Source organism: Adiantum capillus-veneris, chromosome 17 (assembly GCF_014529385.1).
Source record: "Adiantum capillus-veneris isolate H3 chromosome 17, ASM1452938v2, whole genome shotgun sequence".
NCBI classification, from domain to species: domain Eukaryota; kingdom Viridiplantae; phylum Streptophyta; class Polypodiopsida; order Polypodiales; family Pteridaceae; genus Adiantum; species Adiantum capillus-veneris.
The window spans coordinates 86815362-86887450 of record NC_140947.1 but is presented as its reverse complement, the minus strand read 5'-3'; positions in this window follow the sequence as shown (position 1 = coordinate 86887450).

Genomic DNA, 72089 nt, shown 5'->3' with positions numbered 1-72089 from the left:
ACATCAGCAGGATCGCGAACATCATGTAGAGTTAACTTCAAACCTGTTTCCATGGGAGTGGCAATAGGTTTGCAATCCTCAAGTCCAAATTTACATAGCAATGTCTCTATGTAATTTTTTTGACACAGGGCAATACCACCATCACACTGCTTAAACTGTATACCCAAGTAATGATGCAACAGCCCCAAATCTTTCATTTTGAAAGTAGCATTCAAATCAGCCTTAAATTCGGCAATATGTCTCTCATTTGGTCCAGTGATCAGCAAATCATCCACATAAAGAACCACAATGAGAAGTATATCACTCTCACGCTTTACATACAATGTGCTTTCTGTTGGACTGTTACGAAAGCCTTGTTTGACCAAATGAGTGTCAGCTTTCTCATACCAAGCACAAGGAGATTGCTTCAACCCATACAAAGTCTTCTTACATCCACACACTTTGTCCTCTTGTCCTTTTATGACAAAACCACGATGTTGAGTTACATAAACTTCCTCATATATGTCACCATTCAAGAAAGCAGTAACAATGTCTGATTGATGTACATCCCAACCAAAATGAGCTGCCAATGCACATAGAAAACGCACAGTAGTCATATGACAAGTGGGAGCAAAAGTCTCTTCATAATCTATGCCTTTTTGTTGTGCATAACCGTTTGCAACAAGTCGAGCCTTATGGCGATCAATCTCACCATCCGGCTTGCGTTTCAACTTGTAAACCCACTTTGTACCAATGACCTTTTTGCCAGGAGGAAAATCACATAAAGTCCATGTGTCATTTTCTATAAGTGCATCATATTCTGATTGCATGGCAGCCATCCAATTTTTTGAATTATGTGCTTCATCAAAAGACAGAGGCTCCTCAACATCATGTAAGCTAGACACAACCAAAGCATAACAATCCGATGCATAAGATGCATGGTGAGAGCCTGAACGAGTACGACTAGACAAAGGTGCATCGAATTTATTGTCACGCAACGTGTGCACCATCCATTTTGGCATACCTCTAGCCTACTCATTTTCAACCCTTTCCTCATCAAGTACATCATGTACATCTACACCAGTAATAGGCTGATATGCAACATTTTCAGAAACCCCCATAGGCTGTACATTTGCCTCATTGGAACTTACATTCATATTTCCACCACTAAAGAGAGGCAACAAAGTGTTATAAATGTTCTATGAGCTTACATTATTGTCTCTAGTACATGACAGCAAGGGCTGAACAGAATCTTCCACAAACACTACATCCCGTGAAACCAGAATACGTTTTGTTTGCAGATGATACAACCTGTAACCTTTGTTTTCAGCACTATAACCAACAAAAATACAGTTGACAGCCTTATCATCCAATTTTCTGCGTTGTGTTTGTGGCACCAAAGCATATACCAAACAGCCAAAAACACGCATGTACTCAAGAGAAGGATTTCTATCATCATGCTTCATATGGAGTAATAGACTACAAAGCTTTCGTAGGACACCTGTTTAGTACATATGTGGCACACATGATGGCCTCAAGCCAAAAAGAATGTGGAAAAGCTTGACTTTTACATTGGTGTTTTATCCCACAACTAGCCAAAAATGCATTGAATTCATGAGACATATACTCCCCCCCTCAATCGGAACGGAGGGTGCCCATAGTACATTTCGAGACATTTTCAGCCATAGCCAAAAAAAATTTGAAGCACATAAAAACTTTGGACTTCACTTTAAGCGAAAATACCCATGCATGCCTGGAGTAATCATCAATCAAAGTCACGAAGTAAAGGTAATTGCCGAAGGACGGAGTTTGCATGCCCACAAACATCACTATGCACAAGCTGCAACCTGCATGTGGCCCGTACTGAACCATCCTTTGGAAACTTAGAACCCTGCATCTTACCCAAAATACAGCCTTCACAAACATGTTTGACAAGTGCTTCAAGAGGTGGCAGAGAAGCAACCATATCAGATTCTGCAAACGCAGCAAACTGGTAAAATTCAGATGACCAAAACGTGCATGCCAAAGTTTTGCATCTGAAATAGCCCTTGAATCTACAACTGTATTTGCAAAATTTTGTCCACACTTGTCATACAAAGTGAGCTTATACAGCCCACGGCACAAAAGCCCAAATGCAACAATTTCATCACCAAAACTGAGATCATGAACTGTACATCTCTCATCCACAAATTTGACTACAAGTCCAAGTCTAGCAAGTGCCGATATAGACAAAATATTCTTCTTGATCCCAGGTACATAAAGTGCATCAACAAGTGTGACAGAACTGCCATTTGCAGCAGTAAGCACAATCTTTTCAACTCCCTGAACCGGATAAGAGGCATTGTTGGCATAAGTGACTAAATTCCCATGAGAGACAGACTCCAGAGAGGTGAACAATTCACGATGTGAGGTAATGTGCTTTGTAGCACCACTGTCGAAATACCACACATGTGAATCTGCAGCAACTAACAAGCATGCATCATGGACAGCAGGATTGTAAGTGCACTCTGCACTAAAAGCCCATTCTGCATCAACATCAGCATTACAGTCTCCTTTTACAGAAGACTCAACAATGGCTACATTTGTAGTGGAACCAGCATTTGCAGTGGAACCACCCTCTTTCTTCTTAGCCTCTTTTGCCTTCAACTTAGGACACTGCTTGATCAAGTGATCATTAGCTTTACAATAATGGCAACGTATCTTCTTTTTGCCCTTATCACCAGAATTTCCAGACAAAGCCAGCAGAAGCATTGGGAACATAAGTTTTGCCACTCGCAACAGAACCATAAGAAGTGGCTGCATTGCTGTTACCACCCTTTCTTTGAGAAGCAATAAAAGCCTGTTCAACTGCACGACGCTGTCTAGTCTTGTTTTTTCTAGAAAGTGACTCTTGTAACAGCAATGTGCATAATGCATCAAACTTGACAACTTCTGGATTTCCTTCAGTCATAAGTCTCCAAGTACTAGCAAAAGTCTGGTAAGAATATGGTAAGGCATCAAGAACAGTCTGCACAAGGGGAACTGTCTGAAATGACTTCTCCAACAGAAATAAGTTTCTCATTGATATCCTTGACACTAGCAAGGAAAGTGTCCATATCATCTTCCTCATGCATAATCTTCGACTCCAGCTCTTTACGCAGCAAAGCAATTTTATCCTCATTGCGACTTGCATAAAGACCAGCCAAAATATCCCAAGCCTGTTTTGCAGATTTTGCTGAACGGATGTGAGGAACAATGGTGCGCTTCACAGACAACGCAATCACTGCATGATCCTGTGCATCCTTTACATCCCAACGAGCTTGTTCTGCCGTAGGCAAAACAACTCTAACAGTAGCAATCCTTGTAGCAAGACCTGCAACATCCTCAACATCGCCTGCATCCTCAGAACCAGGACGTACATCAATGCCCTTTACAATATTCCAGACGCCCTTCGAGACAAGAACATGTTGCATCATGTAAGCCCACATAGGGCAATTGTCCCCATCCAACCTGTCCTCAGCAGCAAACATCTTGAACACATATGTGTTGTTGTCAGCCATGGTAAATGCTGCACCTGATGTGAAAACTTCTCCAAAATAGGAGAAACATAGCGGGAACAACACGTGCTATATAGCACAAACCATAGAAGACTGTAAGACACCTGTTATGCAAAAATTGGCACTGACAGAAATTCTACACAAAATGACAAAATTGCCTGTGCAGACCTGCCTGTAGTGAAAACGGAGGCCGAAATGAGCTCGAATCAAAAATCTGAGCAGGCTCACCTCTACGAACTTTCCCGAAATATTTATCGACCTGCGAACGCTTGCCAAACCTCACTGTAATCGAAGAAAGTGAGCAGGCGTGTGCTGGAGCAACTGGCGACTAAGCTCGGGAGGACGTAACTTGCTCTGATACGAATTGTTGGAATTAGAGTTGGAGAGAGACACACACAGCTTGGAGAAGACGAAGGAAGCTTAAGGCACACAATAGAGAGTGTGTTACTTAGTGTGCAATGGAAAGAGAGATAGCCCTAGAGTGATGGGCGTATATACAATGCTCGGGGGAAAAAACCTCCTAAAGAGGGGAAAAATGCCCCAGCGGTCCTAGTATGTTCACACACATCACTACCACATGTATATGGTAACACCTTTGAAGTTAGCATAAGTAGTTAGGTAAATTCCTTGTTCATAAAATTTCAGCTCTTTCAAGATATCGAGCATTAATCCACGAAAGATGTTAAAGGAAATCTGAGCAATTACTATCTGTTTAGCTATGCTACCCAACCAAGAGCAAATAAGGGAGAGGTGAAATCCACTGGTTTTTCCGGGAAGAGTAGGTCAAGATGGTTGAGAATGAGCCAAATGGCATGATCAAACCACATGATGTTGGATTCGCAAGAGGCTTTAGGGTCAAGAAATCTGCAGGCACATTTTACATAGGGCCAAAAAACATTCCAATGGATTCTGTGTGGAAGTCCGGGTTTCTTTTAAAAAGTTCCATGCTACCTTTAGTACGGATGTAGAGGCCAGTATTGGAAGGCCATTTAGAATGGTCAATGAGATTAAGGTTTAGGGGTGCTTTGATGAGCTCCCCTTTGTCAAGAAATTGTCCACCTTTAAGATCTTGAGTTTGCAGTCTTCAACGGTAGAGGCAAGGCGGTTGGCAAGGTACACCCAAGTTTCCCTTAAAATGGGCGCTAAGAACGCCTTGTTGGGCAGGACCCAAAGCTGATGGTCGACCCCAAAAGATTCAATTTCAATATGTCCAACAAGGAAGACAAGAAAAACTTTTGAGATTTTTGGCACCATTTCCAAAAGGTTAAAGTCATTGAGGGAACAAAGATTACTGTGAAATTCTTTGACGGCGTCAAGAGCCGCACTATCCCTACAAAAGATACCACCAGTTTGAGGGATAGTCAGGGTAGCCGGTGTACAAACAAAAGATGGATTGAGGCCGCACAGCTTTCTTAAAAAGTAAAGAAAGTATGGGAAGTTGGGCTATGTACTGGGCGATCCAATTTACCCCTTCCTTGGAGTCCTTGTCTAAGGTAGCCAAAACTTTAACCCAATCATTAAAAGATAACATGTGCAAGATAGACATTTTCTTGTCAGAGGTAAGAGCCAAGTCATATATTAGTTGAGAAGCATCCAAGCTGTTAATACATCTGAGGACAAGAGCCGTGGCCACAAAGAGGGGCTCAAAGGTCAATTCCAATCCTTGTGAGAGAGTAAGAGTCTGCAATATTTCAAAAGAGTGTAGTGAGGTTACATTTACTTACACTAGTAAGTAATACAATCCTTGGCCTTTCTAGCAAGGAAGGGTCTGGTTCTAACAACCAAAGCAATTTTTGGTTTACGGTCTTTAAGGTACAACTCAATCTGTTCGAGATCTTTGTATGATTCTCAGGGTTGTGTTTAACACTCATTCGGGCTTTCATTCTAAAAGGTTTGTGGTCCTGAAAAGGAAATATTAAACATGAATATGATCAATTACTGTAGATTGGGCATGGAAATCTTAAACCGGCAAAGTCAAAGACTATAATAGCCGTGAGCAGAGACCAAAAAAATAGCCTACGAAGGACCACCTGACACCAGTCAACCAGTCAAGGGATTATAGACTGTGGGTCCATCCTAGAGCTAAATTTTGGAATTAGTTTCCAAAGCAAGCATCCTGGTTTTTATAGAAAGAAAAAACTAATGTATAGGATGTGTGTGTAGCTATTTTACCATAAATAATATGACATAATTGAACTTTTTACATTCAAAAGAGAGCTGGCTTTAGAAAAAGGAAATGATAAGTACAAAAAAAACTCAGTCTTAGAATAAGTTTTGTACAATGTTTGTAAGAATGAGGTCTCATTCTAGTATACAAATAACAGAAGAACTTGCCAAGCAGTAAGTGAATGTGTAATCCAGGGTAGGATAGCTTGCCAAAGCCAAAAAAAACTTCCAAGATAAGATAGAGTCCTTTATCCAAACAAGACAACAGATATGTTAGCCTTGGATGTGTTTTACAGGTATCAATGTGTTGGGACTAAAGCCCAAGTGGCCTCTTATACGGATATGGCCACCCGCCCGCCTAACTCACTTATCACTAACTCTTTGTATATACTCACTTATACTTGTGGATAATAAGGTTTTGGGAGATAACCCTTCAAAACGATTCTTTGCGTACTGTGTAAGCTCTCTATGTATCTATGTGCGTGTGTGTGTGTGTGTGTGTGTGTGTGTGTGTGTGTGTGTGAGTCGATCTACGCTCCACTCCGCGACTTCAATTGGTATCAGAGCCGAGGTCAGTGCGGTTTTGCGTAATCGCACACGCGCGCACTTTTCAGGCAGACTCTGGATCTGGAGCTTGGAAATTCACACTCGGCGTTCCAGGAGTGTTTCCACAGGTGCCTGCGGTTTTACCCCCCTTTCGAAGCCGTTTATGCCCTCAGAATTTCGTTCTGAGCACTACATCAAAAGATAGGTTTCAGCCGCAAAGAAACTGGTCTTGTGTAGATTGGCAAGCAGGAGGTGGTCGACATCAATATTGGCATCGACATACATCATTCATTAGTCTTCAAAGCATCATCTATAGACCAGGTACACATATATATCATTAGATATATATATTGCAGTATGCATTGCTACTTCTTGTGCTTGCCATATGTGGCCATACGACGGCTTGACACCACTGGCATGTATTGCAGATTGATGTACTGTGATTGTGGGTCTGCTAGTTGTGAGTCACGCTAGCAGACAGACTACCGCAGTGTTCATAGGACAGTGATTGGTCTATTGTAGGATGTATGCTAGTTCTGGGCAGTTTGCTGAGCCATCTGTGAGGGTCGTGTGTGAGGTTTTTTGAAGCCAAGCACTGGGGGCTGGGTTACCCAGTGTGAGGTGAATTAGGTTGCTGGAGTTCCCCTCTACACACATCCTCTTCGGTGACTTTTATCCCATAGGATGTATGACTTTGTGTAGACACTGGATTGCATCTTATGCGTCAGGCCATTGAGGCATTGTTCAGGGTTCAGTCTTGAGACAGAGACAGGTTATGTGATCGCCCAGACAGGAGACAGTGTATGCTTACAAGATAGCATATTACAGAGATTCTTCGATTTGTCAGTGATCAGCTATTTATGGTTGTTTTTGAGCTATCTTTTGGTTTCTAGAGCTCAGTTTACAGGGGAGACTCTGTCAAAATTTTTCAAAATACTGACAGTTCCTAAGGAGAGGTGTTCAGCTTGTTGTTTACAGCTTGTTTACTGTGTACAAAGGCCAGTTTATAGGGGAAACTCTACCGGATTTTTCCCAGAAGTAAACAGTTTGGCAGATATGGCATCTTCTCAAAGTGAGACTCTTTACAACATAAAGAAGCTGGATGGCACAAACTTTCAATTCTGGAAGAAGCAGATTTGGCAAGTTTTGGTGCAGAAAAAACAAGTGAAGCCACTAAAGCTCAAAGGGGAGAGACCATAAGGTATGGCTGAAGATGAATGGGAAGAGCTTAAGGAGTTAGCTTGTTCCACAATCATGCTGACACTGGCAGAAAATGTTTACTTCAACGTAGCAGAAGAGACTATAGCATATGGCGTATGGCAAAAGCTATGTGGTATGTACGAGAAACAAAGTGCTGCTTCTCAGATTTACTGGCTCAATAAATTGGTGGACTTGAAGATGAAGGAAGGGACAGCCATGTCAAATCATCTCAATGAATTTCACAAAATTTTCAGCCAGTTAACAGCACAGGAGATAGTCTTTCCAAATTCAGTGAAGGCTATGTTTCTCTTAATCACTTTGCCAGACAGTTGGGATACTTTTTGTACAGCGTTAAATAATTCTGTCGCGCCAGAAGATCTTACAAGTGCCAATGTAGAAGGCAGCTTGCTCACAGAGGAAGTGAACAGGAAGAACATTGACAAAGGCAAAGGCAATAGTGCTTTGGTCTTTCGAGGGAGACAACAGTCTAAAGAGAAGAAGGGTAAGAAGGCACAAAACCGAAGTAAGTCTTGTGACTCAAAGTCAAAGGATGACATAGAATGCTACCATTGTGGCAAGAAGGGTCACATGAAGCGAGACTGTACGAAGTGGAAACAAGAAAAATGCAAAACAAAGAGTTCTGAGCAAGATGAAAAGAAGAGTTCAGTGAAGATTGAAGAGGTGAATGTCACAGGATCTGGTTCAGACAGTGATTCTGGTATAGCAGGTGGTGACATCTTCCTCACAAGCAATCTTGATTCTGTTTTCTTGACTGTGGAGGATGGACATGCTATGAGTGATTGGATTATCGACTCAGGGGCATCTTTACATGTTTCTCCACACAAAGAGTGGTTTACATCATATGTGGCTACTAAAGATTATGTCAGACTTGGCAATGAGTAGGTTTGTGACATACTTGGAGTGGGAGATGTGCAGTTGAAGTTTCAGAATGGCTCTTCTTTATGGCTCAAGAATGTCAGACATGTTCCAGCAATCCAAAAGAGCTTGATCAGTACAGGGAAGCTGGATGATGCGGGTTATGTGACAGTTTTTGGGAACAGCGCTTGGAAGATCTCCAAAGGTTTGATGACTGTAGCACATGGCAGCAAGTCAGGAACTCTGTACACTTTACATGTTTCAGAGGTTAAAAACCATGTAATTAATGTGATTGAGTAGCCAAGTGTGTCACTGTGGCATCGTAGGCTGGGACATATGTCAAAAAGAGGAATGGAAATACTTTCTCATTATGGTTATTTTCATGGCTTTCCATTTCAAGATTTCGAGTTTTGTGAGCATTGTGTTTATGGTAAGCAAACATAAGAACCACACAGATCAAAGAGGAATCGTAGGGACGAATGGTTAGCTCTTGTGCACAGTGATCTATGCGGACCAATGCCTAGTTTGTCACTAGGGGGAGCAGCGTACTTTTGTACATTCATAGATGACTATTCTCGCAAAGTATGGTTTACTTCTTGAAGCACAAGGATGAGGTGCTCAAGATCTTTAAGACATTCTTGCAGCTTGGGGAGAATCAGAGTGGTCAGAAGCTGAAGTGCTTGAGAACTAACAATGGTGGAGAGTACGTTTCCAAAGCTTTTCAAGACTTTTGTGAAGAAAAAGGGATTAAGCGGGAACTTACTGCACCATATAATCCTTCACAGAATGGGGTTGCAGAACGTATGAATAGGACCATACAAGAGAAGGTCAGAAGCATGTTGTCAAATGCTGAGTTGCCTGATGGATTTTGGGCGGAAGCAGTGGCTACAGCAGTCCATTTGATCAACATGTCTCCTAGTAGGGTTCTGGATAAGAGTGAAGTGGCCGAGATGCTATGGACAGGCAAGGCACCTTTGTATAAGCATCTCAGAGTCTTCAGTTGGGAAGCTTATAGCCATATTCCTAAGGAGTTCAGGAATAAGTTAGAACCAAAGAGCAAGAAGTGTATATTTCTTGGCTACGGAGAATCGGGCGAGATGGGTTACCGGCTTTGGGATCCTGAGTCCAGAAAAGTTATTCGTAGCAATGATGTGCATTTCAATGAAGCCAAGTTTCACGCTAAGCCAGAGAAGACAGAGGAGATCAAAAGAGTTGTCTTCAGGGAAGATGGACCTAGTGCTAGCACATCAAGACAGCATGGTCAGGCTCAGGAACAGCTTATAGTGGCTGAGAGGCAGAATCAGTTGTGGTGAGACGTTCTGAGCGTGTCTCCAAACCACCTGATCGTTATGTGCCATCTCTAAATTATGTCATGCTCACAGATTGCGGAGAACCATCTTGTTACAAGGAAGCATTACAAGTGGTTGACTCGAAAAAATGGCAGTTGGCCATGCAGTAAGAGATGACAGCTCAACATAAAAACCAGACATGGAAGCTAGTTAAATTACCACAGGGCAAAAAGGCTCTACCTTGTAAATGGGTTTACAGGTATAAGATCACCGCTCATGATAGTCAGCCAAAGTACAAAGCAAGGCTTGTTTCCTAGGGCTTTAAGCAAGAACAAGGCATTGACTTTGTTGAAGTCTTCTCTCCAGTGGTCAAGATGACTACATTGAGATGCTTTCTTGCATTGGTTGCTATATTGGATTTGGTGTTGCACCAAATGGATGTCAAGACAGCGTTCTTGCATGGTGATTTAGATGTGGAAATTTACATGCAGCAGCCAGAAGGGTTTGTTGAGAAAGGCAAGGAAGATTTGGTATGCCAGTTGTTAAAGAGTCTTTATGGATTAAAACAATCACCGAGGGCATGGTACCATAAGTTCCACTAGTTTATGCTTTCTCAAGGCTACAAACGTAGTGAGTTCGGTCACTGTCTATATACAAAGAAGGCTAAGGATGGCAGTTGGCTGATCCTTATTTCGTATGTGGATGACATGTTGATTGCTGGCAAACACTTGGAAGAAATTTCAGCTTTGAAGTCAAAGATGGCAAAATCGTTTAACATGAAAGACATGGGTGAGGCAAGTCATATACTTAGTATGCGCATTGAGAGAGACAGATCAAAGAAGTTGATTTGGTTATCTCAAACAGAGTATATTGACAAGGTTTTGCAACGTTTCAATATGGAGAAGGGAAAGGCATTGAGTGTTCCATTGCCACCATATGTGAAACTTAGCAAACAAGATTGTCATGTGTCTGAGGAAGAAAAGGCTAAAATGGATAAGATTCCATATGCGTCTGCAGTGGGTAGTTTGATGTATGCAATGATTGCTACACGTCCGGATATTGCATTAGCAGTGGGAGTGGTTAGCAGATATATGTCAAATCCCGGAAAAAAACATTGGGAGGCAGTGAAAGGTATCATGAGATACTTAAAACATACTGATAGCCGTTTTTCGGCTCTCCATAATTGCCATAGTAAGTTACTCCACCCTACCAAATTCACCCAAACGCTATGGCTATCCCTACCATTTCACTGTACATAGGCGTGTGTGAGTTAGGGGGCTTTTCCCATATCATCTTAAAAAACCCTCAGCTAGCTAGTCACTGGGCTAGTTGAGCCAAAAAAAAAAAAAAGTATACTATGGCCTCTTTGTGTGTAAATATTTCATTGTATATATGGCCTAAATATAGGGATTTTTTATAATTATTTTGGTATTTTATTTAAATATTTCTACTTAGGTGTGTGTTTTATTAAATCTATGTACACCTTCTTTCATCCTCTTACACCATAATTATATTTTTTGCCAATATGTATATACTCTAACCTCATATTTTTCCTTTATACAAATCACTCCCACATTTTCACCTTCACCCTCGTGAAAACAAAAAATTGATTTCTACTCATTGGTTATGTTTATTATATTATTTACTAGCATACCTTTTCCTCTTTCACCCAAAATAATTCAAGGAGGGACCATATCATATGATTCCAATATCTTTCCATATCCATAACTCCTCCATATTTTTATTATTATTTTTACTCATTATTCTACAACCATGTGCTCATTGAGCTAAAGTCCATGAATAGTCCATACACTAGTCCCACCATGTATATATTTCTTTATTCACCAATAATCCTCCTCCATGCATGGGTCAAGGGAAACTTGGATGCTTTGTATTATAATATGACAAAGGAGGGGCTCACTCTTGGATGCATTGTACAAATTCAACAAAGGAAGGGGCCACTAAAAGACTTTTGCAGGCATAAAAAACAGGCTTTTTGGTGAGAATTTTGGCACCTATCTCCACTCTGAATTTGGAGCGGTGGTCAAAAGAGAAAATGTAGCCCACGCTCTGAATAATCACCTCAAATTTTTTCATGATTTTTGGAGCTACCAGCGGTGAGCTATGATTTTTTGAGTGAACCCCAGTCTGCCCACTTTTCTCACAAGTAGCTTTTAGTCTTCTCTCACCCTTCCACACACCTACTCACTCTTACACATCCCTCCCTCTCCTTCCCTCACTCAAATCTGCAATTTCCATGGCTTCTCCCACCCTCTTCACCATTACCCTTCTCTCTCATCCCTATAGTTCTTTTATGAACCTCTACATACATACACCCTCTCCATGTCTCTCTCTATTGCTTCTATGTTACAATTTCATTTACCTCTCCTAAAAATATCTAAAATTCAGCATCTTAACCATGATAACTTCTGCAAATTGAGGATTTTTCATCAACAAATCCTCTTTTCATCGTGGTGGTCAACCGTGGCGGCGGCGTAAAGAAGCGAAGAAGAAGAAGAAGACCAGCGGTCATTTTTCCCACAATCTACACAAGGGTGAGTTCAAGCTTCTTCAAAGCTTCACCATCTCAATGATTCTCTTTTAATTCACCCCTCTTCCTTCATCAAATCAACTCATCCTACCCATTGTAAATGTATCACTAACAATTCTAGTGATTACTAACACTAACCACTAACATACTAACACAAAATAGCATTGACCTAACCATAAAAGACACCTCACCTCAAGACATGTATAAAGTAACTCTCTCTCTCTCTCTCTCTCTCTCTCTCTCTCTCTCTCTCTCTCTCTCTCTCTCTCTCTCTCTCTCTCCCTCCTTTTCCTTAAAACTCTACTTTCACCTTATTCACCATCAATAATGCTCTCTTTTGAGCCCACACCCATGACTCAAGCAGACAAAGAAGGCCCGCAATGTTTTGACATTCAAAAAAATCATAATCCTGATTTATTAGCTTGTAAATTAGGATTTCCAATAATCTTTATGAGGGGTCTCCAACCTATAAATAGGCCCCTCTCCTTCTTGTAAAACAACCTCCAACATCTCACATAGCACCCCAACACTCTATGCGTGAGGAGAGACTTAGGTGTAGCAACCACTTGTGAGCTTCACTCTTGGTGTGAGAGAAGCCTTCAAGCTACACATTGCAAGTGAGAGAGCGTGAGTTCCACAAATCTCAAAACCACTATTGTATATGCTCCTTCATCATCAATAAATTGAGGTTTGGTGCATCAAAGGCGTGATTCGACGTTCAAATCTTCGTCCTTCCATTTGTGCAATACGGTTTGGTGAATTCAGGGTGACTTGTGTATTTGAGTTTTTATCGGTTGATCTTGATTTTAGAAAGTGTTTTAGTGTGTTTTTCATTGCCAGTTCTGTGTCCATTGTAAGAGGGTATTGTGGTGAGAGGTCTCCCACACCCTAAGACAGTGTGTGTGTGTGTTTTGGCAATGTTTAGCAATCACTAAGCATTGAGTGAGTTTTATACAAGTTCTACGATAGCATCATAACGAACCATCTCCATTTGCAAGTCACAAATAAGGTATTACGCAAGATCCTTTTCTCTCTCTCTTCCCTTTGCTCTAGCTCTCTCTGGTCCAGTTTGTGTGTGTCTTGGTGTGAGGTTGTTTGTGTGTGTTGTGTGGTGCATCTTCTTGGTTGTGCCAAAATCTCTCTTGCGTCCTAGTTCGCATACCATAACTAGGTGGTGCCCCTATCTTGTTTGGGTTTGGCTGTGGGTTTGTTGTTGTGTTGTGCTTGTGGTTACCCCAGCCCCAATTGAGCAGCACGGGAGCCTTGAGGGGTGTTTAGAGGTCGCCTCTCTTGTTGCCCGCCCCGGACCACCTCAATTTTGGTGCCCCCACTGAGGACAGGCTTGTATATGTTTTGTGAAGGCTCAACCTTTAGCATAATCAAGTAGCTTGCATGAATCACGAGAATTTGTATGATCCCTTCATTCCCATTGCAAGGCAAAAGGTACACATAATTGTTAGTACTAAGTTGCAATTTCAGCGAGTAATTCGTAGAATTTTAGGTCCTCTTAGGTTGGTAGAGATAAACGCATCAGTAAATCCTTTTATTTTGCCTCTCATTAGGTACGACCTTAGTTTGGACGTCTATATTTTTGTTTTGTTTTAAGAATTAGGTCATGCATAGACCATGGATAATGGCCCAGGAATACAAGTTTTTCCCTTTCATTTCACTCCACACATTAGAGTAAACATTGCAATTAGTAGAAAAATCCATTTTCAACAACGTATGGTATTCATGTTTGGTGTCCAAACAGTAGGAGAAATTCTCGCGTCACCAAACCTTGTCATTCTACCTCTTATTGATTATCATAGGTCATTTGATGTGAATATTTTTATTTTGTTGTAGAATAGATTGCAATTTAGAAAATATTATTGTGTAAATCATTTAAAGAAAGAAAAAACAAAAACGCATCACTTTGAAATCAATTCAATGGAGAGCCAACGCCAAATGTCTGGATATCCTCTTTTCTTTGGAGAGCCTGGAGAGGATGCAGAATTATTTCTAGCGAATTTCAAGATGTCTTGCCGTATCAAGAGGATAGTAACTGATCAAGAACGTGTAGAAATGTTTGAGGTGGTCCTTAGGAAAGATGCTAGCACTTGGTTTGACTCTTTGCCTGAGGAAGTTAAAGGGAATTACACGGAAGTTTTGAATCATTTCAAGAAATACTTCTTTGATCCCCAAAACACTCAGAAATTATGGCAAGACATTGTTTCTCATAAGCAAAAAGACTTAGATGACTACTACTTGTACAAGCAAGAGTTCCTACGTCTTTGGGCTCTATGGATACGAAATGTTGCTAACCCTGGTGATGGTGCAGAATTTCTAAAGAAGGAGAGGTTCATAGCCGGACTCTTTCCTGACCTTAAGGTAAAAGTTGAGGCGAGTGCACCTGCTACCTTTGATGCAGCTGAAACTAGGGCTGTTGAGAAATATAGGAAACTCAAGTGCTTAAGGGGGGAGGTTCCAATAGAAGGTCTTCGACCCAAAGGTAAGTCATAAGCATCAACATCTAAGGAGCTTCCTAAGGTAACGACGCAAGTGATTGAGAAGTTAAATGAATCTTTAAGCAGCTTGTCAATTCACCTTGCACAAGCCGTAGGTCCAAAGGGACAAGCAAAGAAGTCTGAAGAGCGAGACCCACGACCTAGGAGAGTCTTGCAATGTTGGAATTGCGGTGAGTCTGGACATGGGATGTATAATTGTCCTTGGCCCCGTGGGGAGCCAGGGAGACCTAACTTGAATTACCCAGTGATGAATGCAGGTGAAGGAACTAGTCAGCAACCACGGCTTATACAAAGGCCAAATGGACCAAGACCACCTCCACAAGGAGTGGAAGGAGTTCCACCTTTGCCAGACCCAAACGTGCATGTGGTAGAGGTGAAAAATTCAAGAGAGGTTGACATGGAAGCAAATGGCATTAAGCGTGGCCGAGGGAAAGGTAAGGAGAAAGAAGGAGTTATATCACAAAGTGACCATGGACGAGAAAAGAAGGCAAAGGAGACCAAGGAAGCTAAGAGGACTCGACGTCGTATCAACCTCCAAGACTTTCCTCTTGGACATGGAATGGCTCCATACAACCTGTTGGAAGACATGAGAGGTAAGGGTCCTGATATCTCATGGCCTCAATTTCTTGCATTATGTCCACAAGTTAGGAGGGATTTAACAAGGGCAGTTAGCACTAGGAGAAAGGTAAAAGAGAGTGTGCCTGTTGTAAAAATTGCACAAGCTGAAACGAATGAGGACATTACACATGTGCTAGATTGTTACATAAAAGGGAGATTGGTTAGGAAAGGTCTAGTGGATGGGGGTGCACAAATTTGCATCATGACAGAGGGACTCATGCAAAAACTAGGCATGCACATCCATGAGACACCTGAAATTAAGGTCAAGATGGCAAACAATAGCAAGGCTAGGTGCGTAGGCATTTGTAAAAATGTTTTTGTGGAGGCCTTTGGCATTAAGAAGGAAGTGGATTTCTATGTCATGCCTACCAAAGGAAATGGTTACCCATTTATCCTAGGGAGACCATGGCTAATAAAAATGCGAGCTTTGCAGGATTGGGAGAGTGGAAAGCTAATTTGCAGGAACGACAATCATAAGAAGGTTGTCTTTTACATGAAGGAGCAACGCCAAGAGGAGCTCCATGAAGAATCATCTCAAAGTGAGACGGAAGAAGGTTGGACCGATAACACTTCAGAAGAAGAAAGTAGCGGCAGCATTACTGAAGAGGAGTCTTCCATCGAAGTCATGGGGGTAAGGTTTAAGCCAACCAACCAAGAGACCTCTTGTCAAGGTTTGGAGGAGGTAGGTCCTCAAAAGAACGAAGGTGTTCAAGATGAAGGGATGCTGGAAGGTATGCTATCAACAACACTTACAAAGGATGAAAGAGAGGAGTTCAAATGTGTGCTAAGGAAGTTTCCTAGGCTTTTTGCTAAAGACTACACCGACGTGCGTGGGGTAGATGTTGTTCAACACAAGATTGAGTTAAAGCATGAGGCCACACCTAAAGATCAGAAGCTACGAAGGCTAGGAGTTATAAAGGAGCAGGCTCTACTCAAGGAGGTAAGAAAGCTTCTAGCAGCAGGTTTCATTTATCCAGTGGAGAATTCAGAGTGGGTCTCTCCTGTTGTTGTCACTCCTAAGAAAAATGGCAAGTGGAGGGTGTGTGTGGATTACCGTCCCCTCAATGAGGCAACAAAAAGAGATCACTTTCCCCTCCCATTCCAGGATGAGATACTAAATGAGGTAGCTGGTCATGAGAAGTACACTGTGTGCGATGGTTACTCAGGTTACTTTCAAATAGGGATTGCATTGGAGGATCAATTGAAAACAACCTTTATCACTCCTTGGGGTTGTTATGCTTTTAGAGTCATGCTATTTGGTCTGACAAATGCTCGTGCAACATTCCAACGTTTCATGAATATGGTGTTTCAAGCATTCTTTGGAAAGTCAATTAGGGTGTTCATTGATGATTTCTGTATTTATAGCTCAAAATCATTGCATCTACAAAGGGTAGAAGAAGGTTTAAAGAAGCTCTACGACATGGGAGGTCAACTCAACCCCGACAAGTGCCATATAGGTGAGGATGAAGTAATCTTGCTTGGTCATAAAGTTTCTTACAAAGGCATTGAAGTGGATCCTTCAAAGGCAAAGGCTCTTATTGAGCTACCATCACCCAAGAGTCTTAAGGAGGTCATCTCATTCATTCAAAAGGTGAAGTATATGTCACGCTTCATTCACTTAGCCTCGGAGTTGCTTCATCCTTTGCAAAAGTTGACACAACAAGTAGAATTTGCATGGTCTGATGAGCTTGAAGAGTACTTTTGTAACATTAAAGCCATTTTGTCAGAGCTACCAACACCCATGCCTCCTTGTTGGGAGTACACATTCTTTGTTAGCTCTAGTGCTGGGAAAGAAACAATTGGTGCAGTTTTGCTACAACAAGATCCCTATAGTACCAGGATGCGGCCCATCTACTTTGCTAGTAGAGTCATGAATGCTTTAGAGAGAGGCTACACGGAGGCAGAACTCATGATGCTTTCTCTCATGTTTGCGATAAGGAAGTTTAGATCCTACTTGCTCCCAAAACCTTTTGTAATCCTCACCGCAGAGAATTTGTTTCCTTGGGTGTCATCTCAAATGAATCTTAGTACTAGAATCTCAAAGTGGATTATGGAGTTGCAAGAGTTTCAATACTCTTTCAAGGTAGAAGATAGTGTGCGTGCACAATTGGCAGGGATTCTCACTTATAGGGTGCATGAAAAGGAGATTAAGGTGCCTGACAAAAAGACCCTACCATTGCCACCACCAAAAGTATTCCTAATGCTTTTACCTTGTTCTTTGATGGAGCTTTTCGTCGAGCCACAGGAAAAGCAGGGGGAGGGCTAGTGTTGCTCAACCCAAGTGGAGAGGTGGTCATGAAAGAGAAGTTCAATCTACCAAGTTCAGCTAGCAACAATGAAGCAGAATATGACACACTACTTCATGGTTTGAAGATGTGCATTGGCCAAGGGATAAAACATCTCATGGTAAAGGGAGATGCACTTCTCATTGTTAAACAGATTTTAGGCATTTGGGCATGCAAGAATGAAAGCTTAAGGACAAAAGTTCATACCATTCGTAAGATGTTTAATCAATTTGAAGAAGTGCAACTATATCATATTCCGAGGAAACAAAATGAAGATGCCGATTTACTTGCACAACAAGCAGTTACATGTGTTGAGAGAGAAGTGCATGTCATCATGGTGGCAGCAGCTGTCAAGCAACCGAGATACCAGGGATTGGAGTCATTGGCTCCCATTATTGGCTACATTTTGGAGGGTGAGTTTCCATAAGACTTCACGAAGGCTCAGAAGAGGAGACTCATAAAGAAGGCAAGTTTCTATCTCTTCCTAGAAGGCTCCCTCTATCAAAAAGGGAAGGATCAAGTGTACAGAAGAGTACCAACTATCGAGGAAATTCCAGCCATTCTAAAAGGTTTGCATGAAGAGGCATGTGGTGGTCATTTTGCCCAAGAATCAACTGTGAAGAAGATTTTGCTTGCGGGGTATGTTTGGCCAAGCTTGCATGTGGACGTTCAACATTGGTGTAAAAGCTGTCACAATTGTCAGATAAATGGAAATAGAAGGTTGGTGCATGGCCCGAGGCAAATAGTTCTTGCAAATGGACCCTTTGAAAAGTGGGGCATTGATGCTATGGGTCCTCTGCCTAGGACAAAAAATGGTAAACTCTACATTCTAGTGGCTGTAGACTATATGACTAGGTGGGTGGAAGCACAAAGTGTGGCAAAGGTAAATGAGAGGACAGTGAGCAAATTCGTCTACACTCACATTTGTTGTAGATTTGGCGCATCTTTGGAGATTATTTCTAATAATGGTCCAGGGTTTAGAAAGGGATTGCTCACAGAAGTCTGTGAAGAACTTCACATTCTACATCGTCACAGTACACCCTACTATCCCCAATCAAATGGTTTGGTAGAAAAAGCTAATGGTGTCATTGCAGGCATCATTAGAAAGATGGTGAAAAACAAGACAAAGTTGTGGGATGACTTCATGGATGGTGCCTTGTGGGCGTATCGAACCACATATAGGGAAGCCACGGAGTTCACACCATTTCACTTGGTCTATGGTCAAGAGGCTTTACAGCCAATTAAGCTAAACATTCCAACAGTGCGACTTCATGGCAAATCAGCACAAGATGATCAAGAAGCATGGATGGATCGACTTCTTACCTTAGCTGAGCTTGAGTGGAAAAGAGAAGCAGCATACGAGTGCTACAAGAGGAAAGCAACACAAGCGAAAGAAACGCACGACAAGAAACTGAAGGACAAAGGCATCAAGGAAGGAGAGCTTGTGCTAAGGTATGACAATCGACTTGACAATCGTTTTGATGCCAAGTTCTAAACTAGATGGCAAGGGCCATACATAGTCAAGAAGGCTTTCAATTCTAGTTACTATTAGCTTATGGACTTGAATAGTAAAGAGCACTCCAGGAAGGTAAACGGCTATCGCTTGAAGCCTTACTTGAGTCGCCTTCTACCAAAGGATCTACCAGAGCAAAAGGCAACTATCTCATGTAAGTATTGTTCCATGAAGCATGAGTGTAACACAAACCAAAATTCCTAGGGTCCAAACAATGAAGATCTTGTCAAAGACTTTGAAGCACTCTCTTTGGAAAAGATGCTCTATGATGGTACATGAATATACCATCATCCTGGAGGAGGGCTAATGATAGCCATTTTTCGGCTCTCCATAATTGCCATAGTAAGTTACTCCACCCTACCAAATTCACCCAAACGCTATGGCTATCCCTACCATTTCACTGTACATAGGCGTGTGTGAGTTAGGGGGCTTTTCGCATATCTTCTTAAAAAACCCTCAGCTAGCTAGTCACTGGGCTAGTTGAGCCAAAAAAATAAAAATAATAAAAAAATAAAAGTATACTATGGCCTCTTTGTGTGTAAATATTTCATTGTATATATGGCCTAAATATAGGGATTTTTTATAATTATTTTGGTATTTTATTTAAATATTTCTACTTAGGTGTGTGTTTTATTAAACCTATGTACACCTTCTTTCATCCTCTTACACCATAATTATATTTTTTGCCAATATGTACATACTCTAACCTCATATTTTTCCTTTATACAAATCACTCCCACATTTTCACCTTCACCCTCGTGAAAACAAAAAATTGATTTCTACTCATTGGTTATGTTTATTATATTATTTACTAGCATACCTTTTCCTCTTTCACCCAAAATAATTCAAGGAGGGACCATATCATATGATTCCAATATCTTTCCATATCCATAACTCCTCCATATTTTTATTATTATTTTTACTCATTATTCTACAACCATGTGCTCATTGAGCTAAAGTCCATGAATAGTCCATACACTAGTCCCACCATGTATATATTTCTTTATTCACCAATAATCCTCCTCCATGCATGGGTCAAGGGAAACTTGGATGCTTTGTATTATAATATGACAAAGGAGGGGCTCACTCTTGGATGCATTGTACAAATTCAACAAAGGAAGGGGCCACTAAAAGACTTTTGCAGGCATAAAAAACAGGCTTTTTGGTGAGAATTTTGGCACCTATCTCCACTCTGAATTTGGAGCGGTGGTCAAAAGAGAAAATGTAGCCCACGCTCTGAATAATCACCTCAAATTTTTTCATGATTTTTGGAGCTACCAGCGGTGAGCTATGATTTTTTGAGTGAACCCCAGTCTGCCCACTTTTCTCACAAGTAGCTTTTAGTCTTCTCTCACCCTTCCACACACCTACTCACTCTTACACATCCCTCCCTCTCCTTCCCTCACTCAAATCTGCAATTTCCATGGCTTCTCCCACCCTCTTCACCATTACCCTTCTCTCTCATCCCTATAGTTCTTTTATGAACCTCTACATACATACACCCTCTCCATGTCTCTCTCTATTGCTTCTATGTTACAATTTCATTTACCTCTCCTAAAAATATCTAAAATTCAGCATCTTAACCATGATAACTTCTGCAAATTGAGGATTTTTCATCAACAAATCCTCTTTTCATCGTGGTGGTCAACCGTGGCGGCGGCGTAAAGAAGCGAAGAAGAAGAAGAAGACCAGCGGTCATTTTTCCCACAATCTACACAAGGGTGAGTTCAAGCTTCTTCAAAGCTTCACCATCTCAATGATTCTCTTTTAATTCACCCCTCTTCCTTCATCAAATCAACTCATCCTACCCATTGTAAATGTATCACTAACAATTCTAGTGATTACTAACACTAACCACTAACATACTAACACAAAATAGCATTGACCTAACCATAAAAGACACCTCACCTCAAGACATGTATAAAGTAACTCTCTCTCTCTCTCTCTCTCTCTCTCTCTCTCTCTCTCTCTCTCTCCCTCTCCCTCCTTTTCCTTAAAACTCTACTTTCACCTTATTCACCATCAATAATGCTCTCTTTTGAGCCCACACCCATGACTCAAGCAGACAAAGAAGGCCCGCAATGTTTTGACATTCAAAAAAATCATAATCCTGATTTATTAGCTTGTAAATTAGGATTTCCAATAATCTTTATGAGGGGTCTCCAACCTATAAATAGGCCCCTCTCCTTCTTGTAAAACAACCTCCAACATCTCACATAGCACCCCAACACTCTATGCGTGAGGAGAGACTTAGGTGTAGCAACCACTTGTGAGCTTCACTCTTGGTGTGAGAGAAGCCTTCAAGCTACACATTGCAAGTGAGAGAGCGTGAGTTCCACAAATCTCAAAACCACTATTGTATATGCTCCTTCATCATCAATAAATTGAGGTTTGGTGCATCAAAGGCGTGATTCGACGTTCAAATCTTCGTCCTTCCATTTGTGCAATACGGTTTGGTGAATTCAAGGTGACTTGTGTATTTGAGTTTTTATCGGTTGATCTTGATTTTAGAAAGTGTTTTAGTGTGTTTTTCATTGCCAGTTCTGTGTCCATTGTAAGAGGGTATTGTGGTGAGAGGTCTCCCACACCCTAAGACAGTGTGTGTGTGTGTTTTGGCAATGTTTAGCAATCACTAAGCATTGAGTGAGTTTTATACAAGTTCTACGATAGCATCATAACGAACCATCTCCATTTGCAAGTCACAAATAAGGTATTACGCAAGATCCTTTTCTCTCTCTCTTCCCTTTGCTCTAGCTCTCTCTGGTCCAGTTTGTGTGTGTCTTGGTGTGAGGTTGTTTGTGTGTGTTGTGTGGTGCATCTTCTTGGTTGTGCCAAAATCTCTCTTGCGTCCTAGTTCGCATACCATAACTAGGTGGTGCCCCTATCTTGTTTGGGTTTGGCTGTGGGTTTGTTGTTGTGTTGTGCTTGTGGTTACCCCAGCCCCAATTGAGCAGCACGGGAGCCTTGAGGGGTGTTTAGAGGTCGCCTCTCTTGTTGCCCGCCCCGGACCACCTCAATTTTGGTGCCCCCACTGAGGACAGGCTTGTGTATGTTTTGTGAAGGCTCAACCTTTAGCATAATCAAGTAGCTTGCATGAATCACGAGAATTTGTATGATCCCTTCATTCCCATTGCAAGGCAAAAGGTACACATAATTGTTAGTACTAAGTTGCAATTTCAGCGAGTAATTCGTAGAATTTTAGGTCCTCTTAGGTTGGTAGAGATAAACGCATCAGTAAATCCTTTTATTTTGCCTCTCATTAGGTACGACCTTAGTTTGGACGTCTATATTTTTGTTTTGTTTTAAGAATTAGGTCATGCATAGACCATGGATAATGGCCCAGGAATACAAGTTTTTCCCTTTCATTTCACTCCACACATTAGAGTAAACATTGCAATTAGTAGAAAAATCCATTTTCAACAACGTATGGTATTCATGTTTGGTGTCCAAACAGTAGGAGAAATTCTCGCGTCACCAAACCTTGTCATTCTACCTCTTATTGATTATCATAGGTCATTTGATGTGAATATTTTTATTTTGTTGTAGAATAGATTGCAATTTAGAAAATATTATTGTGTAAATCATTTAAAGAAAGAAAAAACAAAAACGCATCACTTTGAAATCAATTCAATGGAGAGCCAACGCCAAATGTCTGGATATCCTCTTTTCTTTGGAGAGCCTGGAGAGGATGCAGAATTATTTCTAGCGAATTTCAAGATGTCTTGCCGTATCAAGAGGATAGTAACTGATCAAGAACGTGTAGAAATGTTTGAGGTGGTCCTTAGGAAAGATGCTAGCACTTGGTTTGACTCTTTGCCTGAGGAAGTTAAAGGGAATTACACGGAAGTTTTGAATCATTTCAAGAAATACTTCTTTGATCCCCAAAACACTCAGAAATTATGGCAAGACATTGTTTCTCATAAGCAAAAAGACTTAGATGACTACTACTTGTACAAGCAAGAGTTCCTACGTCTTTGGGCTCTATGGATACGAAATGTTGCTAACCCTGGTGATGGTGCAGAATTTCTAAAGAAGGAGAGGTTCATAGCCGGACTCTTTCCTGACCTTAAGGTAAAAGTTGAGGCGAGTGCACCTGCTACCTTTGATGCAGCTGAAACTAGGGCTGTTGAGAAATATAGGAAACTCAAGTGCTTAAGGGGGGAGGTTCCAATAGAAGGTCTTAGACCCAAAGGTAAGTCATAAGCATCAACATCTAAGGAGCTTCCTAAGGTAACGACGCAAGTGATTGAGAAGTTAAATGAATCTTTAAGCAGCTTGTCAATTCACCTTGCACAAGCCGTAGGTCCAAAGGGACAAGCAAAGAAGTCTGAAGAGCGAGACCCACGACCTAGGAGAGTCTTGCAATGTTGGAATTGCGGTGAGTCTGGACATGGGATGTATAATTGTCCTTGGCCCCGTGGGGAGCCAGGGAGACCTAACTTGAATTACCCAGTGATGAATGCAGGTGAAGGAACTAGTCAGCAACCACGGCTTATACAAAGGCCAAATGGACCAAGACCACCTCCACAAGGAGTGGAAGGAGTTCCACCTTTGCCAGACCCAAACGTGCATGTGGTAGAGGTGAAAAATTCAAGAGAGGTTGACATGGAAGCAAATGGCATTAAGCGTGGCCGAGGGAAAGGTAAGGAGAAAGAAGGAGTTATATCACAAAGTGACCATGGACGAGAAAAGAAGGCAAAGGAGACCAAGGAAGCTAAGAGGACTCGACGTCGTATCAACCTCCAAGACTTTCCTCTTGGACATGGAATGGCTCCATACAACCTGTTGGAAGACATGAGAGGTAAGGGTCCTGATATCTCATGGCCTCAATTTCTTGCATTATGTCCACAAGTTAGGAGGGATTTAACAAGGGCAGTTAGCACTAGGAGAAAGGTAAAAGAGAGTGTGCCTGTTGTAAAAATTGCACAAGCTGAAACGAATGAGGACATTACACATGTGCTAGATTGTTACATAAAAGGGAGATTGGTTAGGAAAGGTCTAGTGGATGGGGGTGCACAAATTTGCATCATGACAGAGGGACTCATGCAAAAACTAGGCATGCACATCCATGAGACACCTGAAATTAAGGTCAAGATGGCAAACAATAGCAAGGCTAGGTGCGTAGGCATTTGTAAAAATGTTTTTGTGGAGGCCTTTGGCATTAAGAAGGAAGTGGATTTCTATGTCATGCCTACCAAAGGAAATGGTTACCCATTTATCCTAGGGAGACCATGGCTAATAAAAATGCGAGCTTTGCAGGATTGGGAGAGTGGAAAGCTAATTTGCAGGAACGACAATCATAAGAAGGTTGTCTTTTACATGAAGGAGCAACGCCAAGAGGAGCTCCATGAAGAATCATCTCAAAGTGAGACGGAAGAAGGTTTGGACCGATAACACTTCAGAAGAAGAAAGTAGCGGCAGCATTACTGAAGAGGAGTCTTCCATCGAAGTCATGGGGGTAAGGTTTAAGCCAACCAACCAAGAGACCTCTTGTCAAGGTTTGGAGGAGGTAGGTCCTCAAAAGAACGAAGGTGTTCAAGATGAAGGGATGCTGGAAGGTATGCTATCAACAACACTTACAAAGGATGAAAGAGAGGAGTTCAAATGTGTGCTAAGGAAGTTTCCTAGGCTTTTTGCTAAAGACTACACCGACGTGCGTGGGGTAGATGTTGTTCAACACAAGATTGAGTTAAAGCATGAGGCCACACCTAAAGATCAGAAGCTACGAAGGCTAGGAGTTATAAAGGAGCAGGCTCTACTCAAGGAGGTAAGAAAGCTTCTAGCAGCAGGTTTCATTTATCCAGTGGAGAATTCAGAGTGGGTCTCTCCTGTTGTTGTCACTCCTAAGAAAAATGGCAAGTGGAGGGTGTGTGTGGATTACCGTCCCCTCAATGAGGCAACAAAAAGAGATCACTTTCCCCTCCCATTCCAGGATGAGATACTAAATGAGGTAGCTGGTCATGAGAAGTAGACTGTGTGCGATGGTTACTCAGGTTACTTTCAAATAGGGATTGCATTGGAGGATCAATTGAAAACAACCTTTATCACTCCTTGGGGTTGTTATGCTTTTAGAGTCATGCCATTTGGTCTGACAAATGCTCGTGCAACATTCCAACGTTTCATGAATATGGTGTTTCAAGCATTCTTTGGAAAGTCAATTAGGGTGTTCATTGATGATTTCTGTATTTATAGCTCAAAATCATTGCATCTACAAAGGGTAGAAGAAGGTTTAAAGAAGCTCTACGACATGGGAGGTCAACTCAACCCCGACAAGTGCCATATAGGTGAGGATGAAGTAATCTTGCTTGGTCATAAAGTTTCTTACAAAGGCATTGAAGTGGATCCTTCAAAGGCAAAGGCTCTTATTGAGCTACCATCACCCAAGAGTCTTAAGGAGGTCATCTCATTCATTCAAAAGGTGAAGTATATGTCACGCTTCATTCACTTAGCCTCGGAGTTGCTTCATCCTTTGCAAAAGTTGACACAACAAGTAGAATTTTCATGGTCTGATGAGCTTGAAGAGTACTTTTGTAACATTAAAGCCATTTTGTCAGAGCTACCAACACCCATGCCTCCTTGTTGGGAGTACACATTCTTTGTTAGCTCTAGTGCTGGGAAAGAAACAATTGGTGCAGTTTTGCTACAACAAGATCCCTATAGTACCAGGATGCGGCCCATCTACTTTGCTAGTAGAGTCATGAATGCTTTAGAGAGAGGCTACACGGAGGCAGAACTCATGATGCTTTCTCTCATGTTTGCGATAAGGAAGTTTAGATCCTACTTGCTCCCAAAACCTTTTGTAATCCTCACCGCAGAGAATTTGTTTCCTTGGGTGTCATCTCAAATGAATCTTAGTACTAGAATCTCAAAGTGGATTATGGAGTTGCAAGAGTTTCAATACTCTTTCAAGGTAGAAGATAGTGTGCGTGCACAATTGGCAGGGATTCTCACTTATAGGGTGCATGAAAAGGAGATTAAGGTGCCTGACGTAAAGACCCTACCATTGCCACCACCAAAAGTATTCCTAATGCTTTTACCTTGTTCTTTGATGGAGCTTTTCGTCGAGCCACAGGAAAAGCAGGGGGAGGGCTAGTGTTGCTCAACCCAAGTGGAGAGGTGGTCATGAAAGAGAAGTTCAATCTACCAAGTTCAGCTAGCAACAATGAAGCAGAATATGACACACTACTTCATGGTTTGAAGATGTGCATTGGCCAAGGGATAAAACATCTCATGGTAAAGGGAGATGCACTTCTCATTGTTAAACAGATTTTAGGCATTTGGGCATGCAAGAATGAAAGCTTAAGGACAAAAGTTCATACCATTCGTAAGATGTTTAATCAATTTGAAGAAGTGCAACTATATCATATTCCGAGGAAACAAAATGAAGATGCCGATTTACTTGCACAACAAGCAATTACATGTGTTGAGAGAGAAGTGCATGTCATCATGGTGGCAGCAGCTGTCAAGCAACCGAGATACCAGGGATTGGAGTCATTGGCTCCCATTATTGGCTACATTTTGGAGGGTGAGTTTCCATAAGACTTCACGAAGGCTCAGAAGAGGAGACTCATAAAGAAGGCAAGTTTCTATCTCTTCCTAGAAGGCTCCCTCTATCAAAAAGGGAAGGATCAAGTGTACAGAAGAGTACCAACTATCGAGGAAATTCCAGCCATTCTAAAAGGTTTGCATGAAGAGGCATGTGGTGGTCATTTTGCCCAAGAATCAACTGTGAAGAAGATTTTGCTTGCGGGGTATGTTTTGCCAAGCTTGCATGTGGACGTTCAACATTGGTGTAAAAGCTGTCACAATTGTCAGATAAATGGAAATAGAAGGTTGGTGCATGGCCCGAGGCAAATAGTTCTTGCAAATGGACCCTTTGAAAAGTGGGGCATTGATGCTATGGGTCCTCTGCCTAGGACAAAAAATGGTAAACTCTACATTCTAGTGGCTGTAGACTATATGACTAGGTGGGTGGAAGCACAAAGTGTGGCAAAGGTAAATGAGAGGACAGTGAGCAAATTCGTCTACACTCACATTTGTTGTAGATTTGGCGCATCTTTGGAGATTATTTCTAATAATGGTCCAGGGTTTAGAAAGGGATTGCTCACAGAAGTCTGTGAAGAACTTCACATTCTACATCGTCACAGTACACCCTACTATCCCCAATCAAATGGTTTGGTAGAAAAAGCTAATGGTGTCATTGCAGGCATCATTAGAAAGATGGTGAAAAACAAGACAAAGTTGTGGGATGACTTCATGGATGGTGCCTTGTGGGCGTATCGAACCACATATAGGGAAGCCACGGAGTTCACACCATTTCACTTGGTCTATGGTCAAGAGGCTTTACAGCCAATTGAGCTAAACATTCCAACAGTGCGACTTCATGGCAAATCAGCACAAGATGATCAAGAAGCATGGATGGATCGACTTCTTACCTTAGCTGAGCTTGAGTGGAAAAGAGAAGCAGCATACGAGTGCTACAAGAGGAAAGCAACACAAGCGAAAGAAACGCACGACAAGAAACTGAAGGACAAAGGCATCAAGGAAGGAGAGCTTGTGCTAAGGTATGACAATCGACTTGACAATCGTTTTGATGCCAAGTTTGAAACTAGATGGCAAGGGCCATACATAGTCAAGAAGGCTTTCAATTCTAGTTACTATTAGCTTATGGACTTGAATAGTAAAGAGCACTCCAGGAAGGTAAACGGCTATCGCTTGAAGCCTTACTTGAGTCGCCTTCTACCAAAGGATCTACCAGAGCAAAAGGCAACTATCTCATGTAAGTATTGTTCCATGAAGCATGAGTGTAACACAAACCAAAATTCCTAGGGTCCAAACAATGAAGATCTTGTCAAAGACTTTGAAGCACTCTCTTTGGAAAAGATGCTCTATGATGGTACATGAATATACCATCATCCTGGAGGAGGGCTAATGATAGCCATTTTTCGGCTCTCCATAATTGCCATAGTAAGTTACTCCACCCTACCAAATTCACCCAAACGCTATGGCTATCCCTACCATTTCACTGTACATAGGCGTGTGTGAGTTAGGGGGCTTTTCGCATATCTTCTTAAAAAACCCTCAGCTAGCTAGTCACTGGGCTAGTTGAGCCAAAAAAATAAAAATAATAAAAAAATAAAAGTATACTATGGCCTCTTTGTGTGTAAATATTTCATTGTATATATGGCCTAAATATAGGGATTTTTTATAATTATTTTGGTATTTTATTTAAATATTTCTACTTAGGTGTGTGTTTTATTAAACCTATGTACACCTTCTTTCATCCTCTTACACCATAATTATATTTTTTGCCAATATGTACATACTCTAACCTCATATTTTTCCTTTATACAAATCACTCCCACATTTTCACCTTCACCCTCGTGAAAACAAAAAATTGATTTCTACTCATTGGTTATGTTTATTATATTATTTACTAGCATACCTTTTCCTCTTTCACCCAAAATAATTCAAGGAGGGACCATATCATATGATTCCAATATCTTTCCATATCCATAACTCCTCCATATTTTTATTATTATTTTTACTCATTATTCTACAACCATGTGCTCATTGAGCTAAAGTCCATGAATAGTCCATACACTAGTCCCACCATGTATATATTTCTTTATTCACCAATAATCCTCCTCCATGCATGGGTCAAGGGAAACTTGGATGCTTTGTATTATAATATGACAAAGGAGGGGCTCACTCTTGGATGCATTGTACAAATTCAACAAAGGAAGGGGCCACTAAAAGACTTTTGCAGGCATAAAAAACAGGCTTTTTGGTGAGAATTTTGGCACCTATCTCCACTCTGAATTTGGAGCAGTGGTCAAAAGAGAAAATGTAGCCCACGCTCTGAATAATCACCTCAAATTTTTTCATGATTTTTGGAGCTACCAGCGGTGAGCTATGATGTTTTGAGTGAACCCCAGTCTGCCCACTTTTCTCACAAGTAGCTTTTAGTCTTCTCTCACCCTTCCACACACCTACTCACTCTTACACATCCCTCCCTCTCCTTCCCTCACTCAAATCTGCAATTTCCATGGCTTCTCCCACCCTCTTCACCATTACCCTTCTCTCTCATCCCTATAGTTCTTTTATGAACCTCTACATACATACACCCTCTCCATGTCTCTCTCTATTGCTTCTATGTTACAATTTCATTTACCTCTCCTAAAAATATCTAAAATTCAGCATCTTAACCATGATAACTTCTGCAAATTGAGGATTTTTCATCAACAAATCCTCTTTTCATCGTGGTGGTCAACCGTGGCGGCGGCGTAAAGAAGCGAAGAAGAAGAAGAAGACCAGCGGTCATTTTTCCCACAATCTACACAAGGGTGAGTTCAAGCTTCTTCAAAGCTTCACCATCTCAATGATTCTCTTTTAATTCACCCCTCTTCCTTCATCAAATCAACTCATCCTACCCATTGTAAATGTATCACTAACAATTCTAGTGATTACTAACACTAACCACTAACATACTAACACAAAATAGCATTGACCTAACCATAAAAGACACCTCACCTCAAGACATGTATAAAGTAACTCTCTCTCTCTCTCTCTCTCTCTCTCTCTCTCTCTCTCTCTCTCTCTCCCTCTCCCTCCTTTTCCTTAAAACTCTACTTTCACCTTATTCACCATCAATAATGCTCTCTTTTGAGCCCACACCCATGACTCAAGCAGACAAAGAAGGCCCGCAATGTTTTGACATTCAAAAAAATCATAATCCTGATTTATTAGCTTGTAAATTAGGATTTCCAATAATCTTTATGAGGGGTCTCCAACCTATAAATAGGCCCCTCTCCTTCTTGTAAAACAACCTCCAACATCTCACATAGCACCCCAACACTCTATGCGTGAGGAGAGACTTAGGTGTAGCAACCACTTGTGAGCTTCACTCTTGGTGTGAGAGAAGCCTTCAAGCTACACATTGCAAGTGAGAGAGCGTGAGTTCCACAAATCTCAAAACCACTATTGTATATGCTCCTTCATCATCAATAAATTGAGGTTTGGTGCATCAAAGGCGTGATTCGACGTTCAAATCTTCGTCCTTCCATTTGTGCAATACGGTTTGGTGAATTCAAGGTGACTTGTGTATTTGAGTTTTTATCGGTTGATCTTGATTTTAGAAAGTGTTTTAGTGTGTTTTTCATTGCTAGTTCTGTGTCCATTGTAAGAGGGTATTGTGGTGAGAGGTCTCCCACACCCTAAGACAGTGTGTGTGTGTGTTTTGGCAATGTTTAGCAATCACTAAGCATTGAGTGAGTTTTATACAAGTTCTACGATAGCATCATAACGAACCATCTCCATTTGCAAGTCACAAATAAGGTATTACGCAAGATCCTTTTCTCTCTCTCTTCCCTTTGCTCTAGCTCTCTCTGGTCCAGTTTGTGTGTGTCTTGGTGTGAGGTTGTTTGTGTGTGTTGTGTGGTGCATCTTCTTGGTTGTGCCAAAATCTCTCTTGCGTCCTAGTTCGCATACCATAACTAGGTGGTGCCCCTATCTTGTTTGGGTTTGGCTGTGGGTTTGTTGTTGTGTTGTGCTTGTGGTTACCCCAGCCCCAATTGAGCAGCACGGGAGCCTTGAGGGGTGTTTAGAGGTCGCCTCTCTTGTTGCCCGCCCCGGACCGCCTCAATACAAAGAGTATGCGCATATGCTATGGTAGTCAGGATTTGAGTGTCAGAGGATACACTGACTCAGATTATGCGGGAGACTAGTGGATAAGAGGAGATCTACATTAGGCTATGTCTTTACATTGGATGGAGGTGCCATATCATGGGGATCTCGATTACAAGATTGTATTACACAGTCTACTACAGAAGCTGAGTATGTTGGAGCAAATGAGGCATGCAAAGAAGCTATTTGGCTTGGTAGATTGGTAGCAGACTTGGTAATCAAAGTAGATATGCCACAGTTATGTCAAAGTGCTATACAATTGGCAAAGAATCTAGTGTTCGATTCGAAGACTAAGCATATTGAAGTGAAATATCACTTCATTAGGGAAGTACTTGAAGACAAGCAGATACAACTGCTGAAGATCCACACCAAGGACAATCATGCTGATCTACTCACAAAGGGACTTCTAGGAGAGAGCTTTGTGCATTGTCGTGAGTTATTGGGCATTGGATAGATGGCAGCCATGTAAATCTTTGTACATTTATGTTCATAGATTTACAGTTACTTAAAGTGCCACATTGGACTTTAAGTGGGAGGTTGTTGGGATTAAAGCCCAAGTGGCCTCTTATACGGATATGGTCGCCCGCCCGCCTAACTCACTATTAGAAGTTGGACACACCCTACAGAAACTGACTACTCGGTAGATTATCATTTTTTGTAATTATTCATTAATTGAGAAAACTCAACATTTCACCTTGTAAATATTGGGGCTTACAGAAGTTTCCAGATTGTATCCCACTTTTGACAGTTAGATTGAGTAGATGGTTGATTTGGAACTTTAGGGTTTGAGAATTGTAAGGTATTTATACCACTTTTTGACCTTAATGAAAAACCTTTTTGTCATTTTCAAAAGTTTCGAAGTCTGTGAGTGAGCGTATTGTGTACGAGAAAGAGTGTGAGCTTCATCTTCACGCTACGTGTGCATCGGTGGCCGGAATCGAGTGCGGAGAAGTGCAGTGTGTTGCCCCCGACAAGAGCTACACGCCGATACCTACATTGTGCGCATACGGTCCGGTTTTGTGAGCTCCATCTATGAGCTTCATCTGGTGATTCGGTGAGCATACGTTTCCGATTTTGCATTGCAGCATATCCACGCGTTCACATTGAGTAGAGCTACACATTAGGCACTTAAGATTTTGGAAACGAAGACCTACAAATTTCGGCCAGACATCCTACGTGATTTTGCACCGAATGTTTTGGGTTGGGGTTTTGGTTCATAGACCTTAGGGGGAGCGACCTATTGGTGTTAGTAGGGTCTCCTTCAAGTTCTGTTGTGTTTCGAGATTGTTTGATGGGTGTCGGCTCTAGAAAGCGTTGTAGGAAGTTTCCTCTTATGCACTCTTGAAGGCTATGACTTAGACATTGGGTAGAGACCTCTCTAGGAATTAGTTAGGAGTCGGTCGAGTGTAGGTTGACACCCTATGCTTGCTTCCACGTGCCTGCGGGTCGAGCTTTGTCCTTAGCTCACAAATCTTGTTAGGTGAGTTCTCACTGTGCTGACATCCATCGCGGCATATCCGTCCAACATTGGCACCGTTGCCAGGGACGAAAACCTTAGGTAGGTGACCGCGACTAGTCCTTGAGGATAGGGATTTTTGGCTTGCCAAGAGTCTCGTTTTACATTTAGATAGGACCAGAGGGTGGAGGACTCTCTAGGTCTTAGAGGGAGTCTAGGAAGCGTGTGTCTGGCCTATATCCTTCGACTTAGGTAGATTTAGGTAGACTGAGATAGTTTAAGGTATTAGTTGAGTTCTTGAGTAGGAGTTGGAGTGGTAGAAGCGGTGAGAGGAGAGCTTGAGAGTCCGGAGAGGTCAAAGAGCAACCAAAACACCATTATCACCATTTCACATGATGAGTAGGAGTAGAGTAAGTAGGACATCATGATTCAGGATCTAGAGCACTTCATGCATGTATACTTGCTTGGTAAACTCATCACAAGGTTGTAAAAGACGCAAAAAGATGCAAAAGTGTCTTTGAAAGCTGAAGTGAAGTCCAAAAGTTACTGCGAGTGTTTCTGATAGAGCTGCAGAGCATCAGGAGCATTTCTGTCAGGAAAAAATCTAATTTTAAGCCAGGAGACATCCTACGCGTAGTATGTCTACGTGCTAATCTGGTGGGAATTTTGGAATTTTGAGTTGACCACTGTGTTCAGAAGGTGGGGTTTACCCTATTTTCACCAGGGATCAATTAGTTCGGGGCACAGCCAACCAAACGCGTTGAAAACTCTACCCTCTTACCTAGGAGAGTACGAAGCCAAGTCTGAAGTGAGAGCAATCCCATCTCAAAGACTTTCTTGTAACAAAGTGATGGATTCACAAGGATTGGTTGAGTTATTGTCCACCCCGGTGGCATGCACAATCACATTAGCCGAACTCCTAAGGTTACGACCGGACCCCAATAGGTAAATGCCTAGAAAAATTTGGAGTGAAAGACCCCAGCTCGAAGCTTCAGGAAGGGATCAGAGAATTGGACAGGCCTCAACTAAACACTAGGCCAGTACCATTAAACAAGGTTAAAGAGTATTGTGAGGGAGAAGATGGAAACACCACGCTACCATTAGAATTCCGAGTAGTTTCCAAAGCTATTCTTGACAGTGGAGCGGGAGTTGCTATCGCCACCAAGGAAATCTGGAAAAAATGGGGAAAACCAGCTTTAAGAGCTACCAGAATGAAATTGCAATTGGCAGATGGGTTCATGGAGAAGCCTCTAGGACTCTTAGAAAAAGCGATTTTCACTTCGTGTAGAATCGAGTATGAGCATACATTTGCAATAGTCAATTTCAACAAAAAGAACAATTATGAGATCATCTTGGGAAGACCATTCATGCAACAATTGAAGATGGTCCAAGATTGGGGTTACAACCACATATACCTCAGACATGGCGAGACAACAACTAAAATACACCTGAAAGACCATAGTTACAAGCATGTAGCTCCATTAGCAGGATCGAAACTCCCAGCTGTTGAGATGTCGAGCTCTACACCTTGAGCTGGCATCCACTACGGGTCTTGGCCGCTTACGGCATTTACTCACTGGCGCGTTAGGTGATCGACATGGAGGATCTCTGCCAGTGATTCTACAGCTGGACTACACTTATAGTGCCAGCACAGTACACTTCTAGCGAGTTCACACTTAGTGACCGCATGTACATATGTGCTATTTTTCAGCTTTAGCACTTAGTCATTTTTGTACTCTCTTTTCTATGAAGAAGAAGAAGAAGCTTTCCATCTCTGTGTGCTTTGTGCTTGTCTTGTGTATCTCTCTTGCATCCTCATTCTTTACATGGTATCAGAGCCTGGTGCAGGCAAGAGAGGCTAAGTGAGCAAGAGCATCACAATTCCTTCGTTCGCAATCCACGACCAGATCTCCAAAGTTTCTGAACAGGTCTCCAAAGTGCAATATACAGAGATTTACTGTACAAGTACAGTGGTTGTATGTACACTTGATTGTGGACACTCGTTGAGTGTAAAAAGCGTTACAAGTACCACGATAGCAGGTTCAGCAGATTTGCAGGTTTTTGCAGATTGCAGCTATTTTGTCTTAGTGCTTCAAGATGTCTGGCGGTTTCAGTCAGATTGTTACTGAGAAGCTTGAGAAAAATAACTACCCTGCATGGAAGTTCAGAATAACAAATTTCCTAAAAGGAAAAGGTTATTGGGACTATGTAGAAGTAGACAATGAAAAGGAACCAGAGATTCCCGAGGCAAATGCTACAGCAGAACAAAGGAAAGCTTTGAGGGACTGGCAACAAGGCCAGAGCAAAGTGATGTATTGGCTTTCTATGAGCATCACAGATGGCATGATGGGCTATCTACAGGATACTGAAACCCCTGCCATTGCATGGAGAAACTTAGGCAGAGTGTTCGAGGTGAACACCAAGGCCAGGAAGCTTCAACTAAAGTCGGAGCTAAATCAGGTTAAGAGGAACAACCTCTCAATCAATGATTATGCCTTGAAGATCAAGAGTATCATTGAGGCTCTTGGATCTATTAAAGTCTCAGTGGAAGACGATGACATTGTCCGTGCATGCTTGGATGGTCTAGGAGATGAGTATGTACATTTTAGGTCTTCCATGAATACAAGAGACGACATCCTCGTGTTCCAAGATTTGATTTCTATGCTTATTCTTGAGGAGAAGAACCTTGACACATCTTCTTCTCATGGCAGAAATAATTCTGAACAGGCCTTCTATTCTAACTCCAACAGAGGTAGAGGTAGAGGTCGTGGTCGAGGCCCAAGGGGTTGCAGGGGCCAATTTCTGGAAGGTCAATCAAATCAAAACAATACAGGTGGCAGGGGAAACCAGTTTCAAGGCAGGGGGAGTCAAAGAGGTCGTGGTGTAGGATCAAGCAGGCAGCAACACACTGCAGATAGCAGAGAATGTTGGACTTGTGGTGAAAGAGGTCACATGTCACGTGACCGTCCAAAGGTAAAAGCAAGTGGAAAGAGAGAACAGGGAAACTATGCATCTACTAGCAGAGATGCAGATGATAGCAAAAACGAGCGCATGTTTGTTATGCAGCAGGTAATGAATACAATGACTGCAGAGAGTTCCACCCAAGATGATGTTTGGTATGTGGATTCAGGTGCCTCTAATCACATGACGTCTCGTGGAGAGTGCTTTAGAGATATGCGCAAACCAGATGTGTCAGGCTATGTGCAGACAGGAGATGACACAACTCACCCCATTGCTCATGTAGGGGACATACCTCTAAATACGAAGAGTGGGAAATCAAAGCACTTAGCAGATGTACTTCATGTCCCAAACATTACAAAGAATCTTGTTTTTGTTGGACAAATGGTTGAGCAGGGTTTGCAGGTTCGCTTCAATCCAAATGGCTGTTATGTAGAAGATTTCCAGAATGGCTGTAAGCTGATCACAGAGGGCAAATGTGTGGGCAGAATGTTTACGCTGAATGTAGACATGCTTGAGGTAAAAGCTGCATTATTTGCACAAGGCACAGGTGTTGTGGCTGATATTGACATTTGGCACAAACGCATTGGCCATGTCAATGAGCAGAGATTGCGCAGCATGCAATCAAAACAAATTGTAAAGGGTTTGCCCAAATTCAAGGTGGATGGTATGCATAAAGTGTGTGCAGCATGCCAGTTTGGAAAACAGTCAAAGGGCTCATTTCCACATGAGCGCAATGTATGTAAAAATCCACTTGAGGTGGTGCACACAGATGTTTGGGGTCCAACCAATACTGCAAGTATACATGGTTGCAGGTATTATGTCTCTTTCATTGATGACCATACAAGGAAAGTATGGGTCTACTTCATGCGTAACAAAAGTGAAGTGTTTGGTCACTTTCAAGACTTCAAAGTCATGATTGAGAAGGTGACAGATATGCAAATCAAGACATTGAGGTCAGATGGAGGGGGAGAGGACTTCTCCAATGATTTTTTAGATTTTCTGCGAATGCATGGTATACGCAGGCAATTTACATGCAGATATACTCCACAACAGAATGGGGTCGCAGAAAGGAAAAACAAGCACATTGCAGAGGTTGCACGTGCATTGATGAATGAGAAGAACATGCCTCATCATTTCTGGGTTGAAGCCGTAAATACAGTTGTGTACATTATGAACAGGACACCTACAGCTGCGGTGCATGATGTAACACCTGAGGAAAAGTTTACAGGTACAAAGCCTGATTTGGCACACTTGAAAGTGTTTGGATGTATAGCTTATGTGCATGTACCAGATGAGTTGCGTAGGAAATTGGATCCTAAAGCAAAGAAATGTATTCTTGTGGGCTATTCCCTTGAACAAAAGGGGTACAGGTGCTACAATCCTACTACACGAGAATTACGAGTGAGCAGAGATGTAGTCTTTGATGAGATGAGCAGCCGGTACAGTAATGCACATGGCACTATTGGGGCTGATGTAAAAGATGATGTGGTTGTACAAAATGTGAGGCCACAATCACAGGTTTTGAGTGGACCACAAGAGTCCTCTTCTCGTGGCTCTGTTGAGAAACCATGGAATGGTAGACTACGTACGCAGGTTACTCCACCAACAGGTACAGGGAATGTATCACGAAAAGGAAAGGAAAAGGTTGATGAACCTCCCTTTATGGCTGATACATCATCAGGTTTTTCACATGTAGACATGGATTCAGATGGTTCTGAACAAAGTCTTGATGAGGAATTTGGAATTCCGGCTGTCAGGACACCTGGTGTAAGGAAAGTACAAGAAGATGCTAGAGGGCAAAGGAGTGACCCAGGACCGCGCAGATCTAATAGAGTCAAAAATCCAGTTCAGAAATTGACTTATGATGGGTATCAAGCGCATCACCAAACCTACATGGCTAAGGTGATACAGGATGTGGAGCCCACATGTTTTGAGGATGCAGTTGGAAATGTGCATTGGGATGATGCAATGAATGAAGAGATGGCTGCATTGGAAGCAAACGACACATGGGAGTTGGTGCCATTGCCAAGTGGCAAGAAAACTATTGGCTGTAAATGGGTGTATAAAACCAATCATAAGGCTGATGGTAACATTGAGCGTCACAAGGCAAGGCTGGTCGCAAAGGGTTATGCACAGACGTATGGCATAGACTATGAGGAGACCTTTGCTCCAGTGGCAAAGATGACGACTGTGAGAGCTGTCATGCCAGTGGCTGCATCTAGAGGATGGATTATGCATCAAATGGATGTAAAGAATGCCTTCTTGAATGGTGAGTTGCAAGAGGAAGTGTATATGGATCAGCCACCTGGTTATGTCGATCCAAGTTACCCAGATTATGTATTCAGGCTTCTCAAAGCTTTGTATGGTTTGAAGCAGGGCTCTAGAGCATGGTATGACAGGATTGCCAAGTATCTTGTCAGTATTGGGTTTAGGAGAGCTCATGTTGATCATTCACTCTATGTACGTGAGAGTGATGTGGGGATTGTGGTCATTACCATATATGTAGATGACCTTATTATTGTTGGTGACAATGCTATGGAGATTGACCATGTGAAGGGTCTTCTCAAACAGGAGTTTGAAATGAAAGATTTAGGCGAGTTGCGCTACTTTCTTGGAATTGAGGTGATCAGGACTCCAGAGGGTGTATGGCTATCACAGAGATAGTATGCTTTGGACATGTTGTCAAAGTATGGTATGGCTGATTGTAAGCCAATTTCTATTCCCTTGGATGTGAATGCAAAGCTGAGTGCAGAGAAGGGTGATGTTGTTGAGGATGTCAACATATACAGGAAGATTGTGGGTAGTCTAATCTACTTGACTATCACGAGGCCAGACTTGAGCTACACAGTAGGCTTGGAGAGTCAGTTCATGCATCTTCCGAGGAAGCCACATTTGGATGGAGTACGACGCACACTTAGGTATGTGCAAGGGACTCTTGACTACGCATTGTTCTATGCAACAGATGCACCATTAGCATTCTATGGGAATACAGATGCAGATTGGGCAGGTAGCATTGTTGATAGGAGATCTACGAGTGGCTTCATGTTCTCTTTTGGGAGTGCTGCTATTACTTGGAGCAGCAAAAAGCAGCCTACGGTTGCTTTATCGAGCACAGAGGCCGAGTACAGAGGTGCAGCAGTTGCAGCGTGCGAGGTAGCTTGGCTACGCACATTACTTGAGGACTTGGGAGTGCTGGTGGACCAGCAGATTGTCATTCATTGTGACAACCTCAACAGCATGCAGCTGGCTAGGAACCCAGTGTTCCATGCTAGGACCAAACACATAGAGATCCATTACCACTACGTTCGAGAGCGAGTGTTGGTGGGCGATATCGACTTGGTCTACGTCAGCACAGAGGAGCAGATAGCGGATATCTTTACCAAGGCCCTCGGAGCTGAGAAGCTTCGACGTTTTCGGACTATGCTTGGACTCTGCGACATGCAGAGCTCGAGGGGGAGTGTTGAGATGTCAAGCTCTACACCTTGAGCTGGCATCCACTACGGGTCTTGGCCGCTTACGGCATTTACTCACTGGCGCGTTAGGTGACCGACATGGAGGATCTCTGCCAGTGATTCTACAGCTGGACTACACTTATAGTGCCAGCCTAGTACGCTTCTAGCGAGTTCACACTTAGTGACCGCATGTACATATGTGCTATTTTTCAGCTTTAGCACTTAGTCATTTTTGTACTCTCTTTTCTGTGAAGAAGAAGAAGAAGCTTTCCATCTCTGTGTGATTTGTGCTTGTCTTGTGTATCTCTCTTGCATCCTCATTCTTTACACCGGCATGGTTAGGGCAACAAAAAGAGCTATGGATGTTGTGGAAGCTTAAGAAGAGAGGAATGCATCTTAGAAAGAGCGATTGAGGACAAGGAGTATATTCTGGAACCTTTCCTTGAAGATGCCTTGGAACCTCTAGAATGGGAACACATACTAGCAACATTGGATGTCTGTACCATTACAGATAGTCCAACAACAAAATTTTGCAACAAGGATGGCTATGATGTGCTACCCTACTACATGGTAAGCATTATACCAGGAGGAGATGAGACGATAGAACCACCAAAACAAGAAGAGTTTTATAACTCCTCTGAAAATCTGGAAATAAATAATGATGCAGATAATGAGTGTTCAGACGACTCAAGTGAGCGTGGGGGGAATACAGAGAATATCGAGTTTTATGATTTTGCTAATCGGCACCCTAGACGCCAAGAACGCTATAGGAGAAAACGAGCAGAAAACAAAGCGAGAGAGAACCTGATGCCCAGCATAAAAGGTAAACCTCACTATTTGATGCTTGTAAAAGCGGAGGATTGTGTAAAAGATCAAATATCAGGAAGATTCTCAAAAGTTCGAAGGGAAAGAATGCGAGAGGAAAGAAAACAAGTACGAAAATCTAAAACAGAAACAAAATCACAAAAATCTCAAAAATCAAAAAAAGAAACAATGAAAGACCAAGAGTGGACCAAACTGGAGTGTAAACAGAAATACCAAGAACTGAAACGGTCTTTACAAGAGATATGGACTACTGAAGAAGATAGTGATGTTAAAGGGGAGTCGGAAAAGGGAAACATGAATGTACCATTGCACTATCGGAAATTTACCATCCGAGACAGAAAAATCATCATGACACCACCAGTCAGGGAAAGAACAAACCACGAATCTTACGATGGGCCAGAAAATGCAAAAAGGATAGACCTCGCGGAACCAGGTGAGAAGCCTCAGCCGGTCTATATTGCAACCGATTTAGAGCCTGAAGAAGAATAATTGCTAACACAACTTCTCAAGAAGTATAAAGATGTGTTTCCATGGTCCTGTAAAGACCTTTAAGGAGTTGATCCATCGATATGCCAACATACAATTCCTTTGAAATTGGATGCAAAACCTAGCAAACAACGTCCTTATACATATAATGACACATTTGCTAAATAAATCAAAGAGGAGATTGACAAGCTGATGGAAGCTGAATTTATCTATGAAATCGAACATACAGATTGGGTGTCACCCATTATGGTAGTCCCCAAAAAGAATGGAAAACTGCGAGTGTATGTAAACCTCAAAAAGGTAAATGCAGCCACCATAAGGGATAATTATCCCTTTCCAATCATAGAACATGTACTTGAGAGGGTGGCTGGAAAACGGGCTTATTCATTTCTCGATGGGTTTTCAGGATACAACCAACTGGCAATTGCAATAGAGGATCAACACAAAACAACGTTTGCCACAGAATGGGGAATATATGCGTATCAAGTTATGCCATTTGGCTTAACTAATGCCCCAGCTACCTTCCAAAGGTTAATGATGCACGCATTCAAAGAATACCTGAGAATATTCTTAGAGATATACATGGATGATCTATGTGTACACTCTCTTCTACGAGAGGAACATATTGACCATTTGCAAAAGGTATTTTAAAAATGTAGGACATATCGAATCTGTCTTCACCCGAAAAAGTGTATTTTTATGGTTAGGCAAGGCCGCATCTTAGGACACATTGTCTCAAGAAATGGCATAACCACTGACCTAGACAAAGTCAAAGTCATAGTAGACCTACCCAAGCCTACTAATGCGAAACAAGTGCAATCCTTCATGGGACACTGCGGATATTATCGAAGATTTATATATATGTATGCAGTCATTGCACAACCTCTGTATCGTTTGCTAGTCAATTTTGATTGGACTGAGGAGTGTGAAACTTCATTCCAAAAGCTGAAGGAAAACCTTGTATCAGCACCTGTACTTAAAGCACCAAATTGGGAAAAGATATTCCATGTTCATATTGATGCTTTTGCATATGCAATCGGGAGTATTCTGGCTCAACTTGGAGACGGAACAATGGATTTTCCAGTTTGTTATGCAAGCCGACAGTTAAACAGTGTGGAAAAGAACTACACAACCACCGCAAGAGAGGGGTTAGGAATGATCTATGCTGTAAAGAAATTTCCGCATTATTTGCTCGCAAACAAATTTGTGTTCTTCACAGATCATCAAGCTCTTTTGTATCTGGTAAATAAACCATGCAATACAGGGAGAATTGTACGCTGGTTTATTATATTGCTAGAGTTTGATTTCACAGTGGTGGTCAAAAAGGGTAAAACCCATCTATGAGCGGATCATCTTTCAAGGATACACAACGGGGAAGCTCCTGAAGGAGTAGATGATGACATACCAGATGCTTATCGTTTCAATATTGAAATGATACCCAAATGGTCTCAAGAAATTGTTAGCATTCTTTCCTTTGGAGGTAGGTTTGATAATACGGAATACATGTCCAAACAACAAACAATTTGATAAACAAAAAACTTCTAGTTGATTGCAGGACGACTGTATCATCTAGGATCGGACCAAATTCTACGATTATATATAAATCCGTAAGAATTCGAGTGTTACCTTGAAGAAGCACATGTCCAGGATTGTGCATTTCATTGTTCAACAGTGAAAACACACTAGAGACTGAAATAGTTAGGGTTTTATTGGCCAACTATGTATGCGAACAAACATTCTTATGTTACCAATTGTGCTATATGTAGTGCCAAACGACTAGTGGATCACGCGACATTGTTTCAGGTAAACATTGCACCTGCATGGAGTCAATATATCATTGATTTCTTAACCACGAGAACGTTTCCTGAAAACATAACAAGAGCACGGAAAAGGGCTATAGAGCTGGAGGCTCGCGACTTTCAGTTAATCGGGAACCAACTTCATAAGCAAGGAAAGGACAATCAACTTAGAATCTGTGCAAGTGAAAGTGAATAGCTGGTGATTCTAGAACATGCACATAGCGGAATAAGTGGAGGACATTTTTCGGGCGATAAGACAACAAAAATCGTCTTAACCGCAGGAATATGGTGGCCTACATTGCACATGGATGCTGAAGAGTTTGTAAATCATTGTGACGCATGTCAGCACACCAAGGTGCCAATAAAGAGAGATGAGATGCCACTACGGCCAATGATGGGAGCAAGGGCATTTGCAAAATGGGGCATAGATTTTGTGGGACCTATTTCACCCCCTGCATATCGCACCCATACCCAATATATCATTGTGGCTACGGACTATCTCACAAAATGGGTGGAAGCCAAGGCAACGCAAAAAGCAGATGCACGGACCACTGCACAATTTTTGTATGAGAATGTTTTTGTAAGATACGATTTACCAATAGAAATTGTCAGTGATCGTGGAACACATTTTCTTAATGAAGTCATTGAATATCTGCTAGAGGAATTCATGGTCATACATAGGAAATCTGCTCCATACCATCCACAGGCAAATGGACAAGCTGAGGCCACAAATAAAACACTATGCACGGTTCTCACTAAAATTGTGTCAGAGTCAAGAACAGATTGGAATCAGCAGCTACACTCAACACTATGGACATACAGGGTAGCTTACAAAACATCGATAGGAACGACACCGTACAACATGGTGTTTGGCCTAAATGCTATATTACCTATAGAGTTTTTAATTCCAACTCTACGAGTAGCGAAACACCTAGAATGGATAAGCCATGAGCTCTCTTCAAGAATAGATGATCTTGAAAAGCTAGATGAACTCCGCTTGAGAGTTGTAGCTTCAATCTATGCTAAAAAGAGAAGACAAAAAGAGTTGTTTGACAAGCATGTACGCACGAAAGAGTTCAAAATAGGTGATTATGTACTTGTTTATACTTTGAAGCAACATGCCAAGAAACTTAAAAAGTGAGGGATGGGACCCTTTGTGATTAGTGATCTATCACAAAGCGGAGCTGTCAAGCTTGCTACATTAGCACTTGAAGAAATGCCAAATTGGATTAGTGGGTGTCGATTGAAGAAATATCATTTACCACTAACACAGAATATTCTTCAACAAATCCATCAAGGAAAACAACGAATGAAGGAGAAACAGAGAGTACAAGAAGAAGCTCAAGCAGAAGCAAAAGAACGCATTGCAAAACGAAGGCTTCTGCGACAACAACAACACGGTGGGGCACCATTGTGAATCACTGCCATTCGACTAACGAAGTTTGATGAAGAAATAGTGGAGCCAATCATTGCAGTCAAAGTGGGTAGCAATCAAGTTGAATCGGCGGCATTGCTTGATTCTGGAGCTCAAGCAAATTTGATCTCTTACAGATTATACAAACAGCTCAAGCCCACAAGTCAACTTCATCCTACTCCACAAGTGTTGGAAAGTAGTACATCACATTCTCTGAAAACATTGGGCTGGACTATATTGCATGTACAAGTACATCAATATATTTACCCACACAAATTTTATGTGGTCAAGGATGAAAGCACACAACACCCCATGTTGTTGGGACAACCTTGGCAAAAAGAGTACAATGTGCAAATAGATTGGAGTGCGAATGCAGTCAAAATTCAGCATGCACAAGAACAACAGGTGATAGCCTTTGCTCCGCAACCCCGGACTAATAAGCTGCCAGCAATGCAATCACTGGAAAAAGATCCAAAAGCAAGGGTGCCACCAAAGAACAACATGATACCCAAGGCTAACAAACAGGTAAAAGCCAACCATGCTAACTACATACATACGAAGTCACCGACCACGGTGCAAAGATCTAGGTTACCAAAACAAGGGAAACAAGTATGGCTGCGGAAGGATAGAAATGACATGACATACCAAAAACAATACAACGAAAGAATTCAACCGAAGCAGATAGTTCAACCAAAAACCAAGGACATAAAACAGATATGGCTCCCAAAGAAAATGCTCAGCAATAACCCAAATGTTACTCGCATTTGGATACCGAAACAAAAGCAAAAGGAACTCCCTTCAGTACAAGCAACATCGGAAGGCAGACAGCTGCATTTGCAGTCGAAAAACCGACTTATGTGGATGCCAATAAGCAACAAAACAGTGGCAACAAAGGAAGTAGCAAAAAACCTACCAAAACCGGCAAAAACAAGCTACCAATGGAAAGCAAAAGAGATACGGTCTATGGCAATTCCAGCCAAGCCAATCCTCTCCAAAGAGACAACTACGGCCATATCAACAGTAACAGCAAAGCGACTACCTTTTGCAAGAAAGACAATTAAACAGAGAGCGGTAGAGTTACAACTGTTACTTGCAAAGAAAACAGGAAACCTCGAAGGCGAATGCCAATAAGCATCTTGCTTATAACCTTCTCTTGCACAGCATTAATTTTTCCATGCATTGACTAGGTATGCATAAAACAGGGCCGCATTAATCGGCCAAGCATTAGAAAAAAATTTCAACCTATGCACGGCACATACTCCGAGGCGATACCTTGTCATCTGGGAGGACTCCGGCTAGGAGGGGGGGAGGCATTCTCAAATGCGGAACCAATAGCAGAAAGAGCAAAAAGGGCATGATTTTTGACTATTTTTAAGGGTTGTTGTTTGATTGCGAAATTTTTTGGACTAACCCAAGTACATATGCCCTTATACAGCATGTATCTATAGGTATATGGGGCCAAACGTCGAATCAAGCCCCTTGGTGTGTGTATATAAGTAGAAATAGCCATTTTCGGACGAAATATTGATAAAACGGAGAAATCCGGCCATAAAAATTGCATGTGAGTGTATATAATGTTTTGCGGTGATGTTTTTGATTTATTATGATTTTTGGGGATTTTCTAGGTTTGATTTGCTATTTTCCTTATAAATTTGCTAATTTTCAGCAGAAAAACTTCAAAAATACAAAAAGCAGGTGAAAAACGGTCTTAATGAAAAAAAAATTATGGGGATGATCAGTGACTATAGGACAACCTATGGTACAGTGGGGGTGCAATTATGAGGCTGGAGCGGAAAGCATGTTTTGGCCAGATTTTGACCGAAATGCCAAATTTCTGGTAAACATGGCAAATGGAGTCCAAATCAAGCAATTTTTGAGCCTAAACCGCATCTTGCAAGAAGTTGAGAGCACATATCAAGTTTCATGAAAAGTGGTTCGGGGACCTCCATTATAAGAAATTTTCACCTCATTTTTAGCTCATTTTCACTATTGTCCTTTAAGAGAGAGCTTCTGCCACCTAGAGCGAGCAGAACTTCCAGCAGCTTCTACGACGCGCACGACTACCCAACAGGCTTCAGACATGAGAGGTAGCCTCACCACCTTGAGCTTTTCACGCATGTTTGTTGTTTTGTCGCGAAAACTAGTGTAGGGTTCACACACAAAGCGGGCCGTAGAGACCTACAAGTAGAAGCGGCCACCTAACGGCTAACCCAAAAGCAACAAGACTTCATCGGGGCAGCTTACCCTAGCATAGGAGACTAGTCTTGGATGTCCAAAGGCAGTAGAAAACCATCAGAAAAAACCCTAATTCCTAGAATACCGCAAGAGGCCACAAAATGGGAAATCGGCGGAAAGGCGCCCAAATGCTACCAAAATTCATGGGTAGGAGCATCTCGACATGCTCGACAAGTCTATGTAGCCCACATGACCACAAGGTGACCCGAAGCGGCACTAAACTTCTGAAACGGTATCAGACACACAAAGCGTCAAATAGCTCTCGCGGCCAAACCGCATGTCCGTTTGCCACTAAACTTCACGAGCGGCTTTCCTAGACCATCAATTACCAAGTCCTATGGTGGTAGACCACCACAAATCATTAAAGACTTGTAAACGCAACCACGGGTGCTTCTAGAGCGACAAATTGCCAAATGGAGCTCCGGTGAAGCCAAAGTCGACAAAAACCATACGGCAAGGATCTCCAAGGGATCGGGAAGCTATGGAGACCAACATCAAGAAATTTCATCGCCGAAAAGCACTCCAAAATTTAGAAGACGGCTCGGAGGCTTTGAAATCCACACAGGGAGTTACTTTCTATTTATTTGACTTTTTTGTTGAAATTAGGCTTAAAAGGGACTCAGGGGGACTAAGGGCAGGCACTAGTGACAGATTCCATGAAAAAATCATCAGGAGACATCCTACACGTAGGATGTCTCAAGGGAATTTCTGGGCACAGAACCCAACATTTTTCATCACACACATTTTCTGAATAGCCTTTACATGGTAGCCACCAAGTTTCATCCCATTTGGACCAACATTGACCTCATATGCATAAAAACGCAAAGTTAGGACATAGAGGCAATAATGGGCCATAGACCTACCAAAACTTGTCCAAATCACATGAAACTTGCACAACACATTCACAAGCACATAATCAACCAATCTGTGTGGTTACCTGATGAAGTAGACATCCTACGCGTAGGGTGTCTATTTGACATTTTGGCCTACAAGGGATATTTTTACATTCCATATCTTTTCTTATCATCTTCAAGAGCTCAAATACCAAGTTTGAAGCCATTCTAATCATTTTTGATCCCCAACACCTTCAAGATACACTTTTTGAGCCCAAAAACACTATGCAGAGTCTTACCAACATCAATTCTTGTCCAAATCAAAATACAAGAGCATGGCCATGTTCCACATGCCAAGGACTACCCACAGAACAAATCCCAAGCCATTTTGATGAAATAGCGCGTAGGATGTCTCCAGCATATTTTTGACCTTCTGTGCAAAGAGTGACATCATGGGAGCCAATACCATGGTGCAATGAGCCCATATATCAATTTTCAACCCATTTCGACATTAATTGCTACCTGTTGTGGAATTTCTACCCAATTTGTGACCTAAAGCCTGAATCAGCCCAAAAATCCACTTTTTTGATGCCCAAATCCAAGCACATAGCCATGTTGTACATGCCAAGGACCACCAGCATGTCAAGTATCACCCAAATCTGATGAAAAAGACATCCTACAAGTAGGATGTCTAAATGAAAATTTTTGGCCATAATTGCACTGTGAGCACATGCACAGTTTCACGAGTTCCTTTTAAGCTTTATTTTCAATTTTCAAGTCATTTGGATAGTGAAAACTCGGCTTCTCAGTTGATATGGAAAAAACGCTAACTTCGGACTACTGAGTGCAACAGGATCTATGGCAGCCGCAAAGTCACCGGCAAAGAAGAAAAGGATGACCATAAAGGATTACTTGGAAGAAGTAGAGCCCTTCGTCATACCATAAGGAACTCTAAAGCCAACCAGCACATGGATCCAAGAAGATCTGCTAGAGTCCAATGATCTAAATATTTACCAAGGCGTGTTCAAAGACACCGAAGGAAACGTGATTCTACCGCGGGAACTCAATGAGTTCGTCAAAAGCAAGATGGCAGAGTATCTGGAGAAGATTGATCTCCACAATTACTTTGAAGCGGTGCCGGCAGGTATTGCCATAAAAAGAGTATTGGAATTTGTGACAACAATAAAAGAAGATGGAGTGGCCCAAGTTACAGATCTGCAGGGCAAGCCAGGCACTGAGATTCTAATCACAGAAAGAGTAGTGGCAGCTGCACTAGATCTCTCCAACAAGGGGGATAGTGTAACCAAAAGAAGAGACAAAATCACAGAAAGCGACACGTCTAGAGCGGCTGATGGAAAGCTTCAGGGCAGAAAGAGCCCTCAAAGGAGATTTATACGAGCTATGGAAGCCGTATCTAGAAGCAATGTCGGGATCATCCCGAAGGGTGCACAGAGACAGATTCGATGATTACTTTAAGAATTTTGAGATTCTTGATGCCACAGCACAGAATATCCCACATGTACCCTTTACAGAAGGGGAAGTGGAGCAAGTCCGACAGAAACTGCTAGAAGAGCAGGAAGGCCAAGAGAGAGAAAGGAATACAAAGGCGGACAGAGATTTCAAGAAAAATCTGACAACTCCACCGGCCAGCCCTGAGTCCAGCCCACCGCCCTCACCACCTCCTCGTAGCCCTCCACAAGAAGAGAAAGAGGAGCAAGACAAACCAGAAGACCAAGAAGATTCCAAGCAAGAACAAAGCCACGAGCAAGAACCAAAGGAAGAGGCTAAGCCTAAAAGAGATTAGCCAGAGCCAAATGAATCATACAACACATTTCTAGACCTGCTAGCTGCCGGATATACAAAAGAAGAGGCTGCCACAGTCGCATTCGACTTGGCAAGCACGGGGCCCAAAGAGCAAATGCAAAGCCTACGGCTAGTAGAGCTAAAGGAGTAGCCACTGATACAGTGGACCTGCACCCACCCACCAATGATTAGGATGTGGTGATGACAAAGCTAACCGGGCTAAGAGCAGAGTCAATGGCCTCAGAAAGTGAAATGGCAACTCTCAAAGCCACTGAAGTGCAGATAAAGCTAAAAGTTGACACTTTACAAAAACAAATCCAAAGGCAGATAGAGAGAGAAGCAGAGCTGCAAGCCAGTCTGGCAAAGGCATTGCAAAGATGCCAAGAAATGAAAAGAGAAAATCAGGCAGCAGCTCAAAAACTGCAAGGAGCCGAAGAGGAGTATAGACAACTCAGCAAGTCATTGACAGATGCAGAGAGGGAAAGGGATAACCTAACCCTACAACTTGCTGAGGAGTACAAGGAAGTTGAGGCCATGCAAAATGCCAAAGAAAAGGCAAAAATAGACCAGGAGGCTAGCCAGGATGAGTTCCTTGAGCTCAAAGATCAGCTTAAAGTTAAAGATCAAACCATCCAGCGGCTATGGGCATCTCCTGCCAGAGTCAGGGCTACTAGCTCGACTCACACCACTACAGAAAGCCAGATCTATGAAGAACATATGAAAGAGCTTCAGAAAGAGTTGACTTTAGAGAAAAATCAAAGGTTGATGATGGCGGAAGGGTCGGTGGTTATGCAAACACGCATGGAAAAAGAGTAGAAAGCAATGCAAGATGAGCTAGAAATTATCAAGAGAAAGCTCGAGGAGGCGGAGAAGATAAACGCCGAGTTGAACGACCTCCTCGTGAACATGGGAGAAGAAGCTGAAGCAGAGAAACAGACACCCCTAAAGCAGATAGAAGAACTAAGAGGACAGCAGGTAGAAGAGTAGGCAGGCACAGGGCTGGCAACCATGGAAGGCATAGACCTAGAGAATGTGGCAGATCCTGTGGACACACCCATGAAAGAGGAAATCCTAGTAGGACCCTCTCGAGAGCCACAAGATCTGACACAAGAAGAGGAAGAGAAGTTGCGCAAGGCCATAGAGGCAGAAATCAGAGAAACGGCCAAGGAAGCCTTGGAATGGGAGCAGAGGGTTTTTTAATCCATGACCATTCAAAAGATCGACGCCAGCAACCTCCGGCGTGAATGGCTACAGCCCTCTCTCCCATATCCTTTGTTAAAGTACAAAGCTGCCACCATCAACAAGAGGATTAGAGAAGAGCCGACCGTGCCACTCTACACAGCAGATATCTCCCAGCCTAAAGGGGACAAGTTGATAGTCGACTCCTAGCCCATGTGGAGAAAGGCGTGGCTGATGAAGTATCCACAGTACCTAATCCATTTAGGCACCCAAAATCATCAGAGATAACCTAAGCTTCTGCCCTCTACCAAGGATACGGATGTGGAAGGCCCAGGAGATACTACAAAGAAGCCAACCCACTTGGTTGAACTATCCAAAGCTGCCAGGCTTGAAGGCAGGCGTGAGAATAAGTGTTCAATACATGGTGAAAACCCTAACGGGCGCCATCAAATTGTTCACTGGCTCGCCTGACCTTTTTTGCATAATGATGAGAAAGATTTGTAAAACCCTTTTGGCAGTCTTCGAGACGTTCAAACCCGGCCAGGTGACAGACAGTATCTTCTTCTTTCAAGATACTTACAGATGTGCATATGATCTGTCTGGTCAGCCTTCTAAGGAGGTGATACATGCATTGTATCAAAGGATATTGTTTCTGCCATCCTATCACCTCCAAGCCTTTCAAGAAGCGTTCTACACCGACTTCTTCACCATCAACACTGATATATTCGGCCCAACACTACTGGATCTACATGCAAGATACGAGTCGCTGCTCAAGATGTGCGAAACCATAAGATGAAGAAGCAGCTCAATAGCCATGTCGGGGACAACATGAGCAAGGAGGGGGAGAGTGTTAGAAGCTGGACACACCCTACGGAAACTGACTACTCGGCAGATTATCATTTTTTGTAATTATTCATTTATTGAGAAAACACCTTGTAAATATTGGGGCTTGCAGAAGTTTCTAGATTGTATCCCAGTTTTGACAGTAAGATTGAGTAGATGGTTGATTTGGAACTTTAGGGTTTGAGAATTGTAAGGTATTTATACCACTTTTTGACCTTAATGAAAAACCTTTTTTGTCATTTTTAAAAGTTTCAAAGTCTATGAGTGAGCGTACTGTGTACCAGAGAGAGTGTGAGCTTCATCTTGACGCTGTCGAGAAATTTGTTGTCTTGCCAGGAAAGCACCGGGCTTATGGCTGTGAGAGTTTGTGAGAGAACTCGACAAAAACTATATGAAGGAGTTAAACCATAGATGCTATGAAGACTAGGGTTTGGAAAGAAGTACAATCAAAGAAGCCCACCCATTCTCACTTGCACTCACACGCACAAAAAAAGAACACAAAAGAAAATGTCAAAATAACACAAAGATGAAAACATCAAGGTTATGGTCATATCGTATCATGGGTAATATGAAAGGGTTAACAGATGAGTTAATGGCATTCAATCTTGGCTAGCCAAATAGGAAGATAACTTGGTTCATAGCAAGATAACTACGCTTACATCAAAAGAAAAATTATAGTCTATGAGAGGTAGTATGATGGGATCTGGTGATAGAAGTATTTCATTGAGTCTTTCAGGGCCGAAGAGAAACACTATACGTTGTTGAAAGTGTATTTTACGGCTAATCCATACGTTAATTCTAATAGATCGTACAGAGTGAAAGCGATAGAAATGATCATCATGTGGGTTATTCATCTAGGATAGTATGTGAGAAATGTAGATATGAGAGAAGTGAAGAGATGAGAAGTTTCCCTCCCAAGCCCTATTCTTGCCCGTAGGCAATAAGGATACTGCAGGGAGAGATGTACCTGTAGCAAAGAGAACCTAGAGAGGATGAATTACTAAGAATGAGAGGGATAGGTTTGGTTAAGGAGATGAGATTAGATACATATATATATGTTGGATTAGATATGAAAATGAAAACAACAAGAAATCAAGAAAACATCAATGTAGAACACATCTTACTTGAAACCCTTCGGCACCATTATTGATGGGAGAGAGAAGAAGAGGGGAGAATTCAACGTTGATTGATACGCCAAGTACATCACCTTCTTTGATTAGAGTTGATCTTCCAAGGTTAGCGTACAAGAATGGCTAGTCTTCCTCTAGGAGAAAGTGTAGGCTTGGGCTTATGTTAATGGGGCTAAGTACAATTAGGCATTACTACTCACTCCCTCAAGAATTCCTCTCATCAATGGCTTGAATTCTTGAGTTCCTTTTCAAGGAATAAGAGGTCCCCTTTTATAGGTGAAGGGAACCCCCAAGGGTTTACACAAGAAGAGAGGAGCCAGTGTGAATAGGAATTGGAAAAGTTGAAAATGAGCTGTCCCTGCATGATGTGGGCAGACTGGGGTCCAATATTTTGATCATATCTCCTCAACCGTGGCTCCAAATAAAAAAGTAAAAATATGGACAAAAACTTCAGCTCATTAGCTACAATTTTCATTTTAAAATCATTTTCCAATTTGGATTGGAACTTTGTGTAAAAAATTCATCAAAATAGGGTCCATTTCTGGCAGCAAAAGTCTTCATGTGGTCCCCTTAGCCTAGACTTTCATTTGATTCCAAAGGACACCTCATGCCATATGAAAGCATGACATTGCTCTTTGACAAAGTTTTGTAATCATGCTTGCAATAATGCATTAAAATAAGTGTATCTTTGAAATCATGCCACCTAGTGTTCCACTAGGATATGATTCCCTCCTAGTAGCTATTTAAAAAGACATATAAGAAAAATATGAAAAATACATAGAATATATATATATATTGGAGTTTACCCTAGATATAGGATCTAGCTAGGGTGTGAGATGATAATGAGATAGTAGAAATAAAGAATCAATGCTTTTTGTCCCAAGTTAAAGAGGCGGAGCTATTGATGCTTTTTCCATAGTATTTTCTGATGGTAAAGTAAGAATAGGTTACCCTTGAGAAAAATAATAGGATGAGATAGAAGGCTTATTGTTATACTTAAATATGCATATGTACATTATAGGAAAGATAATTATGTATCTAAAAAATTACAAGATAACTCTTGTAGCATGCGTTCCCACTATGTACGTGTCACAGCACGACAATGCTACGTGTGCACCGGTGGTCGGAATCGAGTGCAGAGAAGTGCAGTGTGTTGCCTCCGACGAGAGCTACATGCCGATACCTACATTGCGCGCATACGGTCCGGTTTTGCGAGCTCCATCTACGAGCTTCATCTGGTGATTCGGTGAGCATACATTGTCCGATTTTGCATTGCAACATATCCACGCCTTCACATTGAGTAGAGCTACACATTAGGCACTTTAGATTTTAGAAACGAAGATCTAAAAATTTCGGCCAGACATGCTACGTGATTTTGCACCGAATGTTTTGGGTTGGGGTTTTGGTTCATAGACCTTAGGGAGAGCGACCTATTGGTGTTAGTAGGGTCTCCTTCAAGTTCTGTGGTGTTTCGAGATTGTGGGTGTCGGCTCTAGAAAGCGTTATAGGAAGTTTCCTCTTATGCACTCTTGAAGGCTGTGACTTAGACATTGGGTAGAGACCTCTCTAGGAATTAGTTAGGAGTCGGTCGAGTGTAGGTTGACACCCTATGCTTGCTTCCACGCGCCTGCGGGTCGAGCTTCGTCCTTACCTGACAAATCTTGTTAGGTGAGTTCTCGCTATGCTGACGTCCGTCGTGGCGTATCCGTCCAACACTCACTTATCACTAACTCTTTGTATATACTCACTTATACTTTTGTGGATATTAAGGTTTTGGGAGATAACCCTTCAAAACGATTCTTTCTGTCCTATGTAAGCTCTCTGTGTATCTGTGTGTGTGTGTGTGTGTGTGTGTGAGTCGATCTACGCTCCGCTCCGTGACTTCACAATGGACTATACCAGTTGTTATCCATGTCCATCTTTAAAAAAATTTACAACTTTGCAAGCTAAGTCCATAGTAATTATGTACACAAATGTTTTTCTAAAAGAACCCAAAGTTTTTTTTTAAGCAGAAAAGAATTTTATATCATTCTGATTAGAAGGCCATTACCCCTTCTAATCCAAGTGTCCGAATCCCCCCAATTTTATTATCACAGTTTTATCTTCCTAGATCAATGAAGGCATCATCATATGAAGTTTTATAAAGAATTTTTCTTCAAATTCCAATCCAGCCATCCGCTAGTTCAATTGTTTGTAATAATTCGGGTATAGTTTAGGCCCACCATGGTATCCAAATCCACTAGTTTACTTACCTTACACATCTATTTGGTCCGCCTAGGTGGCAAGGCACCTTGGCTGAATCAAGTTAAACTACGAGTCTAACTACGAAATCTTTCTTAAAAAAGGATTATGCTATAAACTTTCCAAAAGAAAAAGAGATTCTTGTAGTTTTCCATCACGATGCTTTAGACATTCAACCAGTAACTTGAAAAAAGTTATTGTAAAGAATGAGGATGCAAGAGAGCTACAAAATGACTAAGTGCTAAAGCTGAAAAGTAACACATATGTACATGCGGTCACTAAGTGTGAACTCGCTAGAAGCGTACTAGGCTGGCACTATAAGTGTAATCCAGCTGTAGAATCACTGGCAGAGATCCTCCGTGTCAGTCACCTAACGCGCCAGTGAGTAAATGTCGTAAGCGGCCAAGACCCGTAGTGGATGCCAGCTCAAGGTGTAGAGCTCGACATCTCAACACTCCCCCTCGAGCTCTGCATGTCGCAGAGTCCAAGCATAGTCCGGAAACGTCGAAGCTTCTCAGCTCCGAGGGCCTTGGTAAAGATATCCGCTATCTGCTCCTCTGTGCTGACGTAGACCAAGTCGATGTCGCCTGCCAACACTCGCTCTCGAACGTAGTGGTAATGGACCTCTATGTGTTTGGTCTTGGCATGGAACACTGGGTTCCTAGCCAACTGCATGCTGCTGAGGTTGTCACAATGGATGAAAATATGCTGGTCCACCTGCACTCCCAAGTCCTCAAGTAATGTGCGTAGCCAAGCTACCTCGCACGCCGCAACTGCTGCACCTCTGTACTCGGCCTCTGTGCTCGATAAAGCAACCGTAGGCTGCTTTTTGCTGCTCCAAGTAATAGCAGCACTCCCAAAAGAGAACATGAATCCATTCGTAGATCTCCTATCAACAATGCTACCTGCCCAATCTGCATCTGTATACCCATACAATGCTAATGGTGCATCTGCTGCATAGAACAATGCGTAGTCAAGAGTACCTTGCACATACCTAAGTGTGCGTCGTACTCCATCCAAATGTGGCTTCCTCGAAAGCTGCATGAACTGACTCTCCAAGCCTACTATGTAGCTCAAGTCTGGCCTCGTGATAGTCAAGTGGATTAGACTACCCACAATCTTCCTGTACATGTTGACATCCTCAACAACATCACCCTTCTCTGCACTCAGCTTTGCATTCACATCCAAGGGAATAGAAATTGTCTTACAATCATCCATACCATACTTTGACAACATGTCCAAAGCATACTGTCTCTGTGATAGCCATACACCCTCTGGAGTCCTGATCACCTCAATGCCAAGAAAGTAGCGCAACTCGCCTAAATCTTTCATTTCAAACTCCTGTTTGAGAAGACCCTTCACATGGTCAATCTCCATAGCATTGTCACCAACAATAATAAGGTCATCTACATATATGGTAATGACCACAATCCCCACATCACTCTCACGTACATAGAGTGAATGATCAGCATGAGCTCTCCTAAAACCAATACTGACAAGATACTTGGCAATCCTGTCTTACCATATTCCAGAGCCCTGCTTCAAACCATACAAAGCTTTGAGAAGTCTGCATACATAATCTGGGTAAGTGCCAGTATCACTACCCTCTTCAATGATTGGCGCTAATGGGTCTAGTCTCGTCTGAGTTACACTCTCTTCGGTGGACGTGGTGCTTACTTGACTTTTGACACTTTTAGCTCCCGACTTAACAAAGGCTCCTGACCTTAAATACATAAGAATGAAAGTTGGGTTGCAAACTTAAAGCTTACCTGGACTCCTTCTTCCTGTGTGGCTTTGTGATGATGTCCTTCTGGGATCTACACAAGGATGGTTAGTCTGTTCACAAGGGTTTTCCCTGAATTACCAAAAAATCTTTCAAGTATATACAGCAACCACGTAGTCAGTCTTCTGGTGGTCCAATTTCAAATATGAAATGATGGTTGGGATCTATATAGAGAGTATGTCCTAGCAGTATAGTCACAAATTGCAAAATGTGTCTGAATCACTACTTTCTTAGTCTATCGCGATAGACTGACAATTTGCTCAGCACAAGTCAATTCAAAATTGTGACTTTACCCTTGAGTTCCAGTTACCCTCTATAGCATATCCCTCAAGTTTTATGAAGTTTGGACACTTGGGTTGGGTTTTGGTCCCATTTCAATATTTCAGTCAGAGCTTGATTCTCTATCTAAACCTCAGATTGACCTTCAGTGATCTAAATGCCTTGAATTTTGGTGTGTCTGTTATATAGGCTCTGATAAAGCTCTCCCTAGGGGAAATTTGAAAGAAAAGTTCCCCAGCAGCAGTTTCCCTGGTCTATCGCGATAGACTTGGCATTTTCTCCTTTTTTAGCATTTTGCTCAAGTTTTCTCCACAGTTGGTTCAGCCTCCCCTTGTGTAGTGCATTGACCAATTTTGGCACTGTTTGGACATTTGGTCAAAGACTTCTTGCCCTTGTCTCTGAATTCAGACTCTAAACACCAGTTTTGAAGTTTTGTGGTCAAGATGGTGTTCAATTTCACTCAATTTTTGTGAGTACTCTTGTATTGATGTGTTAAACCTGTGGTATAAAGGTTTTTTCCTTGTTGCTAGTCAATCACCACCTTCATCAGTCTATCGCGATAGATTAGGCAGAGAGCAATGGGGATTGAATTTTTTGTCTGTTTTTGCATAGTCTTGTTCCCTGTGCCCATATAAGTCTATCCCCCAAGTTTTATGAAGTTTGGACTTATTTTGACCTTAAACTCAAGCACTTCACAAATTTCACTTTTCTCTGACAATTCACAACTCCATTGCACTTGAAGTGATGCAAATTTGATGACACTTCATCTTAAACTTGTGAACATCAGTCGTACCTCATGACACAGTCAGTTTACCCTAGGCTAATGGTTATATCTCCTCTTGGCCTCTTTAGGTTCACTTAGTGTTTCCTTATGAAAATCACTTGTTTCTTTTTTGTTGGTTTTGGTCGCAATTTTTATGTTTTCTCGAGTGTTGGATCATAAATTTCAATGTCGACTCTTTTCACCCCCTTCAAGGGTATATGGGGTGGGTTTTGCTTTCAAGGCAAGCAAACAGCCTTATTGTTTCTTCTTTTTTGTTTGTTTTTTGCATTTTTACAGCGTTTTTCTATTCTATTTCTTCACAAGTATAACAAGCACTCAAAACCAAAAACCATAACTCCACATTATCCTACTTAACTAAATCTAACTAGTCGCAGACCCTCGGCAAGACACAGGCTTCCTGGCTATCCACTAGACCTCAGGATACTCTATCCTGGATCTTATTCTAAAAGTTTAAGCTCTCTCTAGTCAAAACTAAAGTAAGCTAACCATCACACGAGTGACGTAGATCTCCCTACTTAAGGTCTTGTGTCCCCGACAGCGGCGCCAATGTTTTAGGGCTTGACTACTCCCCTGTTTATACTCAAGAGCACGACACAAACAACATACTTATCATCCGATGACACGACTAACCCATAGGTGCACGTAGGCAATCTCGTTAGCTTGTCAGGCTGAGACCAATCTACACACGCACTTTTATGATGCATCAATCATTAACTCTGGTACAATGCAACCCACTCTATCCCTAAACACTCATAACACCATTTACACTTCCAATGAACTCGGAATCGCATCAAACTTACTAGGCACCATCCTCTCACTAGGATATACTTACCTATAAGTCTAATCTCACCAGATTTGAACCCTAATTATCTCGAATACAGTCGCGATAGACTAACAGGTCATAATCCAAAAGTGGGTGAAACTTAAGTTTATGAGTATCTATGTGTAGCTAATCTCTTTCTCATTCCATAAAGCACCTGATTGTTGAAAACAGACACTGTTTGTGCTACTTACAAGCAAAACAAGCTCGAGGAAGGATCGATCGCGAACAGCTCGAAAATGTGAATGTGTGGCGTGGGCGCGTAGCTCTCGGAGAGACTACCGCGATGGTGTAGTCACGTCGTGAATCCGGTGAGGGAGAAGCGCGTAGCGAAGAGGATAATACACACTCACTTTCTCTCTCTCTCTCTCTCCCTCTCTCTGGCTCGTACGACACAGAATTAATATTCAAATGTTGTTTAAAAATGGTTCTAAGATGACTTTTATACTTTAGTCACCTTAGCTCAAAAATGTACATGGGGTTCTCTTACTCATTATTACAAAGTGTGAACAAATCTGAGTCCTGACTAACTGATTAATCTTTACATAACCCAGACGAATGGATCAAAATGATAAGATGTCTTTGACATAAAATGGAAATTTGATATGCTTTACAAGATGGGCTCATTACAACAGTTGGACAAATGGGGCTCCAACAGTAGAGTTATCCAAATTTCTTAAGAAGTTATGTGGCCTTAACCCAACTTTTATTATTACCCCCACTACTCCTGTTGTCCCTCAAATGGGGGCCATCTTTTACAGGGTTAGTGCTGCTTTGGAAGCCGTCAAGGAATTTCAAAACAACCTTTGCTCCCTCAGTGACTCTAACCTTTTAGAAATGGTGCCCAAAGTTTCTAAAGTTTTTCCTTTTTTACCTGCTAGACAATTTGAGGTTGAGTCCTTTGGAGTGGACCATCAACTTTGGGTCCTCCCCAACAAAGCCTTTTTAGCACACATCCTTAGTAAACTTGGGTATATTTAGCCAATCTCCCAGCTTCCATGGTAGAGGATTGCATACTCAAAATTTTGAAAGGAGGGTAGTTCTTGGACAAAGGGGAACTCATCAAGGCTCCCTTCAACTTTAATTTTGTTGACCATTCTAAGTGTTCATCTAATGCAGGGTTATATATTCGTACGAAAGGTAACATGGAGTTTGGTAAGAGAAATCCAGACTTCTACACTGAATCTATTCGGAATTTTTTTTGGCCCTATCTAAAATGTGCCTACAAATTTCTTGACCCTAAAGCCACTTATGATTCCAATATTATGCGGTTTGACCATACTATTTAGTATATCCTCAATCACTTGGATCAACTCTTCCCAGAGAAACTGATGGAATTTCATTTATCCCTCTTCTGCTCTTGGTTGGGTGGATGGGCCAAGCAGTTGGTTATTGCTCAAATTTCTTTTAACATCTTTTGTGGGCCAATGCTTGATATTCTTAAGGAACTCAAATCAAATGAACCAGGGACGTGTCTCACTACTTATGCCAATTACAAAGGTGTCAAAATCATTACTGGGTTACTCAAGCCATGTATTGAGGATGAGGATTCTCCTTCGCTAAAAAGACCCAATTTTTTAACCACCCCAATAACTCTTTTACATCTTCTCTAACCCCTAGTACATCCTCTAACTTTAATAGAGGAAAGTCTTGCAACTTTACTAAAGGAAGAGGTAAAAATACTTCTATCAGGCACCTCCTTGACTTATAATCATCTATACTTTGCAGGTATCTTTTGGCCCATGTGGAAGGATGCATCTCACAAAAAAGACCTCTACTTCAGAATTTATCTATATACACTCTCTATACCAGAATGAACTTTTGGATTGGTTCTCCCCCAAAACAATATTTTGTGAGTGTTTTTACTTACTTTTTGGCAACCATAAAATGTTAAATGATGTCCTAATTTGCTAGAAGTATCAACAACCTATTAAAAGTCTAGTCTCCAACAATGATTTTTTTACGTCACAATACTATCCCTGGTTGTGCTTGTGGTAAGTATAGTACTTCTGTGAAGATTTTGGTGATTTAGGAAAACATGTATGCACTTGTGATCTAAATGTGATTGATGACACCACGATCCCTAAAATCTTGGCAAAAGGACTGAATCACATCCATAGTTTTCCAAAAAACCCGTACCTTGCTCTATCAGCTTTACTTAGCTGCCTAACTGACCTTGTTAGATCTCTTTGACTAGAGAAGAAAGTCCTACTAGACTTAACCAAATTGGTTAAACAATGTTTCTTTCAAAAGATCTCTCTTCTACCATACAATTAGATGTCTATAAATAGTACTTGGATCACACCAGATCTCAAGCTGAAATTTCAAAAACTTGTACATGATTGGTTTATCATAGGGCTTGATAAAAGCGCAAATTGCCTACTCTTATTTGCAAATTACTTTCTTGGAAAGCATCTCACTCTTGTCTTTCAGGTAGGGAATTTACTTTGCTTAGCCTTTCTCTTAATATGGTTACCAATGGTATTTCTAAACATCTTATTAGTCTTGGATACTCTCTTGATACAATCAAGCTTCCTGTTCTATTTCCCACACATAAGCATCACAAAAACAAGTTCCGATGGATATCTGATATTTCAAATAGTATATTTACAATGTTACTAAAGACATTACTCTTTGCCTCGACCTTATACTTTTTGAGTTTGAATGTGTTTGTGCTAATAAACAAAGAATTTGTTTGGACTTTCTCAAGATACACTATAACCCCTTTTGGCTGATAAAGAACATTAGTGAGGTCACTCTCAACCTCCCCAATCAAATATTTCATCTCTTTACTGCGGACATCACTCATTGTTACAAAAATATACCCCTAAATGGGGATATGAGGTTGAAGAACATTCTAAAGAAAATGACTAGGATTGCGTTTAAACATGCTAATTTAAAAGGTCTTTTCTACATTTCTCTCTTCAATAAGCCGAGATGGATTAAAAATCCAACTCATCTCACCCCTCCCACTTTGACGAGAAAAACCTAGTGGATAACATGACTTGGGTTCTTGACAATTGTTTTGTCCACTTTGGTGGCCAATGTTTTAACCAAACCCTTGGCATCCCTATGGGCTTTTCTTGCTCACCCCTTATGCATAATTTGTATTTAGCCTTTTTTGAATACAAATGGTTTCTTGAAACCATGAAAGACAAAAATTAACAGTCATCAACTCTCACTATTTAAACATACATACAGATACATGGACGATATCCTAAGCCTCAACAATATCTTTCCCTGATGAGATCAACCTTATTTACCCTAACTGCCTTAAAATTCAACCAACCTACGGTGAGGATTTTGTTACAACTTTTGGGTTCTTTTCCACTTCTATACAATTCCTTAATTTTACAATTATGTTACACAATCCCTGCAATGGTAGCTATGATTAATGATTCATCTGGGAAAGAGATCAAGTGAATATCTCGTCCGTTGAGTTTATCAAGAAGAATAGCAACCGGCCTCATAAGGCAACTTTAGTACACGTATTAGTCTCCTTTATTATTCTTCCTCTAACTGTTTCTTGGCTTGGGAAGACATCATGCTTCTTATACACAAATTTTTCCTTAATGGCTTTAAAAGGAGAAACCTAATTAATACAATCATTAAAGCTATTTCTTTGAATGACTAGCTTGGCTTGAAGTTTAGTTGCACTAATCTCATCTCCTTAATTAGGCATTAGGCCCATGCACACTAGGTGTACTACCGACCCATTGTGTATGGCGCCTGGGAAAGGGCGCACACTTAAATACTAATATTAATTTGAATTGTTAAAATAGGAGCTCATTATAAGTTGTTAAGTATGGAGCCTGATTTACGCCTTGTAATTTTCTGTGTTAAAAACACACATTTGTAAGGCCCCCATTATGAGGAGAATCCATCATGCGTGAAGAAAAATCACTCACCAAAAACCAAAATTTTCACGGCCACAGAATATTCCTTTTGGCCAGAATATTATAATCGGGCGGCAGTAGGAAAGTGGTCGGAAAACGACCAGTTGGTTGGCCGGTGGGTGGCTGGTAGTCAATGGCCGGTTGGCCGGTGGTCGGAAGTCATGGCTGGTGGCCGAATTCAGCGGACGTGTCTTCTCAAGGGCGGCCACACATGGGCGGATTGGAGGGTTCGATTTGCACTTGTCAACACAAGGGCGGCTACACACAGCTGCCTCTCATGAGAGAGGGCAGCCCTTTTGGCCTATAAAAGGAGGCCTCTTCTACACACAAAAATGGATTGTGAAGCATTGTGAAGTTGATGTGAGGTGGTGAGAGTGAAGCAAGGTGGGAGCTCCAAAAGGGTATAATCCCTTTGTAACTTACTTCTTGTTTGAAGTACTAAAGCCATTGAGTGGCTGCTTTCCCGTGGACGTAGCCCACATTGGGTGAACCACGTATATCATGTGTGGTCTCTCTCTCTCTCTCTACTCTATAATCTCTCGTGTGTGAAAATTATCTCTCTCCATTAAGTAATCTGCTAATTATCTACTTAGCTACGTTGTATCTCCTAACAACTAGTATCAGAGCAAGGTTTGCTTGTAGCTAAAGTATCACAAGGAAAGGGTTTCTTGAATTGAGTGGGAGTAATGGCGGAGGAAGGGAAGCTCAAGATTGAGAAGTTCAACGGAAAAAACTACCAACATTGGAATATGCAGATTGAAGACTATCTCTACCAGAAGGACCTCGTTTGCCACTAGGCGGTCTTGCACAGAAGCCCGCAACGATGGCAGATGAAGCATGGATTGTCCTTGACCAAAAGGCACTGGGAACAATCCGGTTAAGCTTGGTGTCAATGGTGGCCTTCAACATTTTGGAGATGAAGACCACGGAGGACTTAATGAAGTCACTTGACGACTGCTATGAGAAACCATCGGCATCCAATAAGGTATTTCTCATGAAGCGCTTGTTCAATCTAAAGATGGCAGAGAAATTGGATAATGAAGGTCACAACATTGAATTCAGAAACAAACAGTGGAAGATCTCAAAGGGATCTTTGGTGGTTGCAAAAGGAGAAAAGGTTGGTACACTTTACTTGTGTTCTGTCAGCTCGCAATCTTCAGCTTGTGCAACAACTACAAAAGTCGACAGTGCGGTGTGACACTACCGGCTTGGGCATATGAGTGCTAAAGGAATGCAAATCCTTCAATCAAAGAAGCTTCTACCAAGTTTGAAAGAAGTGGACTTAGAGTTTCTGTGAAGATTGTGTTTATGGTAAACAAAAGAGGGTAAAATTTCAAAAATCAAGAAATGAAAGAAAAATAAAAAACTTGAATTGGTTCATTATGATGTTTGGGGTCCTGCAAGTACACCATCCCTTGGTGGCTCATTGTACTATGTAACATTCATAGACGATGCACCTAGAAAAACATGGGTTTATGTCATGAAGAATAAATCCGATGTGTTTTCCATATTTCAAAGGTGGAAAGCCTTTGTGGAGAATGAAACAGGTACCAAGGTTAAATGCCTCAGATCCGACAATGGAGGTGAGTATTGCAGCCAAGCTTTTGAAAGCTTTTGTGCTAGCAATGGCATTTGAAGACAAAGGACAACCCCCAAGGACACCTCAACAAAATGGCATTTCTGAAAGGATGAACAGAACAATCATGGAGAGAGCACGAAGCATGCGGCTACATGAAGGCCTATCGCTTGAGCTTTGGGCGGAAGCAGTAAGTATGTTTGTGTACTTAATCAACCAGTCACCCTCAACAGCACTGGATGGGGGTGTTCTAGAGGAGGCATGGACAACTAAATCGGTGAATTATTCATTTCTCAAAGTGTTTGGGTGTGAGGCTTTCATGCACATAGATAGAATCTTAAGGTCAAAGCTAGATGCAAAGTTCAAAAAGTGTTTCATCATTGGCTATGGAGAAGGTGACTTTGGGTATCGCCTATGGAATCCTGAAGATGGTAAAATCTTTAGAAGTAGGGATGTAATTTTCAATGAACAAAATATGTACAAAGATTACTTGAAAAGAAAACAAACAAAAGAAATAGGTGATGAGTACATGGAGCTTGAGGACGGTGAAGACTCAAGGAGTGCAAACGGTGACAACATGCAACATCGTCAACAAAATGAGGATCCTCAACCTATTCACCAAAGATCCACAAGAGCAAGTAGACCTCTAAAAAGATTTATTCCTTCCTTCAACCATCTCTTGATCTCAGAGCTGGAATCATACGAGGAAGCTATGCAACACGAATCCAAAGAAGAATGGATAAAGAGCATGCAAGTGGAGATGGACTCATTACATCACAACCAAACATGGGAGTTGGTTGAGTTGCCTAAAGGTAAGCGGGCACTTCAAAACCAATGGATGTATAAGCTGAAGGAAGAAGAAGGTGGGAAGAAAAGGTACAAGTTTAGGCTTGTGCTAAACGGGTTTTCTCAAAAGAAAGGTATTGATTTCAATGAAATATTTTCTCCTGTTGTAAAAATGAACTCAATTAGGCTTGTCTTAAGCCTTGTGGCTACTCAAGATTTAGAACTTGAGAAAATGGATGTAACTACAGCATTCCCTCACGATGACTTAGAGGAGGAAATTTACATGCTTCAACCAAAGGGGTATCAAGTAAAAGGTAAGGAGAAAATGATTTGCAGATTGAAGAAAAGATTGTATGGTTTAAAGAAAGCATCAAGACAATGGTACTTGGATGGATGTTGGATAATGGATTCACAAGATGCAACTCAGATCATTGCGCCTACACAAAGAATTTGGGAGATGGGAAGTTCATCATCCTAATGTTGTATGTTGATGACATGCTGATTGCAAGTGCTAACATGTAGGACATCAAAGACCTAAAAGAGGAGCTGTCTAAATATTTTTCAATGATTGATTTAAGTGCTACAAAATGCGTGTGTACACACTTCACGCCCACTCCCTCACTCTTGAGAATCTCTCTCTGCTATGCATGTGCACCGACTAGGTATAAGGCTCAATCTCTCTCTCCCACTTGAGTAACCATGGCAACTGCCACCTGTATCATGAGCCTCGGGCTTTTGACTTGTTTATGAGCAAACATGGAATGGATTCTCCTTGCTAGCGCTATTGAGTGCATCTATCGGAGGTGCTTCACTATTTAAATGAGGTGAGGGTTGCTCTATTCCCCACTTAGCCTTGTCTTTTGCATATCGTGTGTGTTTGTGAAAGAGAGGTTTTAAGGGCTTTCTCTGCTTGACTTCTTACTGTGTGGCTATGGACTTGGTGGAACATTGGGTGCTTCTCAGGTTGGTACCCTACCGGAACTAACTCGGTTTTTGATTTACAACATATGATCTACACTTGCTCGTTTGGATGGTTGGTAATATTACGAGTACACTACGGTTTGTTTCATGAAAGATGCACAAATTTGGACTATTCAAAACCTTTTAAGGTTTTGTTGGCATCATGTGTCAATGGTTATATGAAGGCGCCCAACCCGGGCGACTGTGTTACATCCAAACAACTGGGTTTTTTTTCACATTCAATATAGGGCAACTTTACCATACTGCACGTGTTTTTCTAGGCAATGGGCTTATGGGTTCTTTTATTAAGAGGTTAAACACTTAGGCTTACTCTCAAAACTCTCGCAAGATGGTTGTTGTGCCTTGGTAAAAGGCCGATAGCTGGCAGTTGATGGCTTTTTGGTTGTAGGTGTTTTGAACTATTGACCACTAGGGTTTTAAAACTGTTTTTCTGCAGTACTTCTGTCTTGATACCATTTTTATGATAAAAAGGTGTTGTCCGAGGGGGGTTAAGAGAAAAACTTGTTATACCCCTTGTTTTTTAAACAAAACAATGGACTCTTCTCTCTGTAGTTTTGATGCACATAACTATGTTTTTGCCTCTGCCGAACGAGTGGTAAAAGGAATTTTTAGTGTATAACACCGTAATTTTTGGTTTCTTCTAAAGAGCTTCTGCATTAATTTCAGTTTTCTCCTTAAAAAATTGGGGGGAAAGGGGTAGGATTGATACTTGATCACTTGCCTAGTCTTATTAATTTATTAGAGTGGTTGTGCTGCGTTTTGAAAATTCATAACAACATTTGGCCTTTTTTTAAACCTAAAAGGGCAAAAATGACATATAGAAGGACTGGTATAAAGGGTACAAAACAATTTGAGTGGGAGGGGTTGTGGCCTTTTGATAAGAATGATATATATGTAAATAGCTATTTAAGGTCTTAATAAATCGGGATGTATAATTACCTTATCTATAAAAACTATATGAATTCACTTGTATCATAAAGGAGCAATGACCTTTTTTATTACAAGAATGAACTTAAAAGGAACAAAAACACGCACCTTATACTTGGAAAAACTATAATTCATGATTGCTTTGGACGATGTTTTAAGTTGAGAAGGTTGTAAGATGGACATGGATAACAACTAATATAGTCCATTGACACCTGTAAAATGCATTCAAGTCTAACATAGTTGTTTTCTTGTTTGAATGGATGCAGGTGAGGACTCTATCCTTTCTTGAAAATTTTTTGGCTTAAAGCTAGTGTACATCGTTGATATACCAAACTCTTTCCACCTTATGGAACAGACAACATAAATTGTCCTTTGAACTTTTACACTAGAATGAGACCTCATTCTTATAGCAATGTACAAAAATAATTCTAAGACTGAGTTGCTTTTGTGCTTATCATTATCACTTGCCTTAATCCAGCTGTCTTTTGAACTTGAACGTTCATTTGTGTTTATTTATTAGAGAAAAACAACTACACACACACACACACACATAGAGAGAGAGAGAGAGGTTGCTAAACAGGCTCAATGATTTTTGATATGTGTAAACTCATTTGAGTATTGATTGCTTTGCTACAATTAAGTGTGCATATGAAGAGTGAACTTTTTGCTACGTGCTAGATCCCCATCTCAAGGCCACTATCTTCAAAAGAATTGACTTCTTAGGGGAAAATAAATAGTCTTGTGTAGTACTTTCTAAGAATATGTGCACATATGTTAATGCTCAAAAGCGTAAGACAATATTTGAAGTCATCCACCACTCCATGGTGGCTACCAAGGTATTCTCTTCCAACAATATGCCTTCTGAAGGTACGGCAAATTTGTTATAAAATCTATTATCTAACCAACCCAAATGATTTATAATATTAAATTGATCATTTAATGTGGGAAAATAAACGGAAACAAGGGTTAAAATATAGACATGTGCTTATATATATATCTCAATACGGGGCCATTGGTAGAGGGGTCCAAATGAGAGATGAAATGTCAAAGAGCAACGCTAGCCAACGTAGCTTTAAGACCTTAGGGTTAGCTTCATTGAAGACCTCCAAAGGTTAGTGTTAAAAGTCCTTTGACCTTAGGTAAGCTAGGGATGTGCTTGAGGTGGGAGCTCGACCCAAGCTTGAGATGCTTGGCGTGCTTGTTGACTAAGATGCTTGAGGTGCTTGATGACTAAGATTCTTAATGCGCTTGTCGTGCTTGCTAACTAAGATGCTTGAGGTGCTTGTGATGCTTGCCGATTAGGGAGTTGAGGTGCTTTGTTGTGCTTCCCGAATAAGATGCTTGTGTTCCAAAAGTCAACACTATACCTACAAAGGAGGGGGCGAGTCCTAAAGCTAGGGGGATCAGAGTGAACCAATTATTGAAGACCCTCCCAAAATCTAAGACTAAGAAGAGGTGATACAACCCGAATCTATTCTCCTTCGACATGAAGACAAGGTACTACGACATGGTAAGATTATCCGACGGTATCTTATTACGTTCAAAGATTATTCTTTTGAAGATGCTATATGGATGCAAGGAACACAACTTAAGGATAGTATGAACCTTGTCAATGCTTACAATGCTACTTTAGAGTAAGAAAATATACAAATTTATGTTAAATGACCAATGTTTTTGTCTTATAAGACTACTTCTCTTTTTATTGTGCACAAATTTAAGTAGTATGCATACTTAGAATCATGTTTGTGATGACGACGTCTCTCAAACACAAAGTAAAACTTGTCACTCTACTTGGGAGAATGAAATGGACTAAAGAGCAGACATGCTTGCGCAGCTACGTCTCCCAAGTACTAAATGGATTAGTCATCCATCTTTAAATGATGTCGTAGGGAAAAAAGGGATCCTCTACCTGCTAAGAAAGATTGACTAATGACTAAGACTTTATCTCTTCTACCTCATAGTCGAGGACGACTATAATTTCAAGAGAGAGGTAATGTCATAAAATCTAATATCTCACCAACCCAAATGATTTTCTCATATTAAACTGATTATATAACGTGAGAGAATAAACGGGAACAAGGGTTAGAATATAGGCATGTGCTTACAAATCTATCTCAACACGGGGCCAATGGTAAAGGGGTCCAAATGAGAGATGGTTTGTCAAAGATCAAGGCTGGCCAATGGAGCTTAAACACCTTAGGGTTAGCTTCATTGAAGACATCCAAAGGTTAGTGTTAAAAGTCCTTTGACCTTAAGTAAGCTGGGGATGTGCTTGATGTAATGGAAATGGCTATGAACTTTGAGAGTAGTGAAATTAGTAAATTAGATGAAGCACTTTCGAGAGATTACTTTGTGAGCATAGCAAGTGAACTTAATTGATGGTAGCAACATAAACATGGTACTCAGTTAACTTGGCATGAACAATACTTTTGCAAGAGAGAGAGTTTAGAGAACATGACAATAGTTGAGGACCGGATTCATATGGAGCTGGTCCCCCCTCCAATAGGCATTTGTATTATAGTTTCTCCCATCAAGAGAGACTTGGTACAATACAATCTTTGTGTTCCTTGTGACCTACGTGATGCAATGAAGATGGAAAGCTTCATGCATCACAAGCATAACATAAACTTGTAGAAAGAATTAACTATCCCAAGCCTTGAGCCCAAGGCCTCAAACACCTTCGAAGGTGGAGAGAGCTAGCGGGGAATGAGGATAGGGAAGAGGAAGAAGAGACATTCCATAGGAGAAAGAAATAGTTCCTCACTTATTATTACTCTTCTTGCTAGCATACATAATAGCATAGTACTGAAGATGGAAAAGATGGCAATCTTAAGCATTAAAGCATGACTCTTGGTTGGATTTGCATTCCATAGCCAAGAGTGTTGGTGTAGGCTTTCACTATCACAAGCTTGGAGAAGGAGGTGGTGTTCCTCAACTTTCCCCAAGTGAGAGCGTTCTTGCAAATGAGTGTGTGTGTCGATTATATCCCCGTAGCACCCCCCTTCCTTGCTTTGGGTGAAATTTCTACATGTTGCAAGCTCATTGGACCCCTCTCCCCTTAGCCAATCACATGCCGCATGTAGTCAAGCACATGTCTAGTCTTTTGACAAGTGTCCTCCTTACCCCTTAAAGAGAGAGAGCATGAAAATATCTAGATATTTGTTGATGGAAGTAGAAGCTCATTGGACCCCTCTTTAGCCCAACCAATAGCATTCAAGCACACCATGTGGTTAAGCTTAGTGAGAGTGTGACATGTGTCCCATGTGCTCTTTTAGAATTCCCCTAACTTTAAGATTTTTATGCATAGGAAGTTCTCAAGCAACTCCCTCATTAAGTGTGTAGGTTCTCTTTTTGACTCAAGCATCTTACCCCCCATGCATAGGAAGCTTCTCAAGCAACTTCCTCATTAAATGTGACAAGTACCTCAAGTACCTTAGTCATCAAGCATGACAAGCACCTTAGGTGGAGTTCCCACCTCAAGCACAATTGTAGCTTGTTTAAGTTTAGGTCGGGTTCCCACCTCAAGCACAGCCCTAGCTTGCTTAAGTTTAGGTCGGGTTCCCAGCTCCAGTTCAGCCCTAGCTTGCTTAAGGTCAAAGGACTTTTAATACTAACCATTGGAGGTCTTTAATGAAGCTAACCCTAAGGTCTTTTAAGCTTTATTAGTTAACCTTGCTCTTTGACAAACCATCTCTCATTTGGGCCCCTTTACAATTGGCCCCGTGTTGAGATATATCCGTAAGCACGTGTCTATATTCTAACCCTTGTTCCCATTTATTATCCCATATTAAATGATCAGTTTAATATGAGAATATCATTTGGGTTGGTTAGATATTAAATATATAATGACATTACCTCTCTCTTGAAATCATAGTCGTCCTCGACTATGAGGTAAAAGAGATAAAGTCATAGTCATCAGTCAATTTGTCTTAGCGGGTAGAGGATCCCTTTTTACCCTACGACATCATTCCAAGATGGATGACTAATCCATTTGGGGCTCGGGAGACATAGCTGCCGCAAGCATGTCTGCTCTTTAGTCCATTTCATCCTCCCAAGTAGAGTGACAAATTCTACATGGTGTTTGAGAGTCTTCGTCATCCCAAACATGATTTTAAGCATGCATACTTCTTAAATTTGTGCACAATAAAAAGAGAACTAGTTTTATAAGACAAAAACATTTTTCATTTAAAATGCATTTTCATATGCTTACTCTAATGCAGCATTGTAAGCATTCACAAGGTTCATATTATCCTTAAGCTAGGTTCCTTGTATCCATTTAGGATCTTAAAAAGGATAATTCTTTAACTTTATAAGATATCATCAGATAATCTTACCGTTTCTTAATACCTTGTCTTCATGTCATAGGATGGACATAGATTGAAGTACTTCTTCTTGATCTTCGATTTTTGGAGGGTCTGTAACTATTGCTTCTTTTGATGGTGCTCCTTTGTAAGGCTTATGTAGGTTCTCATGGAAAACATTGTGCATGAACCAATGGTTTGGCAACGTCAATTGATAAGCCATCTCCTCGACTGGCTTAAGAATTTTTAGGACCATAGTATATTTTTGCTAGTTTAGCATCATACTCTTGGTGGTCCGTAGAACTCTTGCCCGTAGTATGCCTCAAATGAGCCTTGAGGAACTTTAGCAAGACCCAATCATTTTCCTTAAAGGCTAAGACTCTTCTGTGCTTATTAGCAGCAACCCTTTTTTCCTTTCTTGTGAGATGTATATAGCCCCTTTAATGTTTGAAAAAAGATTCTTGTAGGTCTCGGCTGTATTCATCAGCAGCAAAGATCTTCCCATGTACTTTAAGTAGTAAGGGACTTTTGGATCTTCCTTCTTTAACCTCAAAAGGTACTTTCCCCATAGAAGTATGTACAATATCATTGTGTGCATACTCTATAAGATGTAGGTACTTCTATCATTGAGAACATTGATCTACTTCCATGACATAGGCTTTTAGTATATCAAGAATCATTAGATTAGTTATTTTGCTTTGGTCATCCGTTTGTGGATGATAGGCCGAAAGAGAAATTTAATCTACTTCCTAGATTCTCAAAGAAGACCCTTCTAGAACTTACTGGTCATTCTAGGATCTTTGTTCGACACTATGGATGTTGGAAATCCATGATGCTTGAAAATTTGAGATCTGAAGAGGGTTTCTCCATTTGATGTGCCTTAATAGTCTTTTTGACAAGCATAGAGTGTGTTTTCTTGTTAAGCATGTCGACTGAAACAATCCAAGTTGCTTCCCTCGATCAATTTTCAACTTTTGGTATACCACGCATTGTGAAACATACTCTTGTATGTTTAGTTTTCATGGTAGACCAACAAAAATACATTTCTACTTCTCAAAGAATAGACTATGGAATCCCTCTTTGCCCCGCATAAGGAGAAGTATGGGATTCATACATGACTTTCGTATTGTATGGGTGATTAACACATAGCCTATTGCCGTTTGGAAGATAACCATCCTTCAGGGTGCATGGTTCTTGTTTCTTCCCTATTGCAAAGGCTGTAATTATATACTTAAAGTCTTGGTCAGTAGCATACTCATCCATCATAAAAGATAGATCATTGTGAGTTGCTATAGACACCACATTTACCCTTGGTCGTTGTGAAAGTGCATTGACCACTTGATTGTGCTTGCCAACAATGTGAGCGATATGAAATTTAAATTGCAAAATAAAATTTCCCCACCTCATTTGTTTGTCGGAGAGCTTGGTTTGCGTCATGAAGTTCTTGAGGCTTTGTGATCCATTCGTAGGATGAATGGAGTCCCCAATAGACAGTGTTTCCACGTGTTTAGGGCATATAGAATAGCTAGTAGCTCTTTTTTGTATTTGCCCAATACTCACTTATCAAAGTTGAGTCTTTGACTCTCATATGCTATGGCATGCCCTTCTTGAAGCAAAATAGCTCCAAGGCAATTACCACAAGTATTACATTGGACCTCAAATTGCTTTGAGAGATCTAACAGTGTGATCACACATTGAGAGATAAGATTCTCCTTAAGCTTCTTCAAAGGATTCTTGCACGTTTGCAGTCCATGAATACTTAACGTTCTTTTTTGTTAAGTCATGTAATGGGCACACATACCTACAAAGCTTCGTACCTCTTGTAGATTCCTTGGGTTAGGCCATCTTTTTATTACCTCTATTTGTTGCATCCATATGGGTGCCATCTTTAGAGATAATGTGACCTAAGTATTGAATATCCTGTAGAAAAAAATACACCTTTCTTTTGATTAATGAAAAGCTTATTCTCTCTCCAACTTGAAAGGTTACCTGGAGGTGTTGCTTGTACTCTTCAAGAGAATTTGGATGACCTGAAGATTTTTGTCCATCATGAGTTTAAATGTGTCTGGGGCATTTGTCAGGCCAAAACTTGTAAATGATCAAATAGATTTTCTACATGTGGCACAAGAAATATATTTTTGATAGTGATCTTATTTAGTGTTGTATAGTCGACATACATGTGATATGTGTCGTCTTTCTTTTGCACTAAAAGCAATGGTGAACAAAATGGAGAGGAGCTAGCCCTCACGATTCCCCCCCCCCCCCCCCCCCCCCCCCCCCCCCCCCTTTTTTTTAACGAATTCATGCACTTGTCTCAGGATCTCCTCTTGTTGAGCTTGTGAAACTCGATAAGGAGGCTTGTTAGGCGGTGAGCTTCTTGATAGGAGCTCAATTGCATGGTCATCATCACTCATTTTAGAGATAGCTCACTAGGGATGTCATCAATGAAAACATCTAAGAACTCATTTAGAAAATTAGACAACTCTAATTCCCTTTATTGCAAGGATATGGTGTTCCCCAACTCATTAGCATCTATGTACATGCTCTT